The following is a 65152-nucleotide window of genomic DNA, read 5'->3' on the forward strand; positions in this document are numbered from 1 at the left end:
TAGTGGATTCACTTGTTTTGGGGTTTCTTCTGGGGGTAGGGGAAGATACCTAGGAAAAAAGCCTTTGGCAGCACCAACTAGGGAAAAAGCAGAGGATTCTTTTTTAAAGATCTGAGAGTGCACATGCATGAGAGCCCAGAAGGAGTAGGGGAAGGCGGAGGGAGAAAGAGAAAATCTCAAGCAGATTCTGTACTGAGTGTGGAACCTGACTCGGGGCTCAATCCCAGGACCCTGAGACCATGAGCTGAAATCAAGAGTCAGGTGCCCCACCGACTGAGCTACCCAGGCACCCCAGGAGGATTCTTTAATACTTATACTGCCAATATTAGTTCAGGATGGACTTTTGATATTAGATAATCTTTCAACAAAATCTTCTTACAAACTATATTTAACACCCCAACTCTGCCAATCGATGGTTTTGTAAAACACAAGGTAGCACTCTCTTAACTGAACATGGTAGAAACACTTCTATAAAGCAGAAACCTACTGTTGAAATAACCAGAGAAAGAGAGGGTTCAGGAACCAGGGAAGAGAATACAGATGTTAAGAGTTGAAGGGGACCACAAAACATCTATTCCTGCTCAGATGCAGAGTGAGTCTGTGGCAGAGCTAGGACAGAATTAAAAAAGCTCTAATGGAGGGGACTGCAGGGGGCTGAGGTGGAGTGGTGGGACTCATTAATAGTTAATCAGAAGGTTCTCGAATGAGAGAAAATACAAACTTAGGAAGTTTTCCAGACTGGATTCTCAAATATGACAACTAGCTAAAAAGACCAAGTCAGTAGATAGCAAGAGACAGAAATGCAGGTCAGGGCTAGGGCTGCAGTGGACATCTGAAGTTACCCTGAGACTTTACCTGGAACACATTCTTAAGCATCCTCTCTGGCAGGTATTTTATAATAGACAGACCTCTCATTTAATCTTTACAACAATCCCGAGAAGGTCAACTCTAGATCCATGTTCAGCACTGAGAAAAACTACAGCTCAGAGAATTTCAGTTACCTTTCCTCAAGTGGCTAAGATTCAAACCAGGTCTGACTCTGAAGCTTACCCGTTCTTACTTCATTAAGCTGCATCCAAAGAGAGGAATGGAAAGGAAAACAAAACTAGAAACAATCAATCACAAGACGGGAACAGAAGGTGATCACCAGAGATCCAAACAAGAGTTTTGACAGTGCAGAGCCAGAGCCCGACCTGTAACTAGCTAGCATCATGGAAGAGGAGAAAGCAGTGGTGGCAACAGTGAGTAACCTCTTGAAGGGAAGCAATTAAGCACTTTGGGGTATTTTCAGGGCCTTTCCAAGAACGTCTTACAGTAACAACCTGCAGAAGACTTGGTCTGTAGCTACTGGAAATAGCTTGTTAGCAGCTAGAAACTTCCTCAAAGTTTCAGATTATAAAGAACTTGTACCTTGTTATTTATCAGAAGGTGACTGATCTTTTTTTGTTTTTTTTTGTTTTTTTTTTTTGAGAGAGATTGGGAGGGTGCCCACAAAGGGGGAGAGAAAAGAATCTTAAGGCTACACGCCCAGGATGGAGCCTGACACGGGGCTCAATCTCACAACCCTGAGATCATGACCTAAGCCACCCAGGCGCCCCACACAGAATTCTTTTATACTCAGATTTTCACTGATAAGTCAAGTCTATACAACAGACTTGTAATATGTGTCTGCGGCACTAAGGAGAAGTAGAATGGAGGGTGCTAGAATGCAGCAGGATACACTTTGGGCTGCCAGTGTATGTGGACAAGAAACCAAAAAATAGGAAGCTTGAAGATCTTTTTCAAGGACGCCTGGGTGGCTCAATTGGTTAAGCTGCAGCCTTCAGCTCAGGTCATGATCCCGGGGTCCTGGGATCGAGTCCCACATCGGGCTCCTTGCTCGGCGGGGAGCCTGCTTCTTTCTCTGCCTATGCCTGCCTCTCTGCCTGCTTGTGTGTACTCTCTCTCTCTCTGGCAAATAAATAAAATTAAAACAAAAAAATCTTTTTCAATAGTGGTGAAATCACTTCTGAAACATTACTTTTTGACTGGGTATTTCCTTTCTTTGTAGTCTGAAAATGATTATTTTTTAAGTTTTAATATACTAGGAACAAAATAACACAGAAATTTACTCTGAAAAATTAATCTGTAACCATCTGCACAGACTGTAGTTACTGCATAAAAACCATCCCTTTAAATTTTCTTGCTTTTACAGATTTTTTTAAAAAGCTGATAAAAAATTTAGAATTCTGGGACGCCTGGGTGGCTCAAATGGTTAAGCATCAGCCTTCAGCTCAGGTCATGATCCCAGAGTCCTGGGATCAAGTCCCACATTGGGCTCCCTACTCAGCGAGGAGCCTGCTTCTCCCTCTCCCTCTATCCCCTGCTTGTGTGCTTTTTCAAATAAATAAAATCTTTAAAAAAAAATACAAACAATTCTTAAATGCTTAGTTCAGCAGAACAAAGATCCAAGTGACAACATGATCTTCGCATCTGGGCAGAAGAAGAGGGAGGGAAGGCTGAAGAGTTCCCTTAGAGAGCAGGGAGCACAGACGGCCGTCTTCTCGAGCAGTCCTTGTTACTGTTCACGGAAAATAAATCTCTGAGAACGCAGTCACCAGCTAAGCTGAAAACCATGGTTCTCTATTTTTAGCATCTTGTGCTTTCTTGCAAAGAAAAAACATGAAACTGAAGAAACACCTAGTTCACAGACCAATTTAATTCAATTGCAAAGCCAAATGTTTGTAGAAAAGCATCCTGAGTTAAGGAAACAACACTTCATGGAATATTCCCAAAGTGCCCAATCTGATCATTGGGAAGGGGGGGATTATTCCAGCTACCAAAGTGACCTAAGTATACTCTCTTCACGGGGAAGACAACTTCGCTAAACTTTGGGAAAAGAGAAAGGCTGGGTTCTGTAACATGACAAATATTAGTACCAGCGAAGTCCTGCCTTTTTGCCCGCTCAGAAGAGACACACAAAGAAAAAGCAAAGACTGAAGCTACCAGCATCATGAAGACAATGTTCATCTTTTTAAAGCACTATCGAATACAGTAGCTACTAGCTAACATGTGGCTATTTATTAAATTAAAAACTCAGTTTCTCAGTCATTCTAGTCACATTTCAAGCTCTTAACAGACACATGCGGCTAGTGGCTACCATACGGTACAGCACATCTGTAATATTTCCATCAAAGAAATTCTACTAGACAGTGCCACAAAGGTTCAAAGTGTGCCCTTTATTCTGAAAGCCACATAAGTTGGGCTGGAGAGAGAACAGATTGGGCACTAACTGGGTCATACTTCTAGGTGTCAGTTAACCCCATATAACAAAGAGTCAGTTTGTACTAATTCAATGGTTCCCAAAAAGGACTAATAATGCTGACATTGTGCGTACAAAGAACATCATTATTTCCAGATATACCACAAAATATTTAGGCATGAAATGGATGATGTATCTGCAAGTGGATGAGAAATGGGTGTGAATAAAACAAACAAACACACATACATACATGCTTCATTTACATACAGAGAACTCAATATGGCAAAAATGTTAATCACTGATCTAAGGGAGTATGCACAAGTTCATTTTACTCTTCTTTCAACTCTTTGGTGTCTGAAATTTTATTTCAAGTTTTACTAAGTAATCTCTATACCCATGTGAGGCTCGAACTCATGACCCCAAGATCAAGAGTTGCACACTCTACCAATTGAGCCAGCCAGATGCCCATGTTTGAAATTTTAATAAAAAGATGAGAAAAGAATACCCCACGGCTTTATTTCCACACTGTGCCACACCTCTGCAACCCACTTATGCACAGATGCCAAGTCCCATGACCCTGACCAAAAGTGACACTCCATGTACACAGATCTTCACGGAAGGCCAGGCCGGCTGGCACTGATGTCGGCGGGACGGCATACACTATATGCAAGGCGGCTGAAGGATGCAGGGGTACGGACCACGAGGCAGGGCAGACATAAGTGGAGTTCTGATGCTACTGCTTCTTTGCTGTGTGATTCAAAAACTTACCCTAGGATTCTCACTTTCCTCACTCACAAAAACATACAAACTTAACTTACAGGGATAGTAGAGTAGGAAAATCAAGTTGTACGTGTTTCTTAACATACTTCACATTTTCTTCTTAAAGCATTACCTTACATTCAGCCTAGAAATGATAAACGAACTCTGAAATCTCTCTTGCGGGGACCTTCAAGCTCACATCCCTCTCTCATAAACACCATCTCAGACGAACCCTGGAGTTGCTAACACTGATCTTACCCCACGGACTAAGAAACAGACTCTGTGAGGTTTGAACTACCAAGTGCCCATAGCTAGGAAGAGTTAATAAGGCTGGGCCTTGAATCTACTTTCCTTGCTCCAAGCTCAGGACTCTGCTCTGCTCTTCCCGAGAGGATGCACTTGGTGGTGGCTCTCTGAGCTGCCCTAATCCTCACAAAATGGCCTGTGATTAAGCATCTCCCTGTGGGTGACCTTGTAACCCTCAGGCTGCAGAAGGTATCTTCCCAAATATTAGACAAGGACATTATGGCTAATTCCAGTTAAAAAGGGCTAAGAGTCAAGGTCAACTATTCCACTGAAAACAGACACCCCAAGACAGAAAAAGATTCCTTACCGAGGGCTTCCAAGCGTTCTGTTTGCTCTTCTCTCCATTTACGGATACTTTCAGGCTCTGATTGCAATCGATCCACTTGTGAAATAGCTGCATAACTGTCTGTTGGACCATTACTCTCCTTAACACAAAACACAATTGTGTTCTATCAGTACCAAACACACCTTCCCGAAATGCGTATCCACTGCAGGACACCCTGGTCACGTGCTGATGACCGTTAGCAAATGTTAGAGGATTATCTTAAAAAAAAAAAAAAAAAAAAAAACCACCACCACCTTATGTGCTCACAGGGAGCTCTCAAAATGACTGCACACAACCTTCCACTCTGCAAGGAAGGCGGAGTGGTTGTTACCCTGCCTTGTAATACCTGGGACAGAAGTGGGAAAGAGGAAAGCAGGGGAGCTGGGCCAATGACTTACAGTGTTACTAGTTTTAGTTTCCTAACTTGACACGCAGCTTATGTGGGATCTTCAAAGTAACAAAGGTAAAATACACTGCTCAGCGAGGCTCAGGAGCTAAAACTTCTAAATGCTATCAAGAGCACCTGATACCATCTAATATGTGAATTCTGGGTATAAGGGAGTCCAAAAGAAAATGTACAGTCACTAGCCACACTGAGGGAAAGAATAAAAAGGCAGGCAAATTAGGAGTTATGAGTGTATGCATGGGGGTGGGGACAGGGACAGATTCTTCATAGTGCATAAGGTCTGACAGCTAATAAACTGATACAACTCAAACAGATTTTAATCTTTAGAAGATTTTTCACCTGCTGAACTAGGGAATAAATTCCAGGTTCACCCAACCAGACTATAAAGAGAGAATTATTATTGAAGTATTAGTAACTAACTTATTGACATTTTCCATGGGTTAGCCACATAAAGGCTTTATCTCCCAAACAACTTGCAAAGTTTTTATTCCCATTTCACATTTGGGGGGACTAATCTGGGGCACAGAGAAATGACATGTCCAATTCACAGCTAGTAAGAGGTAGAGCCAGGATCTAAAACCCATACTGTCTCACCCTAAGGGCTAAGCTCTAAAGCAGGCACTGGAAACCAGAGTCCAGACCAGCTGCCTGTTTAATTAAATTCTACTTAACACAGCTGTGTGCATTCGTTTATGTATGGTCTATGGCTGCTTTCACATTACAGCAAGAACAGTCTGACACAGACTTTATGACAAAGCTTAAAACGTTTACTATCTAGTACTTTACGAAAAAGTTAGTCCATCCTTGGTTTAAACCAATTAGACTAACATCCTTCCTGCCAGTTAACTGGTTGAAGGATGGGCAGAAACCCAGGTCTAAACAAAGCATCATGCTATTTCCCCAGGCTGTAGTGACTATTTCCAGATGATCCAGAAGGAAATGCAAGACTTTTGCTGAGTGGCTGGGAGAAGAGGAGAAACCCCCACCTTGTTCTAGATAACATGACATGCACTTGAGAAGCCTAGAAGTGCTGTAGTCATTTGACCACCACGAAAAAAGCTTGAGCACAAAAATGCATGCTTAGCAAGCAGAGCCAGAGTCCTAGGGAAAACGAGTTAGAGTCCTGGTTCAAGGACACTTCATTTATGTATATATAAACTGTTAAAAGACTTTTTGGTTTGAGCTAGTCTGAGTTGGGCGGGCAACTCAGCACAGTGATACAGACGGGAGAATAATGGCAGTCACCATGAACTCCAACCCCCTCCGGGTTCAAACGCTGGCCCCAGCCCCACCGCATACCAGCTTTATGACTTTTAGACTACTCTGTGCCTCAGTTTCTTCATCTGTAAACAGGAACAACAGTACAGGACCCCCAGGTTGTTGAGAGTATTAAAGAGTAAATATAAGCAGTGTCTGACACAGTGCATGGCACACAGTGTTTAAATTAGCCACTGCTATCCTCATCGCCATGAAGGCTCATTTCTTGAAAATAAAATCAGCAATACTAGGGCCCGATCAGTAACATTTTAAAGGAATGATTAATGTCACTTTTCAAATCCATTTTAGCAGATAACATATCCAATTCTAATAAATTCAAATCACAGGAAAGGAAAACGCAATCACTATCTTTTAACATATCAGAGCACTCTGTACCTGGTAGTACTCGCCATTCATCACTCCATCCACAGCATCTGCAAGACAAAATTTCAGTCAGTCAGTCAGGACTCGTCAGATGCTGGGCCAGAGCATTACCGAGTGTAACACAGTACTATCCGCTGCAAGTACTGAAGTTATACTAATGTTATCCTGGTGCTACACACAGGACAGAACAATCAACAACTTCCTGTTTAATGAAACCAAGATGTACTTCACCAAAATGTTGACAAATCTATACCAAAACCCCAATTCAAAAGCCTTTTGATCTTTTGCCCTAGAGAAAGAACACATGGATGCCTGGCAGAAGAGTCTCACAGAGCAACAGTGTTTCTCTATGAAAGTTCTGGAGAAGGCAAAAGAAAAGTGGGGCCTGGAATCATTCTGTGAGCAAGGACATGCAGCTTCGTGTTCAAACCAAGGTGCTTTTTTGGTAGTAAGGACTCTCCATCCTGTGCCTGTAGACCTAAGGGTCTACAGTTGAGACTTCTTGAGCTAATTCCTCTACACCCCTTGAACTAGTCTGGGATGGTTAAGATCTGGACATACCAAATTAAGTCAGTATTTTCAAGGATTTAAGTTACAAAAACTCAAAGTGTGATGTATGATACAGTCTTACTGGTACAATTTGTTCATGAGCTAAATGATAAAGTCTATCTGAAGAATGTGGAAATGTTTTTTTAATAAGAGCTAGAGACCATCAATCCATATAGTACAAAATGCAAAATGGTGGTCCACTGGCTGAACATATTTACAACATATACTATCAAGTCAGAAAATTTCACACATTCAGGATGTCTAGGTTTTGGGGCGAGGGCAGGCAGACAGATCTGGCAATCTTGGGCCTGCATGAGAGGAGGGCAGCCTTTACATACAGCAAGGTCTGGTCTATCTGCGAGGACCTCCCCATCCCCCCCACCTTTTTTTTTTTTTTTTTTTAAATTACTGTGTTTCAGTAATTCAGTTATCTGATCAGCCAGATAAGCATGTGTCCTAAGCCCTGCCCTGACCAACAAGCTATTGTGAAGAGGCCATCGGCCATCTGTCCGGGCTGCCCAGCATCCCTCAGGGGTGCTGCTCCGCCTTCTTTCCAAGTCTCCATACAGGCATCATAAAGATTTAAGCTTCTGCCTACACATTCTGTACTCTGGATCTGTTGGTCCACCAATATTTACTACGTACCACCTAGGACTTGCATTACTTTGTCCAAAAAAGATTTTTTTTTCCCAAACTTATTAGACAGGGTAGCATAAGGAAGATGACAGAGAGTTGCACCCAGCGCTCAAAAAACTAATAGAAGTATTTGGGGCGCATAGTCAATTGCTCCTCAGTAATAAATCCCTTCATCTAGAACTGCTAGCACAGACCATGCCAAGTGGGCAGCACTGGGAGCAGCCTGGCACAGAGCTTCGGTGACACCATTCTGGTCACCCTGAAGACCCTCCAGTAGACAACCTTCAAGATACAGACCCCTGGGTCACAGAATATATACACTTTAAAGATGTCTAAATACAGACCACTTGTCCCTCCTTTAGTGTCTCATTTATATCACCATTACCACATGACTGCCCCATTTTTCAGACTCTTAGTGATACTAAAGACTGAGTTTTAGGTTTTTAAATTTTTGCTGGGTTGACAGCAGGGAAAAAACTTAAGGTGACTTTGTCCCGCAAATCTCTTTTTCTTGTGAGGTAATCATGTAGCTGATGTTTTTCTTCTTTACTGAATTGTCTTGAGTTTTACTCATTTTTCTATCTTTTGATCTTTATTCACTCTGTATTATTTGTCCCCTCATATTACAAACATTCCCCCACTGTCACTTTATATGGTTTTTTCTGGTACTAAAAAAACCAGAAATGTGTCTCTCTAATCCACCTGGAATTCATTTTTGTTTAAGACAAAAAAGAGTGAGATAACTTTGACTCTTAGAGCTTATAATGGCTAGCTAGTATGGCCAGGCCTAGGCCTAAATTCTGGTTAATATATTACATTTAACACACCAACTATTCAGTTAATATATTCCAGGCCAGGGCCATTCCCAAAAGGAGAGCCTTTGATCACTATTCTATACACAAAACTAGAAGCAATTCTCATCCCATACCTCCTTCTAAGTCACATGCTTCCTGTCCTTTAGGACTGAAGACTCATCCAAACCCATTGGCAAGTGCTTTGAGCTTCTTTTAGTTACTGTACTGATGTACAACTGGCCCAAGTCAAAGAATTGTCTGTTGCTACAAAACATGCAGAAAGACATCTAGGGCCTTGACTGATTAGGACAACTAGGCTAAGCAACCTGACACTCCAGAAGGAAACTTCCTAAGGCATCTCAAAGGCCAGAATAAAAGTAAGTTTCCTAAGAAGAAAGACATTTTGTCCCAAACCCACCTTTGACTTCCCATGGTGCCCATCCACTGGAAGTCAAGCAGAGGTGGGTCTGAATTCCAGTAGAGACATATACTAGCTTGCTACCTCAGGAACACAGCTTAACTTCCATGATCATTTCTTATCTCAAATACGATGCTATCACGTAGCCTGCAGTTACCCCGTGGATCAGCAGCTACAGAGAACCAGCACACCGTAAGTGCACAATACTAATTAGCAAGCATGAAATTTCCCTGAACTTCTCTCCACCACTGCTACCAAGAAAATTACTCTCCTCCTCCAGAAGGCTTTCCTTTAATTCATGTGCCTCTTTTCCTCCTCCAAGGACAGACGTGTCAGAAACAACAAATGGTGCCTCACTGCCATACTCTCTCAGTAGCTCTTTAATCACCTCTTTTTCTCCTCCCTCCTCAGCCCTTGTAATTGAGGGCTTTTCAACAGCTCTACACTAATGCTGCCTCTCTCCTGACTACCTACTCCTCCACAGTATCTGAGCCACTTCACTCAGCTGGTCACCTCCCACCTCTAAACTTACCTCTCTTCTCCAGATCTCCTAGCTGAAGGAGTCATCCAAGGCTCTATCCCTCTGGTTTTTGCCTGTTCCCATCCTACATGGGAGTTCTCCCCAAGACTGCAATTCAATCTGTTTGCGTCTCCTGACGACGTATCTCTGTATAGTAATACATCAGATATAGGGCTCCCTCCTAAATCTTTTTCCTCAGCACACCCCAAGGCCTACAGGCTTTGTAATGCCTTCCTAAGAGTACAGCCAGGTACTGTGGCAGTAATATGTACTGTGTAATATGTACAAGTACTGTGTGTAAGCACTTTATAGGTACTAATGTAATCCTAGTAACCCTATGCGGTATATAGCTGTACCTTGTACAGATGAAAAAATCTAAGGCAGGGCAGTGGTGGTTACCTAAGTTGCCCGAGACCACAAAGTTAAACGTACACTCAAGCAGTCTAGGACAGCACAGAATGTCAACACCAGAGTGCCTCTTTTCAAGGAAATAAAGTGTCCAACTAGTTCTCTGATCCCCAAAGGAAGTGCTGACCATGCACTACTGCCAACCTCAACTACACTGTCAGAGGTCTGGCTTTAAATCACTGAATGCTTAGTTCACTAAGAAAGTCCTTCCTAGAAACTAAGTCAGCAATCATCCCTTCCTTCCCTTTGCTGAAAGCTTAATGCACAAGGGACCTGTGTATCCAACTCTACCCTCCCCCCTTTACCTCTCCAAACTGCCCATCATCAAGATTTGTCATTTCTCTACAGGACTCTTGGACCTGTAGATTTTGTTCATTCCTTTGTGCCTGTCTACTATGTGCCAGACACCCTGTTAGGCGCTGGGATTACAACTGTAAGCAAGAGTAACACTGTCCTTGAATCAGGACACTTTTCTAATTATGGGTCTTGACTGTCCCAACTCTGTCCTACCCAAGGCAGCCACACCACCTTTCAGAAATGACAATCTCTTGTCCTGTAACACCCCTGCTGAAACAACTGCCAAGAGCATATGGTACAGTCTACGGGTAGGGAGACTGGGGGCAGAGCCAAGAACTTGTCCTTTTTTCTTAAGCAAGTCATTTCTCCGCAGGACTCAAATTTTCTTGTATTAAATGAAGGAAGGAAACTAAGGATCTAAGAAGTAAATTTTATAATTCTCAGGCAAATGTTAATAAACACCACCCAACAAAACCCTATGGACTTAAAAAAGCCAACTTCATTTCCCGGCCAAAACCCGGTTCAGTCCAACCTGCTTGCTATGATTCACATTTTCAGGTGAATTCTATGTTCTTGTGTAAATTCTTATTTGGGACTAATCTACTAAGGAGGTAACATGGTGCAGCATAAAAACTCAGAGGCTGCAAACGAGCATTCTCCCTACCCCTACTTACAAAAACGGTTCTGCCTGGCTGGCATAGTAATTTGAGATTTCTGAATCTGAATGCTTTCACAGAGTACAGCAGGTTTCTCTCATTTATGTTATCTGCCTGGCCCCTTGAAGTTTGAGGTTAGAGTAGTACAAACACTCCTATCTGCCCCACCAGTGCCCTATTCTCTTTTAATTAGACTTTTTTTTTTTTTTTAAGTAAATGCAAACCCAGGTCTCATTTCTTCCAGCTAATTTCCTACTTCCCCATTCTACTGAATAGGTCTCTTCTACTCATCTTTTCCTCCCACTGTAATTCGAAGCATCACACACAGGTAAGGCATTCAGAGGTCAAACTGGCATCCTACTGCTCATTTTTTGTTGTTGTCTGTCTTTTCTTGATTTTGGCTGGAAAAAAGGCCACACTACATTCTCTATCCGATACCTTTTGGAAGAACTAATTCAGACTAATCTTAAATACTGCTTAGGCAACACTGCCTAACAAAGCTGTAGCTAGAGGAAGTAGAGCTCCAGAAATCCCGACATAATCCGCTGGACAAATGGTAAAACTCTTTATCCTTCTTTGGTTAGAGTTTCTTCCTCCAGGATTAGACCATCTTCCTTGAGTTCGCTATTCATGCCTCCTTTCCTCCCCATAATTCAACATTCTGTACACCTGAAGTGCTTTCAAAGCTGAACTGCCTTGCCATTTTTGTTTTGTATATATCTCAAAAAACGATACTACTATTCTCATTTTTTTTTTTTTTCCTGCCTCCCTTTCCTAATAACTGGTTTAGTGCAGGGCTCAGGCTTGCCTTTTAAGTCTGGCCCAACTGCGCCAATGCGGCTGTGTTTTAGAGGCTAGGCTCAAAGCACAGCAAGCGCTCAATGAAAAGTTCCTGAAATGAACCGGCTTCTTCGAGCTCTTCAGCCTGACTGACACCCTATTTTCTTTGCTTTCTCACTCTGCCCCGTCCGAGAGCTCAAACATTCATACCACCAAGGAGGCTCGCCGAACCTAGGTTTCTGCTATGACTGGGCTGGGGTCTCGTTTCCTCCTTACACTCTTAACGTCCAGGTTCAGCAAGAATCAAGAGTTCAGAGAGCCCTCAGACACACTCTGGGCTGAGTTTCTATAGAAGCCCTCCCGCCCCAAACGCGGCCGCACTCTCACCCGGACCCCCTGGCGGCTCGCCGTGCGGTTGGGGCCCGGGGGCACCGCCGTCCAGGATGGCGAAGGCCTCGTCGTTCTCGATGCCCGCAATCTCACTCTCTTGCTGCGCCAAGAAGGCCGCGGCAGGGTCTTCTTCGCCGGCACCGGCCACCCCATTCCCCAGCGCAGGGCCGCCGGGAGCGCCGGCAGGAGCACCGAACGGATCTAATTCAGTCATGGCGGACAGTTCAACGGCACAGACACGGCGTTGAGAGACAAGCCAACCGACCCACCAACACCGCGCCCCGCAGCGGCAGCTGTGGCGGCGACCGCGAACCGACGATAAGCGGGAGGGAGAAGGCGGAAGCGGAAACCCTGCCCCTATATCCGGTTGGTGTAGGCGGTGTTGGAGAGCCTAAGGGATAACAACCAATCAGAGGACAGATTTGGTTCAAGAACTACCGAATCAGTAGGAAGAAGGGCGGGCCCCCGAGGAAAACTCGTGACTAGGGCCGCGGCGGCTTCGAGGGTGGTGGTGAACGCAGCAAGGCCCTAGGGAGGCGGAAGTGGCTTGATTTAAAGCGGCCTTCCCCGCCTGGCCTTTGGGGCGGTCTTGACCCCGGACTGCCACCTCTGAGGAGACTCAAGTGCCAAAGCCGGAGGTGAGGTGGAATGAGGACGGCATCGATCGATCGATCGGTCGACTACCAAGGAGGCAAGCTATTTAGGTTTTCTGAACCCACGTTTCCTCGTTTTCAAATGGGAACGAGCATCCTGTACTACTTCCCTCCCAGGCTCCTTGGGAAGACTGAATCCTTTCACGGCCTTGTACTGGCTTTATTAAAAAATTTGTATGTGTTAATTCATTCACGTAGTCTGGATTATTTTCCCTTGTAGAGCCGCCTGACTTAGACATAATTGATTCAAATCTGCTCTGATTTTTCTACCCCTACCTTATCTTTATAAAAAGGCTACTGTCTCTCCTTTCCAAAGCTCTTTTGCAGCCAGGACACCTTACCAGGGCTAGAGAGAAGTTTCTAGAACCGGAACACTGTGCGTAGGATCACTTAGAAATTTCATATGGAAACAGGCACCTGCATGGGGAAAGGAATAATCACGCAGGGAGAGAGTGGTCAAGAAGAAACCCAGGTCTCCTGGGTACCTTGGTAATGGTAACAACCTCTTGTAAGTACATATTTTGTCAGCTAAGGAGAGCAGGAGCTTTCTCTAAAATTCCTTCAGTATTTTACCTCAGGGGATGTTGTCTACACCGTAGAAAGGATAATGGGTGATCACAGTTAACTGTGGTCTTGCCGAGATAAGCAGTGGCCAACAGGAGGACCTTTCTCCTTCACCACCACTCCCTGAAAAGGAAGAGAGCAAAGACCAACCAACCGGAGGTCAAAGAAGTCTCCAGAGATAGTCAGCAAGGGACAGGAAAGTGCTTTTTAAAATATGCATGAATCTTTAATGACAAAAAGAGGTAATTATTTGTTTAAAGGGTGGATTTTTAGTCATTTTTAGTATGGAACGTAGGACAGTTTTGAAGAAAAACATTTAAGAAACTTAAAATTTTAGTGCCGGCACTGTACTGTTTTCTCCTCCCTCTTCTTGTTTAATGCTCATCCCTAACATAAATTATCAACAGCATATAATGTAGTTTCATGCTCATCTTTTCTTGGAGACCATCTCTCCTGTCCTGGGCGTAGAATAATGGGAAAGGAGGACCATGAGAGAGTCCAAAGACAATATTGGATGCTCACAGCAGTAGTAGCTGAGGGACAGATGGCACTCGCTCCTGAAAATAAATGGATACAGCTGAAGGCAAGTGTGGAGTCAACTCAGGGAGTGCTTGATTGCCCAGATGAGGATTATTCTTGAATTTCAGGGGCTGTGAGGGGCCTTTGAAAGACTTTAAGCAGGCAATGACTCAGAACCCTGTTTTGAAAGAATCTTCTAGCAGCTCAGGCATATGCTCAGTAAGCATATGAGAGGGTTCTGAAAGCAGGGACATCAGTTAGGAAAGGTGCTGCAGTGAACCTGCAGTGGTTTGGGAGAGGACAGGCCGAGGACGGTATCTCAAGAACAGAGTAGTGGGCTCTGATGGAAAGAAAATAATGGAGGTAATGTACAGAAAACTTGGTAACTGACAGCACTTAGGAGGGAAGACATTCACAGCATATATTTTTTAAAGATTTGTTACAGAAAGAGAATGTGAGCAGGGGGAGCGGCAGAGGGAGAAGGAGAATCTCAAGTAGATTCCCTGCTGCTGAGCCTGGAGCCCACCACGTGGGGCTCAGTCTCAAGACCTAGAAATCGTGACCTGAGCCGAAAGAAGCTTAACAGACTGGGCCACCTAGGTGCCCCCACAAGCAATATTTATAGCTCAGAAAACCACAAACAGAAATAGCTACAACAGGAAAAGCCAGTTGAGTAGGATGAGGCAAGAGATAAGACCAAGACTTCAGTGTAGCTTCTTAGTGAGCCCAAGGGAACTGTGAGATAACTCAGGAGGCATTCAACAGGATATTGGAAATCAGTCTGACATTTAGGAGTGGAGGATCTACTTCTAGCAATGGTGGGCAGAGTTCTGCCGCTGAAAATAACTAGAAAAACTGGGCAAGAAGTTTTCAAAATCTGAGGGCATCAGAGGACTACCAAAGGAGTAAGAAATTGTGGGCCCAAGTTCTAGGAGGAGGGTAGGCCAAGAAGAATGATCCTAATATTTCCAGCCACTTTTTATCTCAAAGAGGTTGTTCTAAAAGCTGAGAAGCTGAGTAGGGCTTTCGGTAAACAAGGCTGGGAGGAGGGGGCGCCTGGGTGACTCAGTTGGTTAAGCGGCTGCCTTTGGCTTGGGTCATGATCCCAGGGGCCTGGGATTGGGCAGGCTCAGCAGAGAGCCTGTTCGTCTGTCTGCCCTTCACCCCACTCGTGCTTTCTCTCTCTCTCTCAAATAAATCTTTGGGGCTTGGGGGACAAGGCTGGGAGAAGAAAATAATAGAGGGCTTACCAAAAAGGAAGGACCCTGATAACTGTATCAGGTTTTTAGTTGGGCTCCTGCAGGGCTACACAGTTGGAATCATGGTGAAAATTGACTAAATCACAGCTTTGAATCCTATAATTCCTTGATTGAATTAAAATGATCCAGGCTTTCTAGTGTCTTTAGCCTAGAGCTGCCTGCCAAAAGCAACAGTAAATTCTCTCCAATAGAAAAAACTTCATCCAAAAATAACTTAAGCATGAAAAGACAGAACGTGCTCAGAGACATTTTGAGAGACAGACTTAGAATAGAAATTCCAGAGCAATCAGATAATGGATTTATCAGACCTAGGTTTTAAAATAGCTGTGATTAGGGCACCTGGGTGGCTCAGTGGGTTAAAGTGTCTGCCTTTGGTTCAGGTCATGATCTCAGGGGCCTGGGATCAAGCCCTGCATTGGGCTCTCTGCTCAGGCTCTGTTCAGCAGGGAGTCAGCTTCACACACCCTGCCCCCCAGCCTGCCTTTCTGTCTACTTGTGATCTCTAGCAAAAAAAAAAAAAAAAAAAAAATCTAAAAATAAATAAAATACATAAAATACCTATGATTGAGTTAAAGAAATTAAAATGGAGAATTTCATTGCTGTGAAGTGTGTAAACCTGGCGATTCACAGACCTATACTCCCGGGGCTAATACATTATATGTTAATTTAAAAATTAAAAAAATAAAATAAAGAATTTCAACAGTTTAAAATGTGAGAACTAAAATTTATAGTATTATTAAAATATATAGTGTTATAAACAATTCAGTGGATAAATTTAATAGTGGATCGGACTTGCCTGAAAAGAGAATTAGTGAACCAGAAGATAAAGCACAGAATATCCAGGCTGAAATACAAAAAGGAGCATAAAAATTATATGGGATATGAGGAATAGGTTTTGGGTTGCTTTCTTAAGGTTTTATTTCAGAGAGAGAGAGTGTGTGTGAGCACGTGTGCTCACAAGCGAGCAGGGGTAGGGGGCTGGAGACAGAGAGAATCTCAAGCAGAATCAGCGCTGCTGGCAGAGCCAGATGCAGACTGAGTCCCATGATCCCAAGACTGTGATTGGAGCCGAAACCGAGAGTCAGAGGCTCAACTGACTGAACCACCCAGGTGCCCCAAGAATAGGTTTTATAAACATGTAATTTTAGCTAGAAGGAGGAGAGAGTATATATACCTAAAAATGAAATTAATGGATAATATACCCCATATATATATATATTACTGGGTCATATGGTAACTCCCTGTTTAATCAGTTGAGACATTGCCATAATGTTTTCCAAAGTGGTTAAACCATTTTACATTCCCACCAACGTTGTATAAGGTTTCCTTTTTTTTTTCACATCCTCACCAACACTTACTTTTATTATAGTGATCCTAGTGGGTATGAAGTAGCATCTCATGGTTTTGATTTGCTTTTCATTGGTGGCTAAAGATACTGAATATCTTGTCATGCACTTATTTACCATGTGCGCATCTTTTTTGAGGAAATGTCTATTCAGATCCTTTGCCCATCTTTTAATTTTTCTCATTTTTTTCTAATTTTTTTGCTTTTTGTTGTTGGGTTGTAAGAGTTCTTTATATATTATAAATACAAGTTCCTTTGTCAGATATGTGCTTTCCAAATATTTTCTCAATTGTGTCTTCACATTCTTGATGGTGTCCTTTGTGTTTCAGCCTGGATACTTCTCTGCTTTATCTTCTGTTTTTAAACTTGATACTGGTTATTTGTGTTTTTGGAGTAATATCTAAGAAGCCATTGCCTATCCAAAGTCATAAAAACAGGGCGCCTGGGTGGCTCGGTTGGTTAAGCAACCGCCTTCGGCTCAGGTCACGGTCCCGGAGTCCCGGAATCGAGTCCCTCATCAGGCTCCCAGCTCCATGGGGAGTCTGCTTCTCCCTCTGACCTTCCCGCCTCTCATGCTCTCTCTCACTGTCTCTCTCTCAAATAAATAAATAAAAATCTTTAAAAAACAAAACAAAACAAAACAAACCAAAAACAAAGTCATAAAAACACTTATGTGGGAATGATTTTTTTTTAATTCAAAATCTGGACTAAAAATGGGGTCACTGAAAATGTAAACATAATATAAGGATCAAAAGAAGGTATGCAAACAATTATATGTTAATAACTTTGAAAGTTTAAATGAAAAATTCCTAGAAAATGTAATTTTAAAATAACACAAGGAGAAATAGAATTGAATATTTCTATAACTAGTAAAACCAGTTTAATAAACCAAAATGCTTCCCACAAAAAAAAAACAAAACTCGATTTGCCTTCATCAGTGAAACTTGTCTTCACATATTCTTCCATTTTTTTTAAAAGGGAGAATTTTAAAAGGGAGAAAACACTCCAACTGATTTTATTGTAAGCACAGTCTTGATACAAAACCTGAAACAGACAGTAAGGGAAAGGAAAATTACAGGCAAAATCATTCATGAATATAGTTGAAAAAACCATGAGTGGGAGTGAGATGGAGTAAGCACATTCTTCCTGGTCTTTCCCACTGAATGCAGCTATAAAACCTAGCCAGAATGCATGGAGCAGAAGCTATTTGAGGACTCTGAAGAGTAAATAGTGGCAGGCAAATTGGGAAAAAAGACCAAAAATATGAAGCACTGAACTGGCAATGAGTTCACTAGTTTTTATCCTCTCGTTCTTCTGTCATCAGGCCTCAAATAGAGGCACAGTTATGAAAGTGGATGGCAGGCACAGTGGGCTAAGCAAAGCTCTAGTTTTCTGGTGGAGAGCCAAAAAGAGGAACCTCAGGGAAGTGAATAGTACAAGGGAGATCACAGAGAGGGAGTAGCTTGGGGAAGTGACCCTGTAAAATTGTTTAAAAACTTCTGGGCTCAGCCCTGAGCTGTAATTAGGTTTGACCTGGTCTTAATCAGTACCTAAGACTTTGAGAACTGAATTTTCCACTGTCTAGGTCCCAGACTGTCACCTGGGTGGTGCACATGTGGTGTAGATCTGAACGCCCTTGCAAAGTCTTTGAAAATTGAAATGAAATTCTAACCACAGTCCACAAGAGTGGTTTGGAACTTATGGCCTAAATCTAATGAGGTCAATTGTATACTAATTCAAAAATATCAACATTCTTCATATGATTTAAACAAGAGCCAGAGTTTCATAGACTAACATTCAAAATGTTTAATATATATTCTTAAACTTAGCCGATGAATAATTAATTGGCATATGAGGAAGGAAAACCTCAACTCACAAAGACAGTCAACACATGTCAATACCAAGATGACTTAGACATTGGAATCATTTGACAAAGAGTTTAAAGCAGCTAATTTAAAAATGCTCTAAGAATCATAAATACTCTTGAAACAAATGGTTAACTAGAAAGATTCAGTAAAGAAATAGAAAATACAGAGAATAACGAAATGGAAAGGTTAGGACTGGAAAATAAGAAAACCCAGAAATTAAAAACTCACTGGTATATTCCAAAACAGAATGGAGATGACAGAAAAGTCAGCAAACATAACAATGAGTAAAAATAAGTCTGGAAAACAGTGAGGGAAAATACAACCCCAAAAGACCCTCAGGGACTTGTGTAACAATAAAAAAAAAAAAGTGTAGCATTTGTTCCATCAGACTTCCAGAAATAGAAGAAGGTGCAGAGCTGGAAAAATGTTTGAAGTAATAACAGCTGAAAACCTCCCAAATTTGGCAAACAACATAAACCTACATACTCAAGAAGCACCATGAACTCCAAATCAGATAAAGCCAAAGAATTTTGTCCCCATAAACATCATAATAAAACTGCTGAAAACTAAAGAAAATAAATCTTCCACATGGCTACACAAAAATAACACATTCAGAGAAGCAGTGATTTGAATGAAAGTTGAAATCTCGTCAGAAACCATGAAGGCCAGTGGCACCCGAGTGATGCATCCAACTCTTGATTTCAGCTCGGGTCATGATCTCAGGTTCATGGGATTGCCCCGTGCTCTGTGGGGAGTCTCCTTGGGATTCTCCTCTCCCTTTTCCTCTGCCTCTCTCCTCACTCACATTCTCTCTCTCTCTCTCAAATAAATAAATAAAGAAATAAAATCTTAAGGGGGGAAAAAAAGAAAAGAAAAAAGAAACCACGAAGGCCAGAGGAGGTGATGCAACATTTTTAAGGTGTTGAAAAAAGGAACTATCAAGCCAGAGTTTTCTGTCCTATAAAAGTAACCTCCAGGAATGAAGACAAAATGAAGACATTCTCAGAAGAAGGAAAAGTAAGAGAATTCATAGCCAGTTGAGGTGCTTTAAAAGAATGTCTAAAGGAAGTTCTTCAGAGAAGGGAAATGACACCAAAATGAAAGCTAGAACAACAGGAATGAAGGAAAACAACAAAAATGATAAGCATCTGGGTAAATATAATAGACTATTCTTTTTCTCTTGAGTTCTTTAAAATAAACTTGGTATTTGAAAGCAAAAAAATATAACAGTGTCCGATGGAGTTTTCAATGCGTGGAGATGGGATATATATAAGACGACTGTAATATGAAGGGTGAGGGTAGAGGGACCTATACGGAGTAAGTTTTTAAAAAATTCCACTTGAGGGGCACCTGGGTGGCTCAGTGGGTTAAAGCCTCTGCCTTCGGCTCAGATCATGATCCCAGGATCCTGGGATCGAGCCCCACATTGGGCTCTCTGCTCTGCAGGGAACCTGCTTCTTCCTCTCTTTGCCTGCCTCTCTGCCTACTTGTGATCTCTGTCAAATAAATAAATAAAAATCTTTAAAAAAAAATAAAATTCCACTTGAAGTAGTAAAATATTAATTTTAAATAGATCATGAAGTTCCATATATATATTGTAATCCCGAGAACCACTGAAAACTTTAGACAAAGAGATATTGTCAAAACACAATAAATTAAAATGGAATAATAAAAAATATTCAAATAACCTAAAAGAGGGCAGAAAAGAAGGCTGAGGAATGACAAAGAGGGGGGAAATGGAAAATGAATAATAAAACAAATAGACCTAAATCCAAACATATCGATAAGTGCCATTAAATGTAACTGTTTTAAACACACCAATACAAAAATCAGAGTTCGTTAGAATAGCAAGTTATGAACCAATTATAGTCTGTCTACAAGAAACTTCAAGATGATAGATTAAAACTAAAAGGATGGAAAAAGATAAACCATGCAAACACTAATATCAGACAAAGTAGACTCAAAGCAAGGAAAATAACAGAGGATAAAGTCATATATTATCTAATGATAAAAGGGTCAATTCACCAAGAAAACATTAAAATCCCAAATAGCACATAGGTAACAACTTCAAAATACATGATGAAAAAACTGACAGGACAAAAAGGAGAAACACAAATAAACAATATAGTCGGGGACTTCAACACTCAGAAAAATGGATAGAACTAATAGAAAGAAAATCAATAAGGATATAGGAGGACTGAACAACACCATCAACCTGGATCTAATTGACATGTATAGGACACTCTATTCAACAATAACGAAATATACATTTTTTTCCAAGTGCACATGGGATATTCATCAAGACAAACCATATCTGGGGTCATAAAAAAAAAAAAAAAAAAAAACCTCAACAAGTATTTAAAAGAACTTAGGAAAAATAGTGTATGCTCTCTGACCATAATGGAATTAAAGTAGATATGATGATCAGAAAGATATAAAGAAATTTCCAAAACTTTGGAAATTATACAAAACTCTTCTAAATAATCCATGAGTCAAGTTTCTAGGGAAATTAGAAAAATGTTTTTAAGGAGATGAATGAAAATACAAATATAAAGTTTGTGGGATGTAGTTAAAGTAGTTTTTAGAGTAAAGTTTATAGTAGTAAATGTTAGTATTAGAAAAGAAGAAAGGCCTCAAGTAAATAAGCTTCCACCTTAGGAGACTAGAAATAGAACAAAATAAACCCAAAGCAAGCAGAAACAAACAATAAAGAGCATAAATCAATAAAATTGAAAACAGAAATAGAGAAAAGTAATGAAATCAAAAGCTGGTTCTTGGAAAAAAATCAATAAAATAAATCTCTAGCAAGACTGAAAAGAAGAAAAGACACAAATTACTGGCACCATGAAGTACTCTGCAACATTAAAGAGAATATTATGAATCACTCTAGGCACATAAATTTGGCAATGTAAGGGAAATGCACAGATTCCTGAAAGCCACAAACTACCAAAACTCACCAAATGGATAATCTGAATAGCTTTATGACTAAAAAATCCAGTTTGTAGTTAAAAACCTCTCCCCAATGCAAAACAAACAAACACCAGAACAAAACAGACAGACAAAAACCAGAACAAAACAAAACAAAAAGAACTACCACCAACAGCAAAGCAAAACAAAACTCCAGGACTAGATAATATTGTCAGCCAGTTCTACCAAATATTTAATGAAGTAACACCAACTTTAAGCAATAGCTCCTGGAGAGAGAGAAAGAGAGACAGACAGAGAGAAGGGAATACTTCCCAATGCATTTTTTGAAGCAAGCATTACTCTGGTACTAAAACTGTGCAAGGGGAGTACCAAAAGAGAAAACTATAGGTCAGTATCTCCTAAGAACATAGGTGCAAAAATCCCCCCAACAGAATACAGTCCCCAACTTAATGATGGTCCAATGTATGATTTTTCAACTTTATGATGGAGAAAGAGCAATACTCATTCAGTAGAAACTGAATTTTGTATGTTGATCCTTCCCCAGGCTAGTGATGTGCGGAATGATACTCCTCAGTGGTGGTAGCCCCAGATCCCAAAAGTAAACAACCTATACACTTAGAACCATTCCATACCCATACAACCAATCTGCTTTTCACTTTCAGTATTCAATAAATTACATGAGATATTCAACAATTCATTATAAAATAGGCTTTGCGTTAGATGACTTTTTCCAACCCCAGGCCAATGAAAGTGAGCATGTTTAAAGTAGGCCGGGCTAAGCAATGATATCTGGTAGGTTAGGTGTATTAAGCACTTTTGACCTGCATATTGTTTATCAGGACTTAACCCTGTGGTGAGTTGAGAAAGATCTGTATTTTTTTTTTTTTAAAGATTTTATTTATTTATTTGACAGACAGAGATCACAAGTAGGCAGAGAGGCAGGCAGAGAGAAAGGTGGAAGCAGGCTCCCTGCTGAGCAGAGTGCGCGATGCAGGGCTCGATTCCAGGACCTTGGGACCATGACCTGAGCTGAAGGCAGAGGCTTTAACCCACTGAGCCACCCAGGCGTCCCTGTATTTTTTTTTTTTAAGATTTTATTCATTTATTTGACAGAGAGAGAGAGAGACAGAGAGGAAACGCAGAAGCAGGGGGAGAGGCAGAGGGAGAAGCAGGTTTCCCACTGAGCCGGGAGCCTTGGGCTCCATCCCAGGACTCTGGGATCCTGACCTGAGCTGAAGGCAGCCCCTAATGACTGAGCTACCCAGGTGCCCCAGAAAGATCTATATTAGCAAACTGAATCCATCAACATATAAAAGGAAAAGTATATCTTGACAAAATGGAGTTTATCCCAGGATGCAAAGCGGGTCTGGTATTTGAAAACAAATCAATGTAATCCACCACATGCACAGTCCAATGAAGAAAATAAAAACCCATGTAATTCACACAGAAAAAAACAAGAAAAAAACCTTGAGGGTGCCTGGGTGGCTCAATGGGTTAAATAAAGCCTCTGCCTTTGGCTCAGGTCGTGATCCAAGGTTTTGGGGTGGAGCCACGGATAGGGCTCTCTGCTCAGCAGGGAGCCTGCCCCACCGCCGCGCCTGCCTCTCTGCCTACTTGTGATCTCTCTCTCTCTGTCAAATAAATAAATAAAATATTAAAAAAAAAAAAAGGAAAAAAACTTGACAAAACTCAATACCTAATATTATAGTCTCGTTATGAAAACCTATCATATTAGTGATAAATTTGATATATTAATGAAAACTGAATGCTCTTAAGATCAGTGACAAGTCAAGGATATTCCCTCACTACTCCTATTCAATATTTCATTGGAAGTCCTAGCTAATATAGTAAGATAAGTAAAAGAAATAAAAGGCATATGGGGGGTATATGGGGGGCATGCATGGGTAAAATAGATGAAGGGGGTTAAAGAGTACACTTACCATGATGAGCACTGAGTAATATATAGAACTGTTGAATTACAATATCATACACCTGAAACTAACATAACTCTGTATGTTAACTATACTGGAACTAAAATTTAAAACTTAATTTTAAAAAAGGCATACTGATTGCAGAGGAAGGAATGAAGTTGTCCCTACTTGCAGTTGACATGACTGTCTGCCTAGAAAATTTTAAGAAATCTACCCAAAAAACTCCTAAAATTAATAAGTGAGTTTAGCCAAGTTGCAAGACACATGGTGAGCGCACAAAAATCATATTTCTCTATACTAACAATGTGTGGTTAGAAACTAGAATTTTTAAAATACCAATTCTGATAGCTTCCTATGATAATTTTACAAGTAAAATAAAATTGAGTGACTATATAGCAAATAAAATCCAGCAAAATATAGAAGGAATTCTATAGTTACTAAGTCCAGTAATTATATAAAAATATACAGTATTAGATATAAAACTATATTATAAGTTTATACCAGAAATGAATGGTTTTGCACTGACAAATTAATAAAAGGGACTTGTGCTAGTTAACAGATTAAAGGTGAAAACTTGTGCTCCTTTCACTAGATGCAGAAAAAAAATTTGGTAACATTTACTATCACAATAAAAGCTCTTAGCAAACTTGGAATAAAGGAAATTTCCTTAAAGAAATAGAAAGTCATTATATATAATTATATACTTGGAAAGCATATGAGTATCTACAAGTAAACTATTTTAAAATTATTTACATTTTCTGGATACAAGTCCTTTGCCAGATAGGTGATTTGCAAATATTTTCTTCAATATGTAGCTTGCCTTTCCATACTCTTAACAGTATCTTTCCCGGAGCAAAAGGTTTTCTTTCTTTCTTTCTTTCTTTTTTTTTTTTTTTTTTAAGATTTTATCTACCGGGGCGCCTGGGTGGCTCAGTGGGTTAAAGCCTCTGCCTTCGGCTCAGGTCATGATTCCAGGGTCCTGGGATCAAGACCCGAATGGGGCTCTCTGCTCTGCGGGGAGCCTGCTAACTCCTCTCTCTCTCTCTCTCTGCCTGCCTCTCTGCCTACTTGTGATCTCTGTCAAATAAATAAATAAAATCTTTAAAAAAAAAAGATTTTATCTACCTATCTGACAGAGGGAGAGAGAGAGAGTCTGAGGGTGCACAAGCAGGGGGAATGGCAGGCAGAGGGAGAGGAAGAAGCAGCCTCCATGTTGAACAAAGAGCAGATGTGGGGCTCGATGCCAGGACCCTGGGATCATGACCTGAGCTGAAGGTAGCCACTCAACTGACTAAGCCACCCAGGTACCCCAAAAGATTTTCATTTGAAAAGGTCCAATTTATCAATTTTTAAAAAGGATCATGCTTTGGGTGTCATATCTAAGAAATCTTTGCTTAACTTAAATATACTCTCCTCTGTTTTCCTCGAAAAGTTTTGTAGTTTTTCTTTTTACATGCCCAGCTATAATTTGTATTAGTGGAGAGAAAATATTTACCACATGTACAACTGATAAAAGGCTCACATCCAGAATACATAAAGATGTCCTACAATTTGCTAAATACAAATCAACATACAAAAACCAGCTGTATTTCTAAATACTGACTATAAAAAGAGGAAATGAGTTTAAAAAAAAAAGATTATTTGTTTATTTGACAGAGAGAGAGAGGGAGAGAGATCACAAGTAGGCAGAGAGGCAGGCGGCGGTGGGGGCGGGGGGAGCAGGCCCCCTGCTGAGCAGAGCCTGATGTGGGGCTCAATACCAGGACCCTGAGATTGAGACCTAAGCCAAAGGCAGAGGCTTTAACCCACTGAGCCACCCAGGTGCCCCAGGAAATGAATTTTTTAAAGGATACTATAAAGTATACATACTTACATGTGTTTACAAATTTTTAAATGTCAAATACCTAGGAACAAATCTAACAAAAGTATGTGAGACCTCTACAGAATAAAGTATAAAACTTTGAGAGAAATTAAAGAAGACTCTCTGAAGTGTAGAGATATAACCATGTTCATGCATTTTAAAAATTGATATTGTAAATATATCAAATTTCCCTAAACTGATCTATAAATCAGCGCAATCACAACTAAAATCTCACCAGGTTTTTTATGGATCTCGATGGTCTAATTCTACTAATCTAAACTGTGTAGGATGTGATAAGGTTTTGGTAATGTCAGTAACTGTTCACTGTGTTATTGGTATAAGATCAGAAAAATAGACCAATGAACCAGGAGAGCTCATAAACACATTTCCGTATAGGGACACGTGATTTACAACAACGGTTGCACTGCAGGGAAGCGGAAAATGGATTGGACAGTTATCTATCCATATGGCAATTTTGTGAACCCAGGGTAGAGAATGTTTTTTCCAAGTATCAAAGAGCAGTAACCAAAAAGGAAAAGATAAGTTGGGCTGATTACAATTAAAATATACCATTAAGAGTGAAAAGACAAGACACAGAGGGGAAGAAGCTATTTACCACATATATAACTGATAAAGGGCTCATATCCAGAATATTTTAAGAATTCCAGGGATGCCTGGGTGGCTGTCAGTTAAGCACCCACTCATGATTTTGGCTCAGGTCATGTTCTCATGGATCATGGGACTGAGCTCTGTGTCAGCTTCCACACTCAGCAGGGATACTGCTTGAAGATTCTGTCCCTCTGCCCCTCCCCCAACTCTCCCTTCCTCTAAAGTAAATAAATAAATAAATAAATCTTCACACAGACACAGACACAGACACACACACACACACTCTGAGGGGATGCCTGGGTGGCTCAGTCGATTAAGCATCTGCCTATGGCTCAGGTTGTGATGGAGCCTGGCATCAGGTTCTTTGCTTGGCAGTGAGCCTGCTTCTTTCTTTTCCTGCTGCTCCTCCTGCTTTTGCTTGCTCTCTCTCTGACAAATAAATAAAATCTTCAAAAAGAACACATTGAGATCCCACTTAATATGCAATTGTCTATAATTTAAAAGTCTAACAATACCAGAGCATCTGGCTGGCTCAGTTAGTTAAGCGCCTGCCTTCAGCTCAGGTCATGATCCCAGAATCCTGGGATCGAGACTGGCATCAGGTCCCTCCCCGCTCAACGGGAAGCCTGCTTGTCCCTCTCCCACTCCCCTTGCCGTGTTCCCTCTCTTGTTGTTTCTCTCCCTCTGTCAAATAAATAAATAAAATCTTTACAAACAAATAAATCAATAAATCAATAAAAGTCTGACATTACCAAGTATTGGCAAGCGTGTAAAACAACAGAACTTCTCATATACTGCAAATGACAATGTTAATTAACAATCACTCTGCAAAAATAATTTGCAAATTACCTTACAAATAAGACAGCAATCCCACTACTAGGTATATGCCCTAGACAAACTTGGTACATGTGCACCAAGATACACTCACAAGAACAGCATGGTTTGTAATCACCCAGAATGCAAACAACCCAGACATCCATCAACAGTTCGAGAATGGATAGGGAAAATGACATAGTTATATGACAGAATAGTATACAGATGTGAAATGGATGGAACTAAATGTACATACACCATGGATAAATTATAAAACATAATTTTGAGCAAAGAAGCCAGGTACAAGGCAATTCATACTGTACAATTTTCTTGTGAAGTCCAAAAACAGGCTGAACTTACCTATACATGAGAAATGCCTATTTAGATAATAAAACTATATAGAAAAGTTAGGAACACGTTATTATCGAGGTCAGAGGGGAGAGAAGAGATCATAATCAGGAAAGCGGCCACATAGTTTTTGAGGTCTTGGCAATGCTCTCCTGTGCTCAGTAGTAGTTACATGGATACTTAAAATATTTACAATAAATTGTTAAGCTACATAGTTATGTATCATTGGTTTTATGTGTTGTGTTCACAGTAAAAAGGGTTTATTTAGCATGTTTCTTACATTTCTCAATAAGCATTCTAACTTATATATGATATATTTACTTTTGTTCAAAAATGTAACACGGATCTTTTGGAAGTAAATGTGGAATGTTTTATGTCATCCTTTAAATGGTGTAAAAAGGTAAAAATGCAAAGCGGACATACTTGGTCCCAGGTATTTTCTAAAATACTTAAAAAAAAAAAGATTTATTTGACAGAGAGAGAGCGCATAGGCAGAACAGAGCAGCAGAGAGCAGGCAGGGAGAAGGAGGCTCTCCACCGAACAGGGAGCCTGATGCGGGGCTTGATCCCAGGGTCCGGGGATCATGACCTGAGCCAAGGCAGACACTATAACTGACTGAGTCACCCAGGAGCCCCTCTAAAATACTTCTGATAAATCTTAAATATTCTAATTAAAAAATAAATGGTAGGAAGGTAAGCATAAACTTGCCATGGTTCTTTGGCCAAAATGAAATGATACACTATGACTGTCCATGTTTCTGAGCTACATCATCTTTGTTTTGTTCTCACAGAGCCCCTTCACAGGAAGAATGCTTTCTCTGACAACAACTGAGCATGGAAGACGCAAGGTTATTAAGCAACCGTCATATAATAAGCCCATGAAAAGATGCTTGGCATCATTAACTATCAGGGAAAGGTAAATCAAAACCATAATGAGATGCCACTTTGCTCCCAGTAGGAGGGCTATATTTGGAAAGACAGATAATAATTGTTGAAAAGGACATGGAGAACTTGAAACTGCCGTACATTACAGGTAGGATGTAAAAGGATGCATCTGCTTTGAAAATAGTCTGGCACTTTCTGAAATAATTAAATATAGAGTTACCACAGAATCCAACAATTCTGCTCTGATGTATATACCCAACGGAAGTGAAGACACACGTGAACCCAAAATCTTGGATATGAATGTCCATAAAGCATTATCATACCAACTAAGAAGTGGAACCAACCCAGAGGTCCATCAATTAATTGATATATGAATTAATAAAATGTGGTATATCCATGCAGTAGAATATTCTTCAGCCATAAAAAGGAATGAAGTACCAGCATAAGCTATGACATAGGTGAACCTTGCAAATATTATGCTCAGTGAAAGAAGCTAGGTAAGAAGTGACATATTGTATGATTCTGTATTTATGAAATGTCTTGGATAGGCTAATCCATAGAGACAGACAGTAGACTAGTCGTTGCCTAGGGCTGGGAAGATAAGGGAGCTAGAGAGTGACAACTAAGAAGTTCAAGATTTTTTTGGGCGGGGGGATAAGGAGGAGGTTATAAAATCAATTGTGATAATGATCATACAACTCTGTGAATATACTAAGAGCCATTAATTGGACACCTTGAACTGTATAATAGGTAAGTTATATATCTCCAATAAAGTTTTTCAAAATATGTCATCATTTCATTGTGTTATTTAATATTTCTGAACAACCTAAGTGGGACAAAAGTACCCCAGTTTTTAACACCAGATTTCACATCTTAACAGAAACACTGTATAAATAACACAGAAAAATACAACAAATTCTTCTTTGGATATTGGTGTCTTGATGAGAGGAGGCTTCACTGATCCTTGTGTGGCATCCTAAGGCAGTATGTCCTAGGAAGCTGTGAAATAGGTAAAGGTTGCTGTGTGTGTGTGTGTGTGTGTGTGTGTGTGTGTGTGTGTGTGAAGAATAATTTTGAAAGGGAAGATGGGAAAGAAAAGAGAACTAGAAGGAAATCACCACAGGTGTATTCTCCGGTAGATTGATTTTAGGAAAAAAGTTGAAGATCTGGAAACTGATTGGCTAAAAACTGTGCATGTCTGAATTTCCCCTGGAAAGACTTCATGTTTCTGAGTTGGGAGACCTGGGTTGTCGTTCAAAAGCCTTGTCTTTCAAGACCACAACCTCTGTTATGAATTGCCAAAGCTTTCCTTGTAGTACAAAGCCAAGATTTTGGCTTTTGAGTCTTGCGTTGGCCTCTGCCAGCCTCCTCACGGTGGTAAGCCTTGAATGCTTCAGCCTTATGGTCTAACTGTAATGTGGGAGGGGATTAGGAAGGAAGGAAGAGGAGGAAGGAAGGGCAACAGGGTTAATATATCAAATTATAATCCTACCATGCCAAAGATCTCCCTTTTTAGCAAGCACCTTAGTGATTCAGCAGAGGCCACGGCTGCGCAGTACTGCAAGGGAAAGAATCAAAGGAGAAAAGCACAAAGAGGATGACGGGGTCAGGAGCCAGTTCGGCAGCATGGTAGGAACAGAAGGCAGACTGAGTCATTTAGTGATTGATCTGGAAATGAGAGATGGAACCAGTGCAGACACATTTAGGATGCTCAACTGAGGAAAAACATGGGCAGAGAGCAAGAGGTGGGCCTGAGAACTGAGGAAGGTTTGTTTCCGGAGAAAGAGAAACTTGAGAATGTTTATGCAATAGAGAGAAATGATCAGGAAGGGGATACACAGAGAGAAGGAACTGAGGGTCCTGAGAAGCGGTGAAGTGACAAAATGGAGAGCCAGGGCAGAGGGACGGACATTGAATCGTGGAAAGACGCTGCTCCCTCTGAGAGGCAGGAAAGCAGCAGAAGCTCTGGAGAGGGTTTTGGTGGATGTGGGACCGCCTGTGGAGCTCAGATCATGTGACCTCTCTGATCTGGAGATCTGGTGGCAGAGTGAGAGGCAAGCAGTTGAGAAAGAGGAGAGAAGAGTGGAGCCTCGGGACACCAGAGAGGGCTAGAGAATCAGCTGTGGAGAACAGCACCAGGAGTCAGATCAGCCTGGGGGGGGGGGGCAGCTGGGCTGAGTTGCTTGGGTCTGTAAGACCCTTTGTACTTCCAGCTGGAGGATGGCAGTGAGGTCAGGAGAGCTGGGGGCTGCCCAGTGCTGAAGGAGAGAGAAAGGGAGGAGACGGTCCAGAGAAGAGGGGCTCAGCGGCGAAGTCCAAGATCCTCACCTGCAGGGAGCAGAGTGAGACTTGGGCAGAATGTGGGCTTTGAAGCAAGTGGCCACTCGGCAGAGAGGTCAGGGGGATGATCTTGAGTGGGTTGAACAGGACTGAAGAAAAAGTCCTCGGGACTTCCTGGGAAAAGAAAAGGAAAAAGAAAAGAAAAAGTCCTTGGGACTTCCCGTGAAAAAGGAGGAGCTGGAGCCGGTGTGAGCCATGAAGCTCACTGTCCTGCACGATCTAATCCAGTAGACGCTGGCCTCCTGGGGGTTAGTCCAAACTACATTTGTGCTCTAAGTGTAAAACATACATGCTACTCCAAAGACTTAATATTGAAAAAAAGAACATTAAATATCTCATTAATAAATGTTTACACTATGTGCTTTGGTGAGTGCTGTGAAGTGTGTAAACCTGGCGATTCACAGACCTGTACCCCGGGGATAAAAATACATGTTTATAAAAAATAAAAAATTTAAAAAAATTAATGTTTACACTGATTGTTTATTTAAATAATATATGGATCTATTGGGTTAAACAAATTATTAAAATTAATCTCACCTGTTTGTTTTTACCTTTGTAGTGAAGCTTCTAGAAAAATTTAAATTACACGTGTGGCTTGTGTTCAATTTCTCTTGCTCAGCACTGCTCTAGAGACTCCCTTACTGGGACATGGATTGTCTGTGTCATGCCTGTGGCCCCAATACCTGGGACAAGGACCTACACAGAGAGGCCTCAGGGAATGGTGTGTTTATGTGTGTGTGAATCGATGAGTCGATGAATAAGTAAATTTGTGAATGAGTGAGTGGATAAGTGAGGATCCTATATCGTTTTCGAGGACTCGGTCATTTTCTTCGCAGTTGTGGAGAATTATATATGACAGGGTAACCGAGATAGTTAGAATTGAGGCAAGCTCACTAAGGCTTTGAGGGAGGAAATCTTCAAGAGCATTTTAGAGGACCTTATACTTGATATAAAGGCTCAAGAACATGGACCCTTGCCATACTCCTTCCCCCCCAACCTTTAAAAAAAATGTCCTTCTGTAGCACCTTAATAATGCCAGGGACTGTCCTAGGGATTCTGCGCATATGAACTCATTTAAACTTCACATCACCCTAGGAGGTAGGCACTCCTCTTTTGCAGATAAGGAAACTAAGGCACAGAGATGTGAAGTAGTTTGGCCAGGAGTACCCAGCAGGTGGTGGAACTGGTATTTAAACCAGGCCGACTGGCCCCAGTGGCCATACTCCTAGCGATTACACCATCCTGTCTCTCTCATCCTGTCCTCTCTCCTCAACCCCAAGCTTCTCCCCAACAGAGATACAGTAGACCCCCCCTTATCTGCAGGGGATCCGTGTCAAGACCCCTCGTGGATGCGTGAAACTTCAGATAGTACCGAGCCCTCTATCTACTATGTTATTTCCTCTACACACATACCTATAATAAAGTTTAACTTATAAATTAGGCATGGTGAGAGATTAACAGCAATAGCGAATAATAGAGCAATTTTACAATACTCTGTAATAGAAGTTATGTGAATGTAGTCTCTCTCTCTCTCTCAAAATATCTTATTATGCTGTACTCACCCTTCTTGTGGTGATGTGAGGTGATAGCGTGCCTACGTGATCAGATGAAGTGACGTGAATGGCGGGGGCGTTGGGACATGGTGTAGGGCTACTACTGACCTTCTAAGGATACGCCAGAGGCAGGATCATCTGCTTCTGGACCACTGCTGACCACAGGACACAAAACCACAGATAAGGGGGCGGGTGGTGCTGCATAGATTCCTTTTTTCTCCCTTTACTGAACTCTCCTTCACTCCCAATCCCTCAGGCCCTATATTCATGGAGAAAGTTCCTGATGCACTTTGCTTACTGAAAACAATTGTAAGTAACCCCCAACTTCCCCACCAATAAGTCAAAAACACACCACAGCTGCACGGTCAAATACAACAAGCAAGTGACCCTGCCCCCTCTGTTCCCGCCATCCCCACCCCTGAGCCCTTCCCACACCATTTTCTCCATCTCCCCCCACAGCCCCAGTGTCCTGTCCTGAACCTGGGACTGGCCCTCCCCTGCCTTCCTGGACAGACTCAAGGGGAGTGAGTGTTGGAGGAGTCTGAGGTTTCCTAACTCTAAGCAAACACTGCATCTCCGTCCAGCAGATGTCGGCGAGGTGACTACAGGGGACAGAATGGGGCTTCCCAGACACCACCTTGGCCAGTGCCCAGGAGACACTTCAGTCCCACCCGCCAGGGACTCCATTCCAGCCTCAGCTTGGATCCCTCCGATGACAGAGTAGCCCTGAATTTCCACCCCCGGGAGCAGCCCTAGCCCAGAATCTCCACTTTCAGGGCCAAACAGACTGGAACACTAAGAAGGAACCAACAGGCCATCTTCCTCTCTCTCTCATTAAATTGCGAATAATAATGCATTTACTTATTCTCCCACTTAAAAAGTTGTTTAAATCCTTTGAAGAATCTTGCAAGGTAGCTTGGCTAGACAGCACGCAGGACAGTCCAGTGCCTCCGGTGGGGGGGCCAGGGTCTTCCATTCGCCTGTCTTTTGGTCCAACAAGTAGGCATTTGGGTTGATGGTATAATCCTTTGTCTGGACGTCACTGGCTGTGGTGACACCCCCACACACGAACACTCTGTTGTCTCCAATGGAGCAGATAGCATGGGACACATCCAAGGGGCAGTTGTTGGGCAAGAGAGGCACCGAGGTGGTTGTCTTGTTAGCCTTTATCTTCTGCAGGTTGATTTCGACACTCTGCCGGTGGCTGTGTACACAGAGGATATTGTCCTGTTGGAAAGAGAGCAGGGGCCTGTGGTTGAACTCAATGGGGAAGGTGATACACTGGACCACATCCCCAGTGTTGGTGTCAAAGCAGTCCACCACTCCGACCCGTGAAATATAGCCCTTCACCAAGCAGCGGCCCGTGACAATGTACAGGTTCCGGTCCCCCTTGGTGATCACAGCTGTGCCATCCATAGGGATGCTCATCTTCCCTGCCAGGCACCAGGCCTCCTTGCGCTCATCATAGCGATAGATGTTGGAGACATACCGCCTTGGGGCAATGCTCCCACCCACTGAGTACACTGTCCCCCCGCAGGTCACCATGGTGTGGAAGACGAGCCCAATTGGCAGGTCTGGCAACTTGGTCCAGGAGTTGTCATCCATGTCGTACCGCCAAGCTGTCTTCAGCCCTGAAATCTGCTCAGTGGTCCCACCAGAGATGTAGATGTAGCGGCCAGCAGAGGTGGCACTAAGGGCTGCCGCCCGATAGGGCATCTCTGACAGCTTCAACCACAGGTTCTCCTGGATGATGTAGGCAAACACTCCATCATTGAACTTACCATGGGCCTTCTGGCCGCCCAGGATGACCACTGAGTCAAGCAGGGCACCTTTCCGCTGGTAACTCAGCAAGCTGGACGGCCTCTCCTGCTTTCGGTCCACAAGGACACTCTCGATCAGGGTCGCGTGGGCTGAGCTGTTCTCCATGCCCATCAGCTTGTTGCTGGCAAACATCAGTGTCTTGTTGGAGACAGCATTCAGATTGATGTAGTTGAAGAACTTCTTGAAATACTTCTCCCGCTCATCCTTCCGGAAGTACACCCAATTGATGAGGGCACTGAGAGCCTGGTCCTCATTGAGCACATGCAGGTTTTCATCTCGGAGCAGGCGGCCAAAGATGACAGGAGGGCAGCGCATGAAGTGCATACAGCCCTCGGGACTGGCCCAGTAGTGGAAGTTGTCACGAATGCCAGAATAGGCCAAGTCTGACACCTCTTTGAGCTCAAACAACTCAGCCAAGAAGAGGTAACGCAAGCAGTTTGCACGGCGGATGGACTTAATCAGGAAGTCGTTACAGTGGATTCGAAGGCGTGGCGTGTTGAAATACTGGGCCCCGCGAAGGAGCTCCTCCACGTTCTGCTCCGAGATCACCACCTTGCCACTGTAGAAGTAGTCCAGGAGCTGGTCCACCGTGGCCGGACTCAGGTAGTTGGGGTCAATGGTGATGAAGAGCTCATCGGTGGTCTTCATGTCATTGCTGGAGATGAGGCTCTTCACCAGTGGGGAGACAGCAGCCAGCACGTTGCGATGTGCAAAGAAGACATGGTGGTCCACAGTCAGGGCCATGTCCCAGTACTCTTTGCGTTTCCTCTGTTTGTTCAGGTTCTGCAGCACAAAGCTGTTGTAGTTTTTCTCCGTGAATTCCAATTTCATGGTGCTTCTGGCTGGCTGAGGCAGAAGATCAGCAGCGGGTACTGGAGAACAGACGTTCTCAGGCCTTTGGGATTCAGATTGATGGTTGTTTGCAGAGCAGTTGATCAGGGAGGAGGGGGGCTGGGAGAGAGGGTGATGTCATAGAATGGATGAGGTCATCACAATGCCAGCCCCTGAGGCCTTTCTCAGAGGCTCAGGGCCTTTCTCCCCTCTGATGGCTCCAACCTGTTGAGGCTAGATCTCCTGCCGGGACTTAAAGCTTTGGGCCCAGAGCTCAAGAGAAATTTGGAGATGGGTTGCAACTCTTATCTAGGGCTTTTAAGACTCAGTTCAAGGCTATTTCTGGAATGTCTGAGCCAGTCTGGGTGGGGGTGGTATAGGAAGGGAAAAGGGGAAGGTGGAGGAAGAAAAGCGATTTTTGGATCTAGAAGGTTCCTTCCATGTACAGGAGGGAAACAGGCCCAGAGAAGAGAAGGGACTTGCCCAAGATCACACAGCAGGTTGGAATCAGACCCCTGGAAGCCAAGTCTTCTGACACAGTGCTCATCTTTCCAGGAAGCTCCTAACTACCTCGCCTTCCCAAGTCTCTGATTCTTAGGCCTCAAGGTACCTTTCTCTGCCAAGGCTCCTGGCCATCAGAGAAGAATTTCAGGCTCTGTCCTTTGCCTTCTAACCTTTGTAGCCATGGACACCACTTTTTTTTTTTTTTTTTTTTTTTTAAATGACACCATTCTTCTTTAAAATGGAGGGAGAGGTAGAGGCCAGGGACAGAGGAGTCGGCCACACACTGGGGAATGGGAGGGCCTCTGAAGCCCTGATGATTTCAGTTCTACAGCAAACTGGGACCTTCTCTCCACATTTCCAAGTCTGTAGTCATGCAACTTTGGGGACTGTGGCCGGTCAGCTGTCTCCATCAAGCATCGACTTGGACAAGTGGCTCAGACTCTCTAAACTTCAGTTTCCTCATCTGTGAGACGGGAATAACAGCACCCCCTTCGAAGATTATTAAGAATTTAAATGAGAAAATGATTACAGCATGTTAAGTACAATGTTTGGCTTGTAGAAAACGTTCAATAAATGTTAGCTGCCGTTACTTTATTGATATTATATTAGTTCACCCTGCGCCGGGGTCCTTGGGTGCTCCCTTTGTACGTAAATACCTGTCATCCTCCGGCTGGTGTTTGGTGGTGGCGGAGAATCGAATCCCTTCGGAATCCCGCGCCCTCTTGGGGCGGGCTGCGCCAGCCCGGTCCCGCCACGCGGTGGAGCTGGAGGGCCATCTCCGGCCGCGGAGGCCCGGAAGACCGCGCTCCCTGAGCTCGCCCGCAGCAGCCGCTCCCCGCGGGGACAGCAGCGCCCCCCTCCCACCCACCCCAGCCCCCTCGCCGCGCGGCTCCCTCGCGCCCGGCGCCGGGTGGCGACTGCAGTGCCCATGGCAGGGCCTCCCACGTCCAGCACAAAGCCGCCTGTGCCCGCTTTCCAGGTGGGGTGCGGAGCGCGGGAGAGGAGCCGTCTGTGACTCGCGGCGTCCCCCCTGGGCGCCCCGCTGGGTGGGGTGGCGGCAGACTCCGTTGCCCGCCGGCGGGCGTGGGATTCCCGGAGTGCCAGCCGCGCGTCTCTGTGTTGCCCGTGCCACGGAAGGGCTAAAGTTCAGCGGAGCCCCCGCGGAGGGTGGATGGCTTCTGCGGACAGTGGAAGAGCCCAGGGCCCCACCCCCGACCAGCCTTGGGGGGCTCCAGGCAAGGGGCTCAACTCGAAGGCCTTTGCGGCGACGGCGAGATGGTCCAGAGGGAACCCAGGCCCTAAGCCCCACTCCCGACCCTTAGGTCGTCCTTAGCGCCCCTACAAGGAAAAGTGGAGCCTGGAGCTTGGGGCATGGGAGCCTGCCAGCTCTTTCCCTCCCTGGCTTATTCAGGTTACCAGTCATCGTCTCTGTATCTCATTCTTCCATTTCAGACCTGGCTTTTTCCTTGGGGATTTGGCAACTTGAAAACGATTTAAAAGTACTTACGGTTTTTTGTTTGTTTGTTTGTTTGTTTTAAAGACTTTATTTATTTTTTTTAATTTAATTTTTTATTTTTTATAAACATATATTTTTATCCCCAGGGGTACAGGTCTGTGAATCACCAGGTTTACACACTTCACAGCACTCATCAAAGCACATACCCTCCCCAATGTCCATAATCCGACCCCCTTCTCCCAAACCCCCTCCCCCCAGCAACCCTCTTAATCTCACAAAAGTACTTACGTTTTAATGCTGAATCCATTCACCTTGATTCCTGAATGGTATAGAGGCACTCAGTCTCTTGACAGATCTCCGCATAAGGCTAAGAACTTCTGTCTTCCCCATAAAAAGGCTTAGATTTCAGCCTCTCCACCAGACAAGCTGTGTGGTTTGGGTGGGTTCTTCTTTGCTTTCTCCACGTGAGACTAACTGACCTCCAAAGACTTAGCCAGCCCTGATCTCTCGAGAAGTGGCAGCAGTTTCGGCACAAGTGAGACCTGTTGGTGTTGATCGCAGACACCTTTCCATTCCCATTGGCATCCAGGCCTGCCCTGGTGAGAGGCTGGCCAGCCTCAGCTTCCGGGGCATTCCAACCAAGAGTAGCCTGGGTAGGGTCAGATCTGTTGTTGTACCTGCCCCTTTGCCCCCACATCTTGGGGGCATTTTGGTGGAGGAATGACTGTGTGCCCCTTTGCATTTGTTTCAAGTGCCAGAAACACAAGGGCAGGAAGGTCTCTCCAGTTGAGAAAGTTGGGTATGGGGGTGCCATGGACCTGAGAAGATCCAGTAGACTTAACTCCCTGTGCCAGACTTTGAACAGCTGGACGGACTGCAGCCCAAAGAGGGGAAGGGCACACAACTCTGAGAGCACAGGGCTGGAGCTTGGAGCCAGGGTTTCTGTCTCCTTCCTCTGTTCTCTGGCCACAAAGGAGAGCTGGCAATCTGGCTTGTCCTCTGCCCTTCCTGAACCGTAGCAGTTGCTTTCTTTAAGAAATCCATTGAGCAAGTAAAATTAGTGCACACCTGCTCAGCCAGCTTTGTTGCGTGGCTTTTCTTCAGCCTAGAAAGCTCTTCTGGTCAGCTTTTATCTTCCTCCAGCCAACTGAGGAAACAGATGTCAGCCTTAAGCACTTGGCTGCATGTCAGTGTCTGCGACCTGGCTATGTATGTGTACTTGAGCGCATGGTCTCCTTGGGAGCTGCCAGGAAGTTCGCTGACTTGTTGGTCATTCAGTCCCTTTTGCCCAGGTGTGGCCTCAGCCCAGTCTTTATTCTACTCCCTGCCCTCCACTCCCTGCCCAGCTCAGCATTTTTGGCTTAAGAAGACTCCCTGAGGGAGGTGACCCTAATATTCTAACCTTCTGGGGAACATCACTTAACATATCATTTTGCTGGGAAGGCCTGAAGATGAGGGTTATGTTTTAATGATACACAGACTGGCCTCGGCTAGAAAGCTCAGGAACTCCCTCATTTGTACCTCTAATGCTGGCTTTCTCACTTCCGTTTATTTTCAACTGGCCACTTGGATTGCATATAGTTTTGGCTGGCCATGGCCCTAATTCAAGCTCATGGCATCCTCATTTTAGTTCCACTGGCTAATTCTTTCTTATTTCTTAGTTCCTATGCCTGGCCCATGGCCAGCCCAGGGATTGGCTGCCCTTGGATCACATGTCCGCTTTGGTCCAATCAGCCATGTGAGGGTAGGTCCCCCAGATGGAAGCATAGAGGCCAGCAGGGTGCAAGATTCCAGGGAGAGTTTGAGGGACTGGGAAGCCCGAGTTACCTAAGGCAGGAACTAAGAGTTACGATGACCTTAGTCACCAATTAAGCATCAGGCATGAATGACATGGAAGATATTACACAAAAGAGATTTTATTGTTGTCTTAGTCAATATCCCTGGGTGAAAGGAAGGGCACAGCACGAGGCTGCGTTCACAGTGCAGCCCGACCTTCAGGAAGCGAGTTCTCTGACTGGCCTGCTCCGAGTGGGTCTCTAAGGCAGCAGCCTGCTGTCTCTCTGCTTAGAGAGGTCCTGCTTCTGCGACACCCAGCCTGGCATCTGGATAGGGTCCTCCCACACAGACCACGTGAAATCATTATGCAGGGGAACTTTGTTTGGTGTGAGGCCAAACACAGAACCAAAGTGGCAACTCTAACCTCCCCTCCCCGCCTCACTCCATGGGATGTCTCCCTGGAACATTTGGGCCTGTCCCGCATTCCTGGAGGGAGCAGCCGCACAGCTGCCCATGCAGCTGCCAGAAACAGGCGGTGGCTCCTGCCCTGTGAGCCTGGGGAGGGCAGAGGCCGGAGGGCTTCCTCTGGGAGCCCTGGTGAGCTCACACTCACCCCCCACACTCACTGACTTCATCCTTCAGTCGCTTGGCTGGGAGCCCAGGCAGTGTGAGGGGCTTTCTCTCCCAGAACAGGCCCTGGGCCACCTCGCTGAGGTGGGGGAGGGGCGGCTTTCCGGCCTGACCCGAGGCCCCAGGAACCGGGAGGCACATATGGAGCTCTGAGATGCCAGAGGATTTTAAGAGAAAAGGTGGGAGGGGGACAAGGGCGGTGGTGAGTAGTGGTACTTTGCTATTTAAAGGGAGAAAATGCAAGGAAGTGAAACTTTTCTCTCCATTTGTTCTTTGGCATTCCCATCAGAGAATTCCAGGAGGCATGCAGATGACATCATGTCTTAAAACGGAGAAATCTCGATCATTCTGTGAAAGGCAGTTCCTGCCTGTCCCATGTTTCCAGTGGAAGCTGCTTTATATTTATGTGTTTAAAGCGGTTTTATGTTACATTTAGAAGAGGGTTTAATAATCTTAAATATCTACCAGAAGTAGATTACAATGCATGAAGATCACATAAAATGAACTTCACCTTGAAACATCACAAACATTTGGAATTAGAAAAAGACCAGGGATGGATATTATAAGAAATGTACAAAAGAAGTTTGCTTAGAAAAAAAAAAGTTTTAAAATTGATTTTTCGTTTTCCCCCTAAGTCCAAATAATTGTGGTCTAGGTAACCATCAGGGTTAAAGGCTTTCAATAGGCTCATTCCTTTCCATAAGAATAAGTTCATACAGAACTGTATATCCAAGTGTGTGTGCAAGAGACACTCAAAAGCATCCCCCACACAAGCACATACACCCACAGGGACAGACACGCAGCTGAGTTTTTGTTGTTCTAGGCACTTCGTATCCATGTTAAGTCTGCCACGTTCCCACTACATTTAATGAATCACTTCCTTGGAGGCAGGACATTTTCTTCAAAGAAGCCCTGGTTGACGACATTCCCTGCAGGGAAGTATCGGGCCACCACGAAGGAAGACCCGTCGCTTGCGGATGCCTTTCCCACTCCCATCTTCTTCGTATTCTTCCACACCATGGCTGTGAAGTGTCCTGGAGGGGCAGAGGCAGGGGGAGAGGAAAACAGGTTAGTCGGCAGAATCTGGAGAAGGACGTTTCCAGGGGTTCTCGAACCCCTGCACCATCTCGTCAGGCTTGGGAAGCTTGAGCTTCCAGCACACCAGTCAGAGGCAGGAGACAGAGAACACTCCCCTGCCTGACTTTCTGAGGCACTGGGTCTCTCAATCAGCCACACAGACCCTCCTCACCTCACCGTTTCCAGATGCTCAAAGGTGTCGTGGTGTCCTGGAGATCACAACAAAGCTGAGTGAGCCTAACAGTTAGGATGCCACGCCACTGGCCTCTGCCTCCACCCCTCCACACCCCCCAGACTCTATTCTTCAAGGTCATGCATGATCTCCATGTTTCTCCCCTAAGATCACTTTTTGTCCCTCTCTTACTTGACATCTCAGGAACATTTAATAGTCGACTCCTCCCCTTTTTGAAGTACCCTCTCTTTTGGTTTCCATGATGTTGCCCTCCTTGGTCATTCCCATCTTACTGCCTCTTCCGCCTCTTCTATTTCACTGATAAATGCTGGAGGGGCCCGCCCGCCCTTCCCAGGGCTCAGTCCTGGGCTCGCTTTTCTTTACCTGCTGCGTTCTTTAGGCAATTTCATCTTTCTCTGGCTCCCAAATTTATTTCCCTAGCCCCGATCTCTCCTCTGTGTTCCAGATACAACTACTTACTTGACATTTCCACTTGGATGGCTCACGGGCATCTCGAATGTCACCTGTCCAAACCTCACTACTGATTTTGGTTCCCCCCAGAGTCACTGCTCTTCCTACCTTCCTTTTCCATTAATGTTCCCTCCATGCACACAACCCTAGGGACTGATCTGTATTCCTCCCTCACCCTCATTTCCCCCTCTACAACCCATCATTCAATCCTGGAGACTCTAACTCCAAAACAGATCTTAAGTCTATCCACTCCCCAAACTTGGGTTCTGATCACAAACTTTCTCACGTGGACCCCTGTTAATAGCCTTCGACCGGTTCCCCAGCACCCACCTTTGTCTCCTCCAATTCCCTTTCTCTAAAGGAGTCAGAGTAATCATTTTTAGACATAAGTCATATCTGTTTACTTCCCCACTTAAAAATCCCTCAACTGCTTCCAGTTGCACCTAGAATGAAAGGGGATGCTTTGGCCCAAGGGCCTCCTTTCCATTCCTTGATCAGGTTAGTCCCCACCATGGAACCCCTGCACACATTGGCCACTGTGTGGAACACTCTCCTGATGACCAACATCTTAACCCTTAGGCCTCAGCCTGAATGTCACTTGTGCAGAGAAGCCTTTCACAATCACTTATTTCCTCAACACCTCCCTCCCAAGGTCACCCTATCATACCCTGTTCTTCCCCCTCATAGCATTCTTCCATTTGCAATGCTACATGTGTTTGATTTCTTGTTCATTTGCTTGGCTCCATTGCTAGGGCTCTCAGACTCACAGGGGCAAGAACGAAACTGTTTTATTCAGCAAAGTATACTCAGTACCCTGGCCCAGCCTGGCACATGAAGAGTGTAAAATAAACCTTTGTTGCGTGAATATGTGGGATGAATGAAAAGGTAGATGGGAAACCATCTTGGACTTGGCTTCTACCCTCACTGCAAGTGCAGGCCTTCTACATTTTGCACTCTTTGAAACCTTACAAGCTGGAGCCTCCTTAATTCCCTCTGCTCTAAGCCAAGCATCCCGATTCCTTCTCAAGCTACTGCCTGACCTTCTAGACACTTCTGTGGTTTGTTAAGCTTCTCAGCCTCAGTGTCCCACTGTTGAGGCTGCCTGCCCCTCACTCACTGCTTCCTTCCAACTTTTCATATAGCTCAGCTTCCCACTCCCCTTCCACTTGGGGAGTAAAAGAGTTGCTATAATGTACTCTTTGCTCAGTGACCATAAATTCTTCCATCTTCAAGGAGTAGAGGGTGGGAGCTTACCCTTTGCACCTTCACTGTTAAGGACTCAGAGATCCTTTGACAGGTCAATATTGACTTCCATAGCACAGAATGACATTCATTTGCTCAAACAACACTGAAGAGATTATGTTTCTTCCTTGAGGGTAGGGACCACACCTGTATTATTTTATTTTATTTTTTTAAGATTTTGTTTATCTATAGAAGAGAAAGTGAGAGTAAGAGAGACAGCACAGAGAGAAAAGCAGACACCCCGCTGCGCAGACAGCCTGACTGCAGGGCTCCATATCAGGACCAGGAGATCAGGAATGGAGCTGAAGGCAGGCACTCAACTGACTGAGTCCCCCAGGTACCCCCATGCCTGACTTACTGGTCACAATATCCCCAGTGTTTAACACTGAGCTTGGCACAAAGGAGATGCTCTCCCAATATCTGATATAAATGTGAAAGAGACAGAGGGAAGAAGGAAAATTGAATCAGAGTGGCAAAGTATCCCACAGGGTAAGAAAGAAAGAGGTAGCCATTTTACATCTCTTTGGGTGAATTTTTTTTTTTTAAAGAAGAAAATAACAGGATGCCTGGGTGGCTCAGTCGGTTGAGCGTCTGCCTTCGGCTTGGGTCATGATCTCGGGGTCCTGGGATTGAGTCCTGCATCGGGCTCCCTGCTCAGCGGGGAGCCTGCTTCGCCCTCTGCCTGCTGCTCCCCCTGCTTGTACTCTCTCACTCTCTCACTGTTGCTCTCTCCCTGGCAAATAAATAAATAAAATATTTTAAAAAAAGAAAAAGAAGAAGAAAATAACAAGTGTCGGTGAGGATGTGCAGCACTTGGAACCCTTGTGCACTGCTGGGGGAAATATGAAAGAGTGCAGCCACTGTGGCAGACAGTACGGGGGTTCCTTAAAAAATGAGATATAGAATTACCATCTGAACCAGTAATTCCACTTCCAGGAATGAACCCCAAGGGACTGCAAGGAGGGACTCAGATACTGGTACACTCGTGTTTTATAGCAGCACCACTTACAGTAGCCAAAAGGGGAAAAAACCCAAATGTCCACCAATGGATGAATGGATAAACAAAATGTTACATATACACATACAATAAAATATTATTCAGCCTTAAAAAGGAATGAAATTCTGATATATTCTACCTTGAGGATGAATCTTGAGGACTTTATGATAAGTGAAATAAACCAGACACTGAAAGACAAATATTATAGGACTCCACTTACATAATACCGAGAATCACCAAACGCACAGTGACAGAGAGTAGAATAGTGGTCACCAGAGCTTACGGGTGCGGAGGGAGAGAGGGACGGATGGGAGTTACTGTTTAATGGGTTCAGTTTGGGATGACTGAAAAGTTCTGGAGATGGATAGGGTTGTACAATGGTTGTACAACAATGTGAATGTACTTAATCTCACTGAACTGTGCTCTTAAAATGATTAATTTTTTGGAAGATTTTATTTATGTATTCATGAGAGACAGAGAGAGAGAGGCAGAGGGAGAAGCGGCCTCCCTGTGAGATTTGCCCCTAAAAATGTTTTTTTTTTTTTTTTTAAGATTTTTAATTATTTGACAGAAAGAGAGAGAGATTACAGGTAGGTAGAGAGGCAGGCAGAGAGAGAGGGAGAAGCAGGCTCCCCGCTGAGCAGAGGGTCCAATGCGGGGCTCGATCTCAGAACCCGGAGATCATGACCTGGGCCAAAGGCAGAGGCTTTACCAACTGAGCCACCCAGACACCCTGAAATGGTTATTTTTATGGTAAATATGTTTTACCAGAAGATAAAGAAGAAAGAGAGAAAAAGAAAGAAAGGGGGAACCTGGGTGGCTCAGTCGGTTAAGTGTCTGCCTTCGGCTTGGGTCATGATCCCAGAATCCTGGGATGGAGCCCCGCACCCCACCTGGCTCTCTGCTCAGCAGGGAGTCTGCTTTTCCCTCTGCCCCTCCCCCTGCATGTGCTCTCTCTCTCTCACTCACTCTCACTCACGAATAAAAAAAATGTTAAAAAAAATAAAGATTGTGTTGGGCGCCTGGGTGGCTCAGTGGGTTAGAGCCTCTGCCTTCGGCTCGGGTCATGATCCCAGGGTCTTGTGATCGAGCACCACATGGGACTCTCTGCTCAGCAGGGAGCCTGCTTCCTCCTCTCTCTCTGCTTGCCTCTGCCTACTTGTGATCTCTCTCTGTCAAATAAATAAATAAAATATTAAAAAAAAAAAGATTGTGTGTATTTTGTCCTACAGATGAACTCCATTTTTATAATTTCTAAATGTAGGTATTATTTAATTGTCTATGTCCATAGAAGATCTGAAGTTTTATCAAATTGTTTACAAGAATAACAAACCATAAATAGTAATCAGCAGAGCTTGCTATGATAAAATCAAAGCAAGAACTCAAGGAAAACAAACCCCAGGCACAACTACGCATCTTTTTTTTTTTTTTTTTAAGATTTGATTTATTTATTTGACAGAGAGATAGAGAGCGCAAGTAGGCAGAGCAGCAGGCAGAGGGTAAGAGAGAAGCAGGCTCTCTGCTAAGCAGGGAGCCTGATTGCGAGGCTCGATTCCTGGACCCTGGAATCATGACCTGAGCCGAAGGCAGCCGCTTAACCAACTGAGCTACCCAGGCGCCCCAACGCATCTTTTTCACTTGTCCTTAAACTTGTATTAACCAGTGCCCGCTAAACTCTGATTTTCACCTCAAAATCAAATGCTTCTTGCCTCTTCCCCCTGGATCCCCCTACTCTCTGAGTCACAGCTCCAGGATGTCCAGCATCTTGGTGAGGTGTCACCATTTCCACAGGCTGCTTTTTCATTAAGGCTCAAGCTCTTTGCCACGTGTGAGCCTTTTCTCTCAAGAGACCTGGACTCTGGCTACTGACCACCCGCTTCCTCTCTTGCCCGGGCGAGGAAGAACTGCCATTTATCCACGGGTTGCCAAGAAAATGATCACAGACACAAGCAGCATGTGGGCCCCCTGGAGGCCTTTTCCAAACAGATGAGACTAAGTGATTTTCCCTCTGGCCAGGGAGGTTTCTGTCCAGAGATAATTAAGTGTGGGTATTTAGAGACGAGTTAAAGGACACAACTTCCTTAGCAACCATCAGACACACAGTGGTTTCTAACTAAATCACTAACTGACACAAAACCAGACACAAAACCTTTTCTTTTTTTTTTTTAAAAAGGGATCACATCCTCTTTCCTGCAACTGACCTAAAAGCCCTATAATATACATTTGAAAGACACATTAAATAAGTCACAGTATGTTTCTGCAAGAGAATAATGATAATGGGTAACAGAAAGAAAGAACGACAAAGCTCTTTTTGTATTAACATGGAACAATCTCTTACAATCTGCTGGGTGAAGAAAGCAAATGCAAAACAGATCACAGACCAGGGTAGAAAAAAGGGGAAAAGAGAACATATTTACCTCATGCTGGTATAAGATCAGACCAACTTTAGGATAATACACAAGAAATTGAAGGGAAAGTGCTAGAGACCAGGAATGGAAGGACGACTTTTTACTTTATACAGTTTGCAGATTTCATGTCATGTATTATTTATTCAGAGTAAATAAGCAAACCAATCTATGCATTAAAATAGAATGTAATAAAGGGGGCGTCTGCGTGGCTCAGTTGGTTAAGTGACTGCCTTCGGCTCAGGTCATGATCCTAGAGTCCCAGGATCGAGTCCTACATGGGCTAGGGAGTCTGCATCTCCCTCTGATCCTCCCCCATCTCATGCTCTATCTCTCTCTCTCAAATAAACAAATAAATAAATAACATTTAAAAAAAAGTAACAAAGGAGTTGCAAGAAACAGTTTTTCTTCACTCAGCTTGTAGCACAGAACTGTGCCCCTCATCACTAGATGCTGCTGACTCAAGGTGGGTAGGGATAGATTACAGGGTATTTCAAAGTCTCTTTCCCTACAACATGGACTCAGGTCAGGGAATGAGGCATGGGGAATGGGCCTGAGGATCTTTAAGGGTCTTGCAAACTCTCATTCTACCACCACCCAAAGCTGTGCTCCTGTCCCCAGGCATTGCCCACTGGCACCTGGGACAGCCTAGGAGCTAGTTGCTCTGTGGTTTTCCTCTTTAGGGGTGGGAGATGTGGGGCAACAGGTTGGACAGGTGGTCAGTGATCATGCCAAGCCCCATTCCCAGCTCTGACACTTGCAAGACTCCCACCTTGGAGCAGGAGCCATGGAAAAAACATCGAATTGAGGATAGGAGATTTATAATAAGTCTCTTCCTCCTTCTGGGCCTCAGTCTCCTCCTCTGCAAAATGGGTAGAATAAAGCCCCACCCACAACTGGTGCTGTGAGGCTCACGTGGCCAGGAATGTGGAGTCACTTTGTAATTTTTAAGTGGCAGGCACAGAGAAACAACGGTAGTTACTTGTTCTGACACATGTCCAGTTGCTCGGGAGCCTTGCTTCTGGGAAAAGCAAATCCAGAGGGTGCGAAATACAATGTCTTCTGGACATTGAACTTTATGAAAAGATAGGTTCTGGGTCTTCAAAGAACCTTGATCACTGGGAGAAGGTTGTTGCTATTCCCTCCCTCACTTCTCGAATTTAACTGCCACAGAACCATCACTGAGAGCAGCTTCCTTACCCCTGGCTGGACAGCTGAGAGGAGAAATGCCTCAGTAGATCTGCATCTCTGCCCCACAGTCCTGCCCACACTGTTGCAAGAATCTCTGCCCCAAAGGGGTGAGCAGCAAACCACAGGAAACAGTGACTGGCTCTGAGAGCATGTCACTTCCTGCTGTGGAAGAATCTTCCAGAGGGGGAGAGGCCACAGGAGCTCCACCCATGTGTGGGATGAGGTAGGGTAGGGTAGGGGTGGGCAGGGAATCCCCTTTTCAGTTTCCCTGGCTCCTTCTGGTCAGAGAAACTCTCAGTCCCGTCCAACCCCTCCTGGGCCGCAAGTAGATCTGAGTCAGTTCTGAGGAAAGACAGGCGCCAGGTGAGGGGAGTTGGCTGAGGGGCAGGTGTGGGCCCAGAACACAGAGCGGCTGCCTGGGGCTTCAGTCAGCTAAATGTTTCCTGCTCACCCTGGAGGCCTCACAGGAAAGCAGGACGGTCCCATGGCCGCTATGGCCTGTGGCACTGCCCTGCATCTACACACCGTCTTTCAGAATGTCCCCTAGAGGCTACCGCCTTGCCCCTCGCCCTCTGGGACAGGGAAGGACAGAGAGGCAACTCAAGTTCACACGACTAGTGCTGGAGCTGAGAGCAGATCTAGGCTGTCTGCGCTCCAAGCTCCTCTGAACGCAAACTGGAGGGAACAGGTGAAGGGGTGGGGGTTGGGGGGCAGGGGAGACTCCTGGGAAGCTGGAGGTGTGGGGAGCACCTTGGAAGGATGCAGGGTATGAGGGGGAGGGAGTTAAGACTAGAAGGAGAGAGTGAACAGTGAGGCCGTTTTCCTGATGAGAGGGCTTTAGAAAGAATATTCTGGATGCTGGAAGCAGGTTGGATTGGAGGGGACCAAAACTAGCAGGAGGACGACCGGTTATACCACCACTTCTGGGAGGAGGCACTCGGGAATTTTAAAAATCGACAGCTTCCTTACGGCACACTCTAGTCATGTAGAGAACTTGGAGCTGGTGGGACAGGAATTCCTGGATCGGGTGTACTCAGCCAGAGCGGGGTGCGTGCGTGTTGGAGGAAGTGACGGGAGGAGTCCTGCCCTTTGGGTGAAGTGGAACCAGAGAAATACAGAAGAGGTAAAAGAGGAGAGACACGATCGATTTTCAGAGGGTTAGTGCCTTTCCAAAGTCAGATGCCCAAACTGCAACCCTGCCCAGGCCCAGGCCACAGGGGTGACCCCCTCACTCACCAGTCCCAGAGGTGAAGCCAGGCTGCTGGAAGTTGTAGTTCTTGATTTCACTGTACCATCGATCAGCCACCTCCTTTCCTGTATGGAAAGACACTGTTTCAAACCCGGCAGCAAAATTAACCCACTCGCTACTCCTTCCACCTTCTCCCACTAACCCCAAACCACACACCCCATAGACGTCTGACAAAGCACCAGTGAGCTGAAACAGGGACTCCTGCCCATCCCCCTCTGCAGAGAGGGCCTTGCTTAGGAAGACCCTTGGCCTGGCTTTGGGGGACCAGCCCTGCCACTAACTGACTGTGTAATCCCGCGCAAGGCCTTCCCCTCTCTGGGCCTCTGTACAAGGGTTGTATGCAACGTACTCCAAGGGCTTCTAATGATGCTCTGAGTTTTCGGGACACTCTGCCCTCACCCCACCCTAAGTGTGTCTCCTGAAATATCCACAAGAGGAAAGGCACTTGGGCTGGTGGGTCAGGGTCTCCACTCTAGGCAGGAGAAAACCCACAGCATTTCCCTGGGAGCTGTTGATGTCCAGGCCACTGTGGGAGCCTCCATTCCACGGCAGTAAGTCTTACCCTTAACTTTCACATGTACATGGATCACCTGGGGCACTTGTTAAAATTTGGATTCTGACTGCCTAGGTCAAAGCTGCAGCCTCTGAGTTTGCATTTGTAACAAGCTCCCAGGTGCCACTGCTTCCCCAAGGACCACACGTTGGGCAGGCAGGCCTCCACACTCGGGCCTCACCCGGGGAGCACTGAAACCAGGCCGACGCCTGGGGCCTGCCACAGACTGTGTCAGTGTCTCTGGAGGAGAGACCCAGGCATGGGTCTTTTCTAAAAGTACTGCAAAAGATCCCAACGTGTCCCCAGGGTGGGGATAAAGACAGTCTATGGAGAGGGATGGGGAAACTGGGGCCACAGAGGGTAGCGACTTGCTCAGGGCTCCATAGGGGACCAACGCAAGGCTGGGACCAATCACCTCCATTGCCTGCGGTTCCTGACCCTTCAGGGAGCCTTCTCCCCATTAGGGCCCATGGCCCCGGCCTGGAAAGGAGGCTGCAGGCTCCAGGGTGCTCACACCTCTCCCCCTCTGCAGGCCCGCAGCTCAGGGAAGGGACACTGGGAGGAGGACAGCAGGCCTCCCCAGGGGAACTCCCAGGAATGTTAGGCCCAGGGAGGAGGGGGTAGCCATCCTCCCACTGGGGTCTGGAGAAGACTTCAGAGGGCAAAGTATCTCTCTCCAGCATTTTTCCTAAAAAGCCACGACAGCCCCGTCAGAGCCAGGAAGCTCCAGAATGTTTGGTCAGTGTGGCGGGATCACCATTCCAGGCTGTGACCTCAGATGGAGGGATTGTCTTTCTCTTTTTTTTTTTCCTAACATGGAAGAAGCTCAATTGCATTTTTCTGATGATAAAAGTGAGTACACCAACATTTTAAAAATGAAAGCAAAATGGGAAGAAAGCAAAACTGCAGCTGGGGATACTTGGGAGCCCACAGGGTCAGGCTGAAACTGCACAGAAAGGGCAGAGAAAAGACTTTCTCCCCCGCCCCCACGCCCCAGCTGGGAGCTCTTCCGAGGGGGAGGGCCGGGCAGTCTGACTCATCTCTGTGTCCCTGGCACCCAGCACAGGCCCAGCCCCGAGCTGGCCATCTGAGACTGCGGAGAGCTGCAGGCAGCCCCCGGGAGCACACACACAGAGCTCTGGGGCCCCTCTCCCTCTCTGGGCCTGTGGCTCCAAGGCTACACGGAGCGGGGTGCTGGGGTCTGAACACAGGATGTCCTGGGCCCAGCTCAGCCGGGAGGGGAGGTGGGGGAGGGCAGCCAAGAAAGCGACCTACCTGTCTGATCATAGGAGGCCCATGCCAGGTTCTCTCCGCACTGGCCACGACTGGACTCTGGGCTGTGCTTGAGGATCCTCGTGCTGGCCAGGGCCTCTGAATACCTGCCAGAGTCCACGGGCCCCCTCAGAGCAGGCCGGCTCAGGGAAGCCCCGGGATGTGAGCCCTAAGCTGCTGCGGCCCAGCCTCCTTCCCCGCCCCAGACTGGCGGTGGAGATCGGGAGCATCACGCCAGCCACTCTTCTGAGCCCCACAACAGCCCCATTTTACAGAGGAGCAAACTGAGGTTCAAAGAAAAAGGACCTGCCGAGGTCAGTGGCGCAAGGGTTATTTACTCAAGCCTGGCTGTACCTGCCCCTCAAACCCACGTCCTTTGGGCTGACACCCCCACCCCCACCCCCAGTCCCCCGTGATAGCGTCTCGAAGAGCCCACGTCACCCCCGCTCTCTGGGGACTCACTGCTGAGCCTCCCGGTTGAGCTTCTTGCAGAGCTTCAGTGGGGGGACGCCGTGCTGCCGCCGGTACTCGTTGTGGGCCTTCAGGACCTCATTATTAAACTGCTTGGAAGCTGCAATGATTTCAAAATGGAGAAGGTTTCAGTGCGGAGAAGAGACCCACCAAGAAAGTGCAATGGCGGCTTCAGAATGCCGCCCAGCCCCAGCCCCAGGCCGCAGGACGAGGCTGCACTCCCCTTCGGCACCCCCACCAGCTGGACAACAGGGACACCCTGCTCCACAGCCCTGAGCCGACCTCCCCATCTCTGCACAGAGGCGCCTCCTGGGTCAGGTAGGGCCCATGGACCACATGTGAGAGAACTGGGGCTTTATCCAGGGCAGCGAGCGGGAAGGGACGGAATGGGCACAAGGGGCTGAGAGGAGGACACGTGTGTTCCTGGGAGGCCCCGCTGGCCGCTGAGTGGAGGCTGGGCCGCAGGTGCGCAGAAGGCGTGGGGGCTGCGGGGCGGGATAGGGAGCAATGGAACCGCTGGGACAAAATGTATGGAGACTGCAGAGCTCCCAGGCCTGGCTATGGCGAGGGTGCCCGTACTGTGCTGGGGAAACCAAAAAGACTGGGCCAGATAAAGAAGTGCCTGGGGAGGACAGCACTGGGGAAGTGGATTGAGGGGACAGGGTGGAAAAGAATGTGGTGGGGGGTTGGGGGTCAGCTGCCCCCAGGGATGCAACTGGGTCATGACCTCAGAAAGGACAAGCTCAAGGAGGCTGCAGTTAGAGAGAGAATAAGTGGGTGGAGGCAAGGTCAACAGCGGACAGAAGTCACCCCAGTCTGGCTCTGGAATGGAACCCCCTCCATCCCCCACCCTCCATCCGTCTTCCCACTACTCCTCCGTCCATCTCGTGGTTCATAATCTGTTCAGCCACCCATCACCCACCCATCGGTTCCTCTGGTCTCTGAGTGCCTCCTCCACTCCGGCCTCCTGGATTGTACGAGAGCTCCAGAGACACATCCACCTTGTCCAGCCCTCAGGGAGCTCACACACAGAGGGAGGCAGCCTTGTAAACAGGCACCGGCAGAGTGATAGCCAAGGTGCAGGTGAGTGTAGGTCGTCAAGAGGAACTTGGAGAAAAGTAACCTACCATGGGCTTGGGGATCAGGAAGGTGGCCCCTGATTGGAGCCCCAAAGTGGCTCAGACAGGAGCTAGTGAGGCTGGTTGGAAGGCACTGAGCACCAGCAGTGGGAATCTGGGAGCCAGTCGTGTGGGTTATGAATAAGAGCCACAGGGTCGTTACACCGTTTGTCTCTCCTGGCAGGGGCCTGTCCCTTAGGCTTGGCCGTGGGCGGTAAGGGTGCACGCGGAGGCTGAAGACGCCCGCTCCTCCCCCCGCCCCAGGTCATTCACCAGCCTCCTCTCCTCTGCTCTTCTCACCCCAGAGACCGAGATGACCCAACAGGGAGTCTTCCTCCCCTGCCTCAGCCAGATTCCCCAGGTCTCCCAGGGCTTTGAATCAAATCCCACTGGGTCTCTGAGGTGATGCAGGAGAAGTAAGACCCAGGCCGGGGCCTGCCCTCAGGGAGCTCTGGGCTACATGTGGGCCAGGACAGACGAGGTGACTGTGGGTCACGCCCACGGTGGGTGGCAGTTGAGCCGGCCCAAGGGGGTTCTAATCACCTGAAGAGTTAGGCCTGTGGGGCCCAGCGGGGCAGTTCAGTGAGGTCTGGTCACAGCAATGTTGGCAGGGGCAGGGGTCTGAACGGCAGGATTTGGGAGGTTGTGGCTGACAGGCAGACATGGGGGACACCGCGAAGGAAGGGGTGACAGTAGCTGCTTGCTACCATCTTGCCACCGAGACAGGGGAGGAGCTGTGACCTGAACTCTTTAGGTCTTTGTGGTCAAGAGAGGAGACAAACCCTTGTTGGTATGAAAGGTAAAGATGTCAGGTTTATGGGAGGGAGGGGGACAAGGGAAGGTACTGTTTACTGGGTGGAGTTTCAGATTTTCAGGATGGAAAAATTCTGGAGATCTGTTGTACAACAACAGTACGTACATGCGAATGTATGTAATGCTACTGAACCGTAGGCTCTGAAATGATGAGGACGGTGAATTTTGTGTCCCATGTTTTCTACCACAGCAATAAAAACAAAAATTGGGGTTCAGTATGTTAATGTGGTATTTGTGATAATGGAGTCACAGAGGTTCTTAGAGTATATGTCAGATAGAAGCCATAACGACTGGTGGGAGCCAGAGGGGTTCTAGTCGATGAGACACCAAGGAGTCAGTAGGGCGGCCTGGCGGCCAGAGTCCCACCAGCCCCTGGGCAAGGCACTGGCAGTCCTGCAGGAGCCAGCATTCAGCTGGACTTCCTCACCCAGCCTGGCCCTGGCCTTGTCTGAGAGGCAGCAACTATCGGAAGTGTGTCCACAAGTGGTGGCCAGGTGGAGAAGGGGCTGGAAACAGAGGTCTTAAAAAGGAAGATGGCAAGAACTGGGTCTGTTCATCCTGGAGATCAGCCTTTGGAAGACACAGTGGACACCTCTGGTAAGTCTGGGGCTCCAGAGGGCAAAATGGCTGGGTGAAAAGGCCAGGATGACAGATTTTAGCTCAGCCCAAGAAAGCTCTTTCAATCAAAACTTTCCACAAAAACTGAAAGAGTGACCTTACAAGGTAATGAGCTCTCCAGCACTGGGGGAGTACAAACAAGTGACTCTTCTCAAAAGGGTTCAGGCACTGGAGGCCAACTGGATGACCCTCAAGTCCCTCCAATCCTAAGATCCCGTAAGGTCCCATCAGGGTGGGGTGAGAGGAGACAAGTCATGGCTGACCTCACTCTTGCAGCGAGTTCGGAGCTTCTCTAAGGAGATGCAGTGATCACAAGTGTGTGTGTCTGTGCAGGGGCAGGTGTGGGTGCACACAGTCAAGGGGCAGAGGGTCCCCATCTGAGGGACGGGCTTGGTGAGGCCCACACTAATGTCCCTGCCAGCTCCCATGTCCCCCGCAGGCCACAGTGGGACACCACAGGAGGTGCATGGGACTGAGGAGCGTGGGCTATGAGGACCACCGATGTACCAGTGAAGCCTCCCCGGAGGAGGCAGTAAGGAGGCAAAGCAGACACAGAAAGAGCCAGGCAGGACAAGGGAGCTGGTAGATCCAGGGCTATGGGGCGGAGGGGGAGATATGGGGAGTGGGTGGGTTAGCTGAGGTGAAGCCAGGTTAAAGCCAGCTCTGAGGGCCAGGCTCAGGTCGCACTGGACCCAGCAGAGCTGTAGGTCCTGCAGTGTTTTCGACAGAGAGGGATACACAAGGCTGCTAAAAACTAGGTCACTGTACTCCCAGAATGTGGGAAGTAAAAAGAAACAAAAGTGAAAGTTCCTGAGCCCAATCTAAGCTTGGTGCCCAGAAGCCAACGCTGATCACTGTCGCCAGCAAGGCCAGTGTCCTGGGTCAGGTTTTCTAGAAAGGGGTCAGGAAGACTTTTTGGTAGGGGAGCCTTCTCTCCCTATCCCCAACCATACTTCAGAGGCCAGTCCCCGCCCAGGCCACTCCTTAGAGCAGGGCCTTAGCCTTCAGAGGCAAGATATCACTTGTGAACACACCCAGCGAAAGGCACACCTTATTCTGTACAAAAACCCTAGGACACAGATAAATGTAAATATTAAAAAGTCAGAAAAAAACCCACCCATCCCCACATTAGACAGGGAGAGCTCTTCCAGCCACCCCCCCCCCAATCGGGGAGGGTAGGAATAATGTCCTTATGTTGTAGGAGGGTAAACCAAGGCTCAGAGAACTCCTACAGGCTCAGGGTGCTAGCCCAGAATGGAAGAGGTCCTTTCTTTTGCTGACCAACCATTTCCAGGTGCCAGGCCTGTGCACGATTTTACTTGCTTATTGCCACCTTTTGTGGGAGCCCCCACAACTGTACCTTTTATTTGATAAGGAAACTGAGGCTCCAGAAGGGAAGTTACCTACCCAAGTTCCCACAAATGGTCCAGGGGTAGTAGAACCACGAAGAGGGAAACCCTGTCCTTAACTCTATACCACCCCTGAGGCTCAGGAGACAGAGGAAACACTGAAGAGACAGTGGGGTCACCAGGTCCGGGAGGAGGATCAAGTCCAGTGGGGTTGGGCCTGCCAATCTCTGAGGAGGGGCAGGAAGAGCAGAAAAGAACTTCCTCAGAAGCCTCCTCTATGCCAAGCCCTTTATGGACAGACCTGTCTGAGGGGCCCCAGATGAAAAGGAGGAGCTTCCAGGGATGGGTGTAGGGCTTAAGGTCAGAGCCGTTGGAAGGTGCAAGGAGCTGCCTGGGCAAGGTTCGCTGTGGCTGAGGGACTATGGAGTCAGGGCTGGGCTGTCTCCATGAGGGGAGGGAGTGCTGTGCTGGGATGGGGGCTCTTGGAGGTCCTTTGGGGCCCAGGCTTCTAACTGCCAGATAAAAACTCAGGCCACGCCCCTCCTCCTTGGGGCTGTTGGCTGGGACAGACAGACTCCTCCCTCACCATTGGTCCTCTTCTGAGGCCTCCCTGGGCCCAGTCTGACTCATTTCCCTGCCCTCTCCAAAATCCTCCCCAAAGAGGGGCATCAGGGGTCAGGGCAGAAATTGTGGACAGGCCCCTTCCGTCCCCTTGGCAAGAGGCTGGAAAGCAACCTGGTCCCACCTTTGGGGCAAAGCTGGCTTTGCTGGTTTATCAGGAAGAAAAATTACAAGTTGATTTAAAAAAAAAAAAAAGTGAGTTCCAGACGGGTCGCAGGTAGTTCCTGCTCTTTCTGCCTGGATTCCAGGTAATTCAAGACCAGCTCTGCCTTTCACTAGCTGTGTGACCTTGAAGAAGTTGCTTAATCACTCTGTGTCTCATTTCTCCCATATATAAAATAGGCAGAACAGTTTCTACCTCACACGGTTGTGGTGAGAATTAAATGAATTAACCTATGAAAATGCTTCAGAACAGTTCTGGAACACAATGAACAGTTCCTAAATGTCAACTATAATTATTAGCCTCATTACTGGGCAGAGACACTTAATCCCTTGGTCTTGGGAGAAACTGCCCTGTCAAAGCCTAGATTTTAGGGGCTCCTGGGTGGTTCGGTCGGTTGAGCCTCAGATCCTGATCCCAGGGTCCCCTGATGGAGCTCCATGTTGGGAACCCCTGCTCAGAGGGATCCTGCTTCTCCCTTCCCTCTGCCCCTCCCCCAGGCTTGTGCATGAGCTCGCTCGCTCTCCCTCCCTCCAATAAATAAAATCTTAAAACAAAACCAAACCTAGATTTTTAAAGCGAGTAGGGCTGCTGGTATTTAAATTGGTCTCAGACATTTATTTACTGGGTGAATGAGTCCATGAACAAAAGAATGGAGCCTCCACACACGAGCTCCGAGAAGGCACTCGGACGGGAGCCTTCTCTCTACGTGGAGGAAACTGTGGTTTTCCGTTGCACATGTGAATTGCCCAAGGTCCACAATGAGTCCACATTACAGCCCGATCTAAGTTATTCCTCCTTTCCCCTTCTTCCCTCCCTCAAATCACGCATACTACCACTTCACAGATGTCTTCCTCTACCTAAAGGCAAAAACGATGGACAATGAAGAGTTGCCCAAGTGCCACCTGGGAACACGGATGTCCTGGAGCACTGGCCCCAGGCTGCCCCTTTGCAGGCAGACATTCATCCCTGAAGGACTGAAGAAGCCAGGGAGAGCTCGCTCTGGCCTGCAGAGTGGCTCTGTGTTCCTGCGGCCCCTCAGGCCTTTCAGACAGGCGAGTCCCTGGGCCTCTCCTCAGGCTGGTTCCCCATCTGTGTGAAGGAAGGATGACATCTGTGGTTTTCAAAGTATCTTCAAAGCAGGAAACCCTTTCTTTGAACCAGTCCTCCCTTTTTTCAATAAAATCAACATGAAAATGGAACTGCTTGAATGACCCGGCCCACACAGCCCTCCCTAGCAAAGGTGTGACAGCCCCCACTTGGTAGGAGATTCCCAGGGTAGTCAGTCCCTAAAAGGTCTTCTGCTCTGCTGTCCTCTGGTGCTTTGTGCTGTGGGCAGAGGTAAGATTCTCAGAGGTAACTGCAGGCTGTGCAGAAGTCTCTATGGGGCTGCAATCCAGGGTGAAAAGCCGGTGGGGAGCAGGTAGTAAGTGGTCCATGTGGTAGAGGGGAAAGAACACAGCTGGGAAAGCAGAAACCCAGTTCAGATCCCGGCTGGTTCACTTACGGGTCAAGGTGTGAACTTGGGCAAGGTACTCAACCTCTATAAACCTACAAAATTGGTAATACCTGCCCTGTAGGCGGTTAACAAATGTTGGTAACGTGTATAAAATACCCAGCTCCTGGCACCTGGGTGGCTTAGTCGTTAAGCGTCTGCCTTTGGCTTAGGTCATGATCCCGGGGTCCTGGGATGGAGCCCCGCATCAGGCTCGATCAGGTCTGTGGGAAGCCTGCTTCTCCTGTTCCCACTCCCTCCCCTTCTGTTCCCTCTCTGGCTCTCTCTCTCTCTCTCTCTCTCTCTCTCTGTGTCAAATAAATAAATAAAATCTTCAAAAAAAAAAAAAGTAAAATAAAATACCTAGCTCCAAGTTTGGTATGCAGTAGGAGCTTAATAATTGGTAATCACCATTATTAGGAACCAGAGGCATCTACAGAGCTGGAAGCCACTGCCTTTCTTCTCTGCCCCCATCTTGCTGCAAACTGAAGCCCAACAGGGAGATGGGGCTAGGAGCATGTCTTGGGAGTCTTGAAGCACTAGCCCGAGTGTCTTCTGGAATTTTAGCTGTGTCAGTTGTGTGATACTTTTTCAGCAATGCCCACAACCCCAGATAGCTCTAACGTACATCTGAGGTTAAAAATTAAAAAGAGATTGGCCCCTATGCGGTAATGAGGAAACTGCACCCAGATGCACACTGCTGGCCCTTCCCTCATGTTCACAGTAAGTCAGTCCCCAAGTCTGCTTCTGGCTACCATCTTCCTCATCCTCTGTGGTCCTTACATGCCTCTCCTGAGCAGCCACAGTAGTCTCCCCGTCTTAGCCACCCTCCACCCTGGCACAACTCAGGCTTTCAGATCAATGCCTTTCAGTGGCACCTGAGGTCCCATGGGTAAAGTCCAAATCCCCAAGGTGCCCCAGGAGGTTCGATGGTCCCCTCTGCAGAGATCTCTCTCTCCCCCGATCTCCTGCCACTCTTCACCCGCACCCGCCTGTGGCTTGAATCACTTCCCACTTCTTTCCGGAGCATATCCATGATCCAAATGAATTCTGCTGAGGACCGAGGCCATGCCTCGACAGCAGTGGGTCTGCAGCTTGGCGGACCCACGAATAGGTGGTGGGACAGAGGGCAAGAGAAAAGGAAGGAAAAAGGAAGGGAGGGCTAGACGGATGAACAGATAGAAAAATGGGCATATAGCTGAGTACTAGAAGTTCTGGAAAACTGTTTCTTAGGGAAGAGGGCAGAAACAACGGATACAAATGTGGCTTCAGAGAATTTGTGGATTTTCTCCGAGGGTACAGAAAAAAAGTTGATTTCTCAAAATGCCTTTTCACATCTGCCAACTCCATGCCCTATCGCCGCCTATCACCCTGTTCTTGAACTACATGACAACTCGTGCCACCTGTCCGTACTGGAGAGCCTCTGGGCCACCCTCTGAGGCACAGAGAAGTAAAAAGCCTTGTTCAAGATCACACAGCAAGTGATCAGCAGAGCCAGGGCTGAAAGCCAGACCGGTCACAGCAGGTGAGGATGAAGGCCAGGGAAAGCCACTTACTCCCAACACCAGCACCTCATGAGTCTGGATCTTGAGAAGAGATTCAAGGAGGGACCCGGCCTCACCCACCTGAGGTTCACAGCCCCAACTTCCCATGAAGCAGGACTTCTGAGCCCTGTTGAACAGCTGTTCACTGAGAGCCTCCTGTGAGGCAGAAACTATGCTGGGCTAGACTCGGCCCCGGGGCCCCAGCAGTGAGGAGTCTGTGGGAAACAGGACCATGGCTGAGGCAGTGACCCAAGCTGACTGCTGGGAGGGCTGCAACAAAGAAGATACGGAGTGGGACCGTCCCAGGCTCGGGTTGAGCCTAGAAGTATGGGGAGGATTTGCAACCACAGCAAAGTGGGAAAGATAGAAAGTTAGTGGTGTGCGCTGGGAGAGGGAACCCAGGGGAAGGGACCAGCGGGCCAGTCTCCCAATAGCAGCGTGCAGAGGGGGAGGTAAGGGTACCTATAAACATCCACAGGGCCCCAGGCCCAGCGGAAGAGTGGTACTCTTTCTCCCGAAGACCATGGGATGGAAGGTGTTAGAAAGTGACAGGACAGATCTGCATGTTAGAAAGTTCACCCGGACAGCCGCAGTGGTGAGGATGGGCAGCGACAGGTCAGCCATAAAGGGGAAGTGCGAGTCTGCACCCGGGTGGAGCCAGACTGAGCCTGGCACATAGCTGGGCACAGAAGGGGCGCTCGGGGGAGGAGGGACGACGACAGAAGGAAAGGATGCTCAGAGCTGTCCGTAAGAGAGCTGGCTGGGGCGAGCTGTGTTGCGGCAGGAGATGCTGTCAGAGTTGGGGGGCTTTTTCCAAGTCTAACTCTGCTCCAGAAACAAAGCAAAAGCCACGCCTTGGCCGGACGCCGAGCGCTAATCCCATCAGCGCCTGGAAACCCTCCCTGACGCAATCTCTGGCTCGCAGACAGGGGGACCCTCCCTCGGTCTCTCCTTCCCTCCTTCTCTCCTGGTGGCCCGATGGCCACCCCGGCTTCCTGGCTGTCCCGGAAACTGCCGGCGCGGAGCCTCCCGGCGCTTGGTCCCGCACGCCTCCCTATCCCGCACCCCGGATCCCGCAGCGCAGCCGGCTTTCTGACCCCGCTTGGCGGCGGCCGCCCGGCTCCCGGGGGCACCCGCCCGCCGCGGGGCAGTGTGAAGGCGGGGGGAGGGCGGCCCCGGCGCCCAGACTCGCGAGCCCTGCCCGCACCCGCCCGGCCAGCCCGCGGGCTCACCTGACTTGCCCATGGTCCGCTCGGCGCGCTCCCCGGCTCCCGCCGCCGCTGCGCTGCGCTGCGCTGAGCTTTCCTGCCGGCCCGGCGCAGCTGGACAGCGGAGGAGGAGGCCGGGCGGCCGCAGCCCCTCCCCCGGAGCGGCCCGGCCCCCGCCTTATAAGGCAGTAGTAGCGGCAGGCAGAGGCGCCGGGGGCCACCCCGACGGCTTCCCGGAGGAGGCGCCACGCCTCCCGCGCTCTGCGCGCCTCCCAGTCCCGCTCTGGAGAACTCGCCTCGCGAGGGTACCGCCTCGACTGTCCAGAGCTCTCCAGGTGTGGACTGGGAGTCGGGGACCTCCCGGATCTCAGCCCCGAACGGCCCCTCTCTGGATGCGGAATGGGGGCGCATAGGAAAGCCGCTAAGGCGCTGCGAGGACCATAGTGCTTACTGTCGCAGCACGAGGCAGACAGTTACAGCCCGCATCGCCAGGGGCCAGGGCTCTCTCCACTTCGCCCTGACCCTCCTGAATACCTGTCTCCGAGTGCCCCACCTTCTGCTCCCCAGTGACACAGGACTCCAAGGGCATCTCTGTCTTCTTCACATGCCATACACTCTGGTGCGAATCAGGGTTGGAGTCCGGCACTCACCCCCCTAACCTCTCAACCCTGCGTGGGTCCTGCCAGGGAGGGTGCAGCAGCCCTGCTCTGACCCATGGGCCTGTCCCTCACTGGGTATCAAACCAAGCCAAATCCCCCACCCTTGAAGTCTGGCTCCAGACCTGTCTCTTCAACTCCCTAACTTCATCCCATGCTCCAAACTAGACTTCTCCAGATTCCCCAAACATGCTGGGAAACTTCTTCCCTCCTCACCTTGGCTGGGGCTGTTTCCACAGTCTGGGTGCTGGCTCATCTCTGCCCACTGGAGTCCTAACTATCCCTCAGGGCCTTTGGGTCCCTTTAACTGCCAGAGACCCCAACCCTTCTTGACTTTGGGGACAGTGGTCAGTACACACCTGGCACTGGGGAGACTTGGTCTCAGTAATGCCCTACCCCTGTGTGAGGACAGCATGTGCATGAAGACACAGCCTGGGACACCTGCGTCACTCCCCAGAGTAACTCTGAGGTAAAGGAAGCTAAATTTAGGTAGCCTTTCAATAAATGGGCACTGAAGTGAACTGACTTGCTGATTAGAAGGGGAGAATTTGCAATAGCACAGGCTTCGAAAGTCCAGGAAGGCAATGGTACTCTCTACTTCCTCCTACTCCTATGTCAGACTTTCAAACTGTGGTAAAGTGTTAGAAAGGGTGGCCCACCCTGAATCAAAGAGATTTTTTGGTGTTAGGTGATGATCCAACCCATTGTGTTGTTCAGTGCCCTCTCCTATTTTGCCAAAAATCCCCATTGAAATGTCCACAAATACACCCTGTTCCATATCACCTCTAGAATCCCCAGAAGGCTGTCTCCATTGTAAGGAAAACTTCAAGGCCATGAGTGGAGACAGCTGAGCACAATGGAGCCGCTCACTGCCTGCTGAGAGGGACCACTGAGTTTCACTCCTGTTTCACCCCCATATTGAGATAAGGGTGGGCTTGGAGGGGCGAGAGGACAAAATCCAAACTTTAGTGGCATCTTTGGAGTCTGTGTGGGCTGGGATGCTGGGGGCTATAGAGGTGGCCTTAGCAGCAGGCTTGTGGAAGGGACAGTGTGCTAAGTGGGGTTAGGGCAGAGCCAAAGTTGCTCCCTTCCAAGGGCTGTGGGCTTGTGGGGGGTGGGTACCATTGCCCAGCTTGTCCCAGCCAGTGCCCAGGGAGCAGACAGAGATGAGAGAAATGGTAACAAAGGTCAGACACAGGGAGCAGGTGACCCAAGTTAACCACTTTTTTTTCATTTCACCTCCTATATTAAGAACTACTTACCTACTCCAAGATTATGAAATATTTCTATGTTTTCTAGAACTTCTATTAAAGATTTTATTGGTTGGTTGATTGATTGATTGATTGATTGCAAACTGGGAGGGGGACAGAAGGAGAGAGAGAGAATCTCAAGCAGACTCCACCCTGAGATGGAGCCAGAAGTGGGGTTCAATCTCATCACCCTGAGATCATGACCTGGGCCAAAACCAAGAGTCGGATGTTGACCTGACTGCAGCTCTCAGGTGCCCCTCTTCTAGAAGTTTTTAAAGTTTTAGCTCTCACATTTAGTTTTAGCTCTTACACTCATTCTGATTATGGTATGTAGTATGAAGTCATTCGTAGTATGAAGTCAGGATTAGAACTTTCTTTCTCTCTCTCTCATTATCCGGCATATGAATGCCCAATTGCTCCAGTATCATTTCTGGACTTGGCTATCTATATGTGAGCTCCCTATTCTGTTCCACTGATCTATACATGTATTGATACACATATTTTTACACTAATACCACCCTGCCTCGATTGTTATAGCTTTATAATAAATCTTTTTTTTTTTTTTAAGTAGGCTCTGATGAGGGAGCAGGAGGCTGGCTGAGGAACCCAATGTGCAGCTTGAACTCACAAGCATGGGATGGAGACCTGAACCAACATCAAGAATTGGACGCTTAACTGACTGAGCCACTCAGGTGCGCCATAATGTATCTTGATATCAAGTAGTGTAAATCCTCTTCTTTTTCTTTTCAAATTTGCTATGTTCACTTTTTTTTTCCTTTGTGCATTTTAAGTCCTTTGCGTTTCCATAGAATCGGCTCATCAATTACTGTGAAACAAACAACCTGTTGGGATTTTGATTGGAATTATCATGAATACGTACATAAACTTGGAGGGAACTGACCTCTTAATTATATCGAGTTGCTGGTCCATCACCATGGTGTATCATTTTCTTTATTTATATCTTCTTTAATCTATTTTTTGTGGGCTGCTTGCTCTGTATTCAATTTTTCCTTCTTGTAATGTCTTTTTCAGATTTGGGGATCAACACTGGCCTTAGAAAGTTGGAAAGGGTTCTCTACTATTTTCTGGAAGAGTCTGTATGGAATTAGTATTATTTCTTTCTTAAATATTTGCTACAAATCATCAGTGAAGCCATCTAGTCATGGAGGTGTTTTTATTCTTCTTTTTGGGGGTTGGGAAGGTTTTCAGTTACAAATTCAGCTGTACTGGGACGCCTGGGTGGCTCAGTTGGTTGGACGACTGCCTTCGGCTCAGGTCATGATCCTGGAGTCCCGGGATCGAGTCCCGCGTCGGACTCCCAGCTCCATGGGGAGTCCGCTTCTCTCTCTGACCTTCTCCTCATTCATGCTCTCTCTCACTGTCTCTCTCTCAAGTAAATAAATAAAATCTTTAAAAAAAAACAAAAAACAAAAAACAAATTCAGCTGTACTGATAGATACGGAACTCTTCAGATTGTCCTTTTCTTCTTCAGTGAGCTCTGGTAACTTGACTCTTTTAATAAATTTGTCTATTTCATTCACCTAAATGATGGAATTTATATGCATGAGGTTGCTAATATTGTCATCCTTTAACTGAATGATGTCTAATGGTGACCTGTTATCAATTCTGATATTGTGCCTTCTAAAGGTTTATCAACACAGTTGATCCTCATTATTTGTGGATTCTATATTTATAAATTCATCTACTTGCTAAGATTGTTTTGTAACCCTAGCAGCAGTGGGTCAGTATTCTCTAATGCAACGTCCCCTGCAATTTTATAGAACATAACTGCTGCAAATCATGAGACTCAATTGTACTATCGATCTTTAAAAACCAGCTTTTTGTCTCATTGATTTTCCCTATTCTTTTCCCTTTTACTATTTCACTGATTTTTATATTTCTTACTTTTTTTCTGTTTACACGTGGTTTAGGTTGCTCTTGTTTTTCCAGGTTTTTAAAAGATTTTATTTATTTATTTGCCAGAGAAAGAGAGAGGGCATGAGCACAAGTAGGGGGAGTGGCAGGCAGAGGGAGAGAGAGAAGCAGGCTCCCCACACAGCAAGAGGACCCTGATGTGGACCATGACCTGAGCCGAAGGCAGCGCTTAATAGACTGAGCCACCCAGGCGCCCTTATTTTTCCAGCTTCTTAAGGGGGAAGTTAAAGTCCAATTTTCCCAACACCATTTACTGAAGAGATTGTCTTTTTTTCCCATTGGACATTCTTTCCTCCTTTGTCGAAGATTAGTTGACCATAGAGTTGAGGGTCCATTTCTAGGTTCTCTATTCTGTTCCTTTGATCTATGTGTCCGTTTCTGTGCTAGTGCCATACTGTGTGGATGATGACAGCTTTGTAATAGAGCTTGAAGTCTGGAATTGCCACCAGCTTTGGTTTTCTTTTTCAACATTCCTTTGGCTATTCGGGGTCTTTTGTGGTTCCATACACATCTTAGGATTATTTGTTCCAGCTCTGTGGAAAATGCTGATGGTACTCTGACAGGGATTGGATTGAATGTATAGATTGTATGGGTGCTTCATGTGCGTTAAAACTTTTTATCTGGAGGATAAACCGTGAAAATTCTTGCATCGTTTTGATAAATTAACCCATCATTATGAAAGGGCTCTATCTCTGGTAGTATTCCTTCCTGTGGAATCTACTTTGTCTGATATTAATGTAGTCATTAAAGCTTTTTAATGAGCCCTGATGCAGGGCTTGATCCCAGGACCCTGAGATTATGACCTGAGCCGAAGGTAGAGGCTTAACCCACTGAGTCATCCAGGCACCCCTGGATCTTTATTTTTATCTAGTCTGACAATATCTGCCTTTTAATTTGTCTTAAGACCATTTAAACTGGGTAACTTTTTTTCAAATTTCTAGGGTACAAATACAAAACTTGACCCTAATAGTAGCCCTTAAAGTAAACCATGATAGATTCCTGAAAGTAGAATAGTTTGGTTAAATTTTCTGAGCATGATGTAATTAAACTAAAACTTAGCAACAAAAGGTTAACTGAAAAATTTGGAACTAGTTATACATTTTAAAAAATCCCTCCTAGCACACTGAAAGGGAAAATCAAAGCAAATGTTCAGAGATGAATGAGAATTAGAATACGGAATAACTATAATGTTTGAGAGTGTGGAGCATGGACGTGAAGTCACGTGCCGTCATCCAAGTTCTGGCTCTGTTCCCCTGACTGTGATTCTGATCCAGGTATTCAGAAAAAGATAGTAACACTTAGAGGGTTTTTTCCCAATTAAATGAGATGATACTTAGCACTCTTTAAATGTCACTGTTTACACTGTGCACTCAACATTTCCCAATCACAATTTAGATGTGTAAAAAGGGAATTCTTTGTCTAGATCGAGTCCAAGTTCAACTGATGGCAGAAAACGTAAACTTGAACACTGAAGGAAACTCAGTCACATCTACGGTAGTCTCTTGGGGATTAATACTCAGGCAATCCAGAATCTTTCCTTACTTTCTTTACATTTCTGGGTCACCTTCTCCGGACTCAGATTCCTGGGCAGGAGCATCTGTGGAGCCAGGGTCCCATGCCTTCAGAGAGAAATGAATGTGTCTACCCCCTTGCAGCCTCCATAGTTAGGTACAAGATATTTTACACTCATCTTCACCACAAGCTGAGCAGCGTAAACCCAGCAAATGTCAACCAGATCTCCCTTTTCCAGGACAAGGATAGGGCACCTGGGTGGCTTAGTCGTTAAGCGTCTGCTGTTGGCTCAGGTTGTGATCCCATGGTTCTGGGAAGGAGCCCCGCATCAGGCTCCCTGCTCAGCAGGAAGCCTGCTTCTCCCTCTCCCCTGCTTGTGTTCCCTCTCTTGCTGTCTCTCTCCCTGTTAAATAAATAAATACAATCTTTTTTTTAATTTATTTATTTATTTATTTATTTATTTATTTATTTATTTATTTTTAAAGATTTTTTATTTATTTATTTGACAGAGAGAAATCACAAGTAGATGGAGAGGCAGGCAGAGAGAGAGAGGGAAGCAAGCAGACTCCCTGCTGAGCAGAGAGCCCGATGCGGGCCTCGATCTCAGGACCCTGAGATCATGACCTGAGCCGAAGGCAGCGGCTTAACCCACTGAGCCACCCAGGTGCCCTACAATCTTTTTTTTTTTAAAGGCATTTTGTTTTTGTCCTAAAATCTGTTTCCCCAGGATGTGCTGCATCCCATGACTTAGCCCTTCTCAGTCTAAGCTCTAACATAGTTATAAAGTCTTCCCCATAGTTTAAGATACAAACTATGCTTTAAGAGCTTCAGGCTTTGGCTCTTGTTCTGCAGAGGTTTTTAGAACAAAAAATTCACTGTAGTAGCTCAATGGGTAGAAAGCCATGGCAACTAGAAGTTAAAAACCTTGGCAGAAAATCTCCTTATTTTATCCTTTTATATTCTGTTTATTACTGTTGTCAGAAAATATAAGGGATGTGGCCAAAGCTGTTCTTTTTTTTTTTTTTTAAAGATTTTATTTATTTATTTGACAGAGAGAGATTACAAGTAGGCAGAGAGGCAGGCAGAGAGAGAGAGGAGGAAGCAGGCTCCCTGCTGAGCAGAGAGCCCGATGTGGGATCGAGTCCCACATCGG

At 46.2% G+C, this 65152-nt stretch overlaps 3 protein-coding genes across 7 annotated transcripts in view; all 3 read right to left on the reverse strand.

The window, feature by feature from the left end:
• CLTA (clathrin light chain A) overlaps window positions 1–12471 on the reverse strand; it is a 20201-nt gene extending 7730 nt beyond the window's left edge. For 3 of the 4 annotated variants that reach the window (XM_059411328.1, XM_059411327.1, XM_059411326.1), the window contains exons 1-3: window positions 12124–12471; window positions 6691–6728; window positions 4614–4731 (exon numbers count right to left, since the gene is read on the reverse strand). In XM_059411328.1, coding sequence (XP_059267311.1) covers window positions 4614–4731; window positions 6691–6728; window positions 12124–12340 — 373 coding nt within the window. In that variant the 5' untranslated portion in view covers window positions 12341–12471. The remainder of the gene's footprint in view (window positions 1–4613; window positions 4732–6690; window positions 6729–12123) is intronic. The other variant, XM_059411329.1, reaches the window with a different exon arrangement.
• A 20016-nt stretch (window positions 12472–32487) lies between these two features.
• Window positions 32488–34254, reverse strand: CCIN (calicin). The gene has a single exon (XM_059412257.1). It carries the CDS (start codon window positions 34252–34254, stop codon window positions 32488–32490), a length of 1767 nt encoding a protein of 588 aa, XP_059268240.1.
• Window positions 34255–38110: 3856 nt separating this feature from the next.
• Window positions 38111–58814, reverse strand: GLIPR2 (GLI pathogenesis related 2). Of its 2 annotated transcripts, XM_059411330.1 has the most exons (5): window positions 58671–58807; window positions 49712–49820; window positions 49253–49356; window positions 47412–47489; window positions 38111–39654 (listed from the first exon to the last, which is right to left on the reverse strand). In XM_059411330.1, the coding sequence occupies exons 1-5, from the start codon at window positions 58681–58683 to the stop codon at window positions 39494–39496; spliced, it is 465 nt and encodes a 154-aa protein (XP_059267313.1). In that variant the 5' UTR covers window positions 58684–58807; the 3' UTR covers window positions 38111–39493. The 2 variants fall into 2 exon arrangements, with proteins under 2 accessions (XP_059267313.1, XP_059267314.1); XM_059411331.1 differs by lacking the exons at window positions 47412–47489; window positions 49253–49356 and having other exon boundaries at window positions 58671–58814.
• Between the last annotated feature and the right edge of the window lie 6338 nt (window positions 58815–65152).

Source organism: Mustela nigripes, chromosome 9 (assembly GCF_022355385.1).
Source record: "Mustela nigripes isolate SB6536 chromosome 9, MUSNIG.SB6536, whole genome shotgun sequence".
Taxonomy (NCBI): domain Eukaryota; kingdom Metazoa; phylum Chordata; class Mammalia; order Carnivora; family Mustelidae; genus Mustela; species Mustela nigripes.

Excerpts from the sequence above, each read along its gene's own strand:
- CCIN (XM_059412257.1), bottom strand. The coding sequence starts at position 34,254 with ATGAAATTGGAATTCACGGAGAAAAACTACAACAGCTTTGTGCTGCAG.
- GLIPR2 (XM_059411330.1), bottom strand. Across the intron at positions 49,357-49,711 it reads CTCAACCGGGAGGCTCAGCA|GTATTCAGAGGCCCTGGCCA; the intron begins GTGAGTCCCCAG and ends GGACTCTGGCAG. Across the intron at positions 39,655-47,411 it reads TGGCTTCACCTCTGGGACTG|GACACTTCACAGCCATGGTG; the intron begins GTGAGTGAGGGG and ends CTGCCCCTCCAG.